Raw genomic sequence first — 67,278 nt, 5'->3', positions numbered from 1 at the left:
CCAATGGTATAAATACGACTTCCGTTTCTCTAAATTTGTTTCAATCAAAATGATACCGTAGCCTATTCTTCAAACTTGTGACGACTAAAAAGAACAACAAAAATAACAAATGAAATAAACACTTATAATCAAGTTAAAGATATAATCAATTTCTTGTATAGACTATATATATATATTTAAAGGATCTATAGACAGATTCTATCTGAATTATAAGATTTGGAGAAATTGGTATGAGTAAAGATAGTTCAAACCAACAAGGTTCCATTGTGAAGGATAGATAGAATTCAACAGTCTTCAAATCCTTTGAATGAGAAGAAGAAATCTCAGAAACTCACATATACTAAGCTTCCTCTTCCTGCAAATCTACACCACAAGGGCGTAGGCGTCAAACTCGCAACTAGAGGGTCAAAATATATTCAAAATAAGAAATGCATAAACACATGTATAGATCCGGAACAAAGAACACATCATTTACATTTAGGCATGTATACATCACATACAGGAATTATTCACACATTTAAATGTATACCTTCATTTAATAAAATCAATAGGCTTCAATCAACATCTTATAATAACAAGTAATAACAATAAAAAAAATCCTCTCAAGGTCGCAACATCATAAGCCAATTTCAGAATACATCAAATTAAAAACAAGGTTCTCCGTATAAATCCAACATAGAAAATAAATAAACAACTCCCATAAGATCCTAATCAGAGCCTAGACTAGACTCCAAAGCAAAAGAAATTGTGGAAGCGTCAAGCTAGTCATCGGTACTCACGCCGCCTGCAGCGTCCTCAACCTGTACCTCTACACCATTTTACAGTGGCGAGGAGACCAAAAGACACTGGATGGTAAGTTTACATTCAACATTATGAAACTACAAATTCAAGTATAGTATATTAGGGTTTGAAATATCACAGATATATATTCATTCAATCAATAACATCAAGCATACAAGAGTATTCATAATCAATTAAACACCAAAAGTTTTCTTATATCGTTCTCAATTCATCATAATCATCAAAATACACAAGCATCATCAATTAGAGAATATAATCATGAACTCATCTCCACTTATATTCACATAAGGCATATAATTCATGTAATCAAGTATGCGCATTTCACATAGACTCATATGCATGCAATGCTCTAGACACGACTCTATATACATGTGGTACCATTTTTGGATGTCGGAGTTATTTTACCGATTGATCCCATCAACACTCATTAACACTTAGACTTGACCATGTATGCATGAACATATGACACAACACCGCATATATTCATACATTATAATGCAAGTCACCAAAATCATCACTTTATACATATATATGTTCATCGTCTTTATTCAACATCATCATCTTTCATCATTTCATATATGTATATTCATCATCAAAATCATCATCAAATTATTCTCATAATCATCGTCAAACACTTACTTCATCAAATAAACCATATCACTTCATCTAGCTCAATTTACGTTTAAAGACGATTAATCAAATATGTTAGCCAGTTCACATTTAAAGAATACATATCATAACCATGCAAACCATCAATCATCTTCACATCAATAGCACATAGCCCCATTCAATATTACACAACATGAATCATTAATTTCCAAAGTCCGGCTATTTGCTATAATGTCAAAGTTCGTCTGTTTTCTCAAATTTACAACATTCGATTCAATTCAAATCTAAACTAAGTTAAACCAAGCTTAAATACTCAATTATACATCAATTAACTAAGTTTAGGTTTTGGGATCCATTGGTATGCTTTTAAAACTAAAAGACGACGAAAAATTGAACTTCCTGTGCAGGACAGGCCGCATGGTCGTGCTGCCTAAGTGCGAATGACTGGAACGGTCGTGCCACAGGGGAACACGGTGGTTCCAGACTGATAGTACATGATTTCTACATTTTTTTCGTTGTTCGACATGCGTGACTCTGTTTGCAAAATCGTTCTCGTTCCAGATCACGCCAAAATAATCCTAAACACTTAAACCGTTTTTACCCTGCTGTTTAACCTCATTCCTATTCGAAAACATTTCAATTCAACTCATCTTAAAATTACTTATTTCACATAATCACTTAAAAACGACTTTTAGCTTAAAAACCCGTTTTTCCCAAATTCAATTTTACACCCAAGACTCACAACCAAAACAGAATTTCATACTCATTACTCCTCATAAACAACTTCACCAACATAATCATAAAGCTCAATTCATCAAAATATCATTTCATGATTAATCATCCATTACTCACAAAATTCACCAACAAACCACAGCTTAATTCAAATATCACAATTAGCATAATACATTCCTCGAATTTCAACATACAAACATGTCCAATAACATAACAAGAGTAGCTAGAATTCCTTGCAAAGAGATGAAAGCGGTGTTGAAAACAATTAAGAATCACTCCGTAAAACATAAATCTTCCATTGTTAAAGTTATATCGAAGGTGGACGATGTTGGAAAAGTGGCAGATTTGGCTTGTTCTCATTCTTCTGTTAATATAGATTGGGAAAATTGGGTTGTCTTGCACGACGAAGGAAGAAAAACAATGGGGAGAAGGAAAAATCAACAACTTCCGTAAGCGATGAGGGGAGGCATAAGGGTTTTACTGCTAGTTGTTAGTAGTTTTTCTTGGTTTTCGTTCGGGTGGCGGATAGTCATCATGAATTTTGTATCTTATAATGTCAGGGGATTGGGGAGTTTAGAAAAAAGGAAAGAATTGAATAGGCTCTTTCTGGACAAACACCCTTTTATCATGTGTATTCATGAAACAAAACTTGGCTGCGTGGACGACTCAATTGTATCTTCTATTTGTGATAATTCTGGTTTTGGTTATTTTTTTCAACCATCGGTTGGGGAATAGGGTTTGCACAATACTCTCCAATTATATATGATGATCGCACGGGTCTTTTGTTTTAATATAGGTTAAATAAATAAACATTTTGTTAAAAACATACAAACACTAAAATCAGGAAATTAACAATTCATATAGTCTTACCAAGACATCGGTTTAATTTGCACAGTTGGAGTATATGATGACATGATTTGTTGAATCATGTATGTCCAAAAAAAACTTTTCATTTTCTTTTAATATTTATGGTGTTAACATATTTGTCTATATTGGAAAATGTGTGTGGATCAAATGCTACTACAAAAATAAATTACATAAAATTAACTTATATATAAAATCAAAAAGAATATCAACTCATATCAAATTAAAATTACACGTTGAAAGTAAGTAAGATGTTTTAAAGATATCATACCTTTCAAATATTGTATTTCAACGTTCCAGTGTGCATTTAGGGTAACTGAATCTTCAAGTCTTCAAGGTAACAGTTTTATAGAGAAGCATATGAGCATTAGTCTAATTTCATAAATTCCTAAGAATGAAGGCAATATAATGAAAGCAAATTGCTGCATATACTATTGACTATCAATGGTGGAGGCATACCAACTTATAACTGCAAATCAATTGATTCTATTTTTCCGTTATAAGCATGGATGGAAACCAAAACCTTTTTTTTTTACCAGAGAGACCAAACATTTAGTGTTTTTTTTTTTCTTTGGCAAAAATTTAGAGCCTTAATAATGTTTATTATTATTATTATTTTAGAAACTGAAGCATTAATTCATCCGCTAGGTAGCAATTGTTAAATTGGAGGGCTAATTCACGTTGATGTTTATTATCTCTAAATGGAAATATTGATTCATCTACTAAGAATATAAAGTGGTTCTAAGGAATATAAAAAGGTTCATTAACCTGAAAATCTATTCCATAACATCATAAGCACTAAAGGTTGTATCATGGTAGTAAAGATATGGCATTAAAGATTAATTGTAAGACATGCTAGATTAGAGTGAGAGAGCAAAATTGGAATGCGCTGACAAACAAAGAGGCCAAAATAGCCATTTTATTATAATAGGTATAGATAATAATAATAATAATAATAATAATAATAATAATAATAATAATAATAATAATAATAGAAATAGATAGATAGATAGATAGATAGATAGATAGATAGATAGATAAGGGGTATAGAAAACGAAATCGATGGTATATAAAACCAATGCACAGTAGCCAAAAAATAAAGCAACAGAATGAGATAATTGTGAAAAAGGAAGATCAAGCTAATTTTCTTGTACATCCAACAACCGTGAAAACCTTTTATTTCGTCTATGGTGCAAATTCAATAATCATAATTGAATGAGGAATTAGCACATTAAAATAATTGATTGAGAAATAATTAGATACCCAAACTCACAGCAACATCAAGTAACACTAATTTAACATGTAATCATCAATGATCATGGAGAAAAATGAAGAAAATGTCAACCCTTTTCTACCCATTTGTTCAAATAATTCCCATGTGAATATAATCTCCCCCTTTATCTCAAGAATTACGAAAGCTAGCATATCCTATGATGAGTCTGTCTCCAATCTTCTCTTCTAGTCTCCTAGAGTTCTTCTTCACCACCTTAAATCCTCTTTGTGCCTCTTCTCTCAATTTACTCCTGTGAGTTTATAACCCTAATTCTAATAAGACTACCATCTATTTATATCCTCTTATTTGGGCTTAATTTTCTCACATCCACTTAATGTGCTTGATCTTTATCATGTTTATTCTCCACAAATCCTCTGCATTTTATTTGTTGAGAATAAACATGATATAAATCAAGCCTAGTAAGTGGATGTAAGAAAATCAAGCCCAAATAAAAGGATATAATTATATCGCAGTCTTATTAGAATTAGGGTTAGAAACTCACAAGAGTAAATTGTGAGAAGAGGCACAAAAAGGATCTAAGGTGGTGAAAAAGAAGAACTCTAGGAGGCTAGAAGAGAAGATTGGAGACAGACCCATTCATGAGGCTAGCTTTGGTAATTCTTGAGATAAGGGGGGAGATTATATTCACATGGGAATTGTTTGAACAAATGGGTAGAAAAAGGTTGAGGTTTTCTTCATTTTTCTCCATGATCGTTGATGATTACATGTTAAATTCGTGTTACTTGATGTTGCTGTGATTTTGGATATTTAAATATTTCTGAATCCATAATGTTAATGTGCTAATTCGTGATTCAATTATGGCTATTGAATTTGCACCATAGACGAAATAAAAGGTTTTCATGGTTATTGGATGTACAAGAAAATCAGCCTGATCTCCCGTTTTCACAATTATTATTATTAGAAACTGTTACAACTTGTGGATTAGCACTGTCTTTTTCCACTCTCTAATGATGTTTTTGCTACACAAACAAATGTTTAATAATGAAATTTAAATGGAATAAGAAATACTAACATAATGCCCGTAAATATCCATTAAACTTGTGACCCTTACCGCTTTCTGTGTTACTCACAATGTGATGTTCTTGCTCTTGTCGCCTCATTACGTCATTCTTCTTTGACTTTGCACCTACTTCCGCTTCCACATCTTCAGTTCTGCTACTTCTAATCATTTTCATAGCCTCATGTTCTTCCTCATGTTCTATAATCTTTAAAAAAAATTACAATCTTCACTTATCAAAACACATGAATGGTCAGCCCAATTACTCTTTTGGGTCACCAAAATGTAAGATAGTTATCATAACAATGCAATACAACTTAATTTTGGGAAAATTAATTGTACTGAGAGAAATTAGAATGGAATAGAATCATGAAATGTGATCAAATTTAAAGAACTTATAAAAACCAACACACAATCTATTTTTTTTTTTTAACAAAAGAGATAATATTGGGCTTTAAGAATTTGTGCCCTGTTACACACAGATCAACATAATATTGGTAATGATAACAATTTTAAATATTATTTGAAGCAATGACCTCGAAGAAAAAGTATAATAATGACAAATAAAAACAAGAAGTTAAAACAGAAAACTTATAATAATTTCTTCAAAAAAAAAAAAAAAAACTTATAATAATGACAGGGAAAAAAGTATTGATGATCAATACATCAATGATGTTAGATCCAATACTTTTATTCCTAAGCTTTTTTTTTCATAAACTCAAAGTTAACCTGACAATTAAATAGAGAATATGAAGCAAAATAAGCATTAAAAACAATATAATCATATAGTTGTCCCTTCGAGGACATCCATTAAAATCACAATGATGCAAGGATATAATCATACAATATGAATCATATGAACGTATATTATTGATGGTATACCTTTGGTAATTCTTCGATTTGATTTTCATTCCGTTGAACATCTTCTTGATCTACACATTTACCTTCATCCATTAATACAAAAATAAAATTTGGGCAACCGATCTACAAATTTTGAAGAAAAAATAAACATTTAGTAGAGTTCATGATCAAGCTATTAGATCGAGAATCAAATGGTTGTAAATCAAATTGAACAGTAGCATGTTGACAACAAGATTTGTTTTGAGAGAAAGTTGACAACAAGATTAATTTATAAACTTACTAGAGAAATTTAAGAACTAATCAACTTTGGATTTAAAGAGGCAAGGAGATCTAGAAAATGATTAATAAATAAAGAATATCAAAGAACACAAGAAAGTAAAAACATATTATATGAATAATCACTAAAGAAACTGGAGAACAAAGACGAAGTAAAGAAGAAGCGCTATTGAAAAGAATAAGAGGAAATGAATGAGAAAAATTATTGTCGATTCGACCACATTTATATTGAATGAGTATCAAAAGAGAGAATGGGCCTTCAAATTTGTGGACAATGGGCTTGGTTCAATTTATGTTAGATACTACATCAACCAAGGAAAATTGCTTTTCTCCCTTTTGCTTTTCTCCCTTTTGTTTATGCTCATTCCCACCTTAAACTTCCTAAAATAACCCCAACGTGAGTTAACACACGCTCGCTAGACCCAACGTGATTTAACTCACGTTGACCCCAAATATGAGATAATTTGCGTTGGTTTTAGGTAAGCTAACAAAGCAACAATTTGTGACAGAGATGTTATTTTTTTAAGCCCCTAAACGTGCATTTTTTTTACAATATCCATCATTAGCTATCACCACGTTCATTTATCACATTCATTCATTTTCTATACCTTATGTTCATTTTTTTAATTCCCAATCATTCACTACTTTTTTTAAAAACATTCATTTGCTCAATGGTAAGTATGTCTTAGAAATATGAATTCATTCATTTTCAAAATAAATCCTAACTAAAAATACAAAAGTATGCAAAATAGATTCCAAAATGATAGAATACGACAAATTTATTTAGTTTTAATTTTATCTCCGTTCAAATCGGGTAATAAATGAAGCCTTACGTTACATTACATTCTCCATAAAGATGTGGTGTCATCATGTTGTTGGATTTAAATTATATTCAAGAAAGTTTGCCGAAAATGTTGGCATTGAAGTGTCTTATACTTAGTGTTAAAATTTGCAAATCTCTTTGAAAACTCAAAAGAATGAAGAGAACACATTTTGTATTCTACAAAATCAACTATACATGTTCTCACATCGAATTGCTTCATATAAGATGAGTAGTGACGAACATGAAAGCATTTCAATATATCATTTTCAAATTAATCCTAATGTCTTGTTAACTGACAAGTTTCAATTGACAGAGGAGTATGATCAAGCTCAAAACAACATCTTAAAAATGCATTCCTGCTTGTCACACTCATCTTATTTTATGTCATAGTTATAGGCATGATTGTCTTTTGAGAAGAGAAAAATAAGGATTGAACCTGTGAGTGATTGTAGTTCCTAGTCTTATTAAGAATGAAAGGTATGTGCATAATAAAATAGGGATAATATATTTAATTTTTTTAAGGAAAAAAGAGACAATATATTGTTGAATAAAAAATAAGTTTTGACCGAGCAAAAGTAAGCTTAACCAAAAAGGACATGGTCAAATAATCATGTGCACCACATTTCACATCAACTTAATTTTAAGGTATAATTAATTTTTAAATTTTGTTTTGGTTCTCTAATTAATAAAATTTACGTTTTGGTCCTTTAAATAACATTACGTCATTCATTTTAGTCCATCTTTGTTAATTTTAAATTAAAATGTCTTAGGTGGACCAACATTGTAGGTGGTCCACTGTAGACCTTATTAATTTATTTAATTTTAGCCTTTTGATCATTTTAAAACAAAATGCAAGACCATTTGATTTAATAATGAATCACCAACACATGATTTTTCTTTCCTTTTCTTCATGAGTTTCATTCTATTTCTTCTTCATCATCAACATCTTCATCCATATTCATAAATGTTAAAGCCCAGAAAAAAAAAATAGAAAAATAACTCAAATTCATTTTTCAATCTTCATATCATCTTATCCCAAAACTCATAAATCTCCTGTTATCTCTTCCAAATGAACTTGCACTACCATTACTTCAATTTTCTCGCATTTTTGTTTACTTGCTTCTAGTAGGAGAATTCAATTTACTTGTTTCTGTTATCGTTTAGCCCAAGCAAATATTTGTTATCTCTTCCGAATTAAATTTTAATCTCTTCCATCACCATAAAGTTTAACCTCTTCTAAAATGGTTGATGAAAGCATGTTTGAGGGACCAAAACGTAAATTTTATTAGTTATGGGACCAAAACGAAACTTGCAAATTAATTAAGGGATCAAATGTCCAATTACGCCTAATTTTAATTAGCTTTTGAAATATTAAAGCTTTCAATCCTTATTTGGAATTAATATTATACGAGAAATGATTATTTGGGCACATCTATAGGCCATAATCCACGCTATTTGTGGAGAGGTATTTGGAGTGTTAAAGAGGTGGTGCGATCTGGTTTCCATTGGAGTATTGGCACGGGGGAGTCCATGTCAGTTTGGCTCTAGCATTGGCTGGAGTGAGCTTACGGTTTCCATTGGAGTATTGGCTCGGGGGAGTACATCTCATGCCTACAGCAAAACTACATACCATGTGGAGTGAGCTTACGGTATCAAATTTTTTGCAGCCAAAGAAAAATCAGTGGAGCATGGCCGTTACAAACTATGTTTTTGATAAGGATACAGTAGAAAATATATACAATAAGCTGATGTTGTCTTCGGTTCAACAACTCGATATGGCTACCTTGAGGGTCGAGAAAAATGGTTAGTACACAGTTCATGGCGCATACCGTAATATCATCAATAACGATAATGCTACAATTCAGCATTGTGTAACAGGGTATTGGAGCATTATTTGGAATCTCAAACTCCCACCAACAGTCAAAAACTTTTTATGGCGTGTTTGTTGCAATTGTTTAACAACATGGCTACGACTACAAAGTCATGGTGTGCAGTGTCCTACAGATTGTGCGATATGTGCAAGACCTAACAAAACCAGTAGTCACTTGTTTTTTAAGTGTAATAAAAGCATCAGATGTTGGCAGCACACTGGTTTATGGAATGCAATTCTGCAGGTTGTGCAGCCTATGTCCTCTTATGTGGATTATATTTTCTCAATTCTCCAACAGTTGGATGCACACCAAAAACAAATATTTGGAATCACCATGTGGAGCCTATGAATCATACAAACAGCAGAGTTTCGAATGATGCAACTGAAACAATTCAAGACATTTGTGAAAGAGAGGGCTCCTTGCTCACCAATTGGCAAAATGAGCAAATTTCTCGTAACATAAGACCAAGTCCTACAACAAATCAATCCACTTGGGTTTGCCTTGTGGTATTGGCTTAGGATCTGGGAGTATGTTCCTCCTCAGGGTTTTAATTTCGATTCACTCTAGCTAGTGCCAATTTTGGTGAGCTAATTTAGCTTCTTCAACAAACAAAAAAAAAGTCCTATAGCAAATTGGGATTGTGTGCAATGGACAAAACCAAGCGCGGACGGTATAAACTAAATGTGGACGCATCCATTTCCAATTCACTCAACAAGGTTGGCATTGGAGTGTGTATTAGGTACGAAAAGGGGCAACTTTTTCTTTGCAATGGGTTAAGCACCTTCATCTGGTGACATGGATTTTGAAATGGACTCTAAACCAGTGGATGATAGTGTTTACGGTATTAACAGTGGTGTCTCAAACTACATGGGATAATTAGTGATTTTAGATACATGCTCGCTTCTGATTTAGTGAACTCTTATCTAGTTTAGTATCATTATCGAAGCCATACTCTCCTAAATTTTATATTATCTGCACCTTCTCTTGTCAGAGCTTTCCTTTGATTTGTGCATCAGCAAAGCCTGTTATGATTATGCTTACTATCAAATATTAAGTCTCCAAATTCTCTTACTATAATCCATTAAGCAAGCTATATGCAAGAAGTTGAAGTTGATGCACGTAATGTAATTGTTAATAAATCCAATCATCTACATTCAATATTATAAATGTAAACAAAAAAAGGGTATAAATCGGGTATCCTCCACACAACTGCGGAGACTAATCCCTCGAACCCTGTGTGACCCAAATATGCCAAATTTTCAACCAAGTCAGTACAAGTAGGTAAATTGATTTCGTACAATGTTTAAAAGGATAACATCTTGAACAAAACTAACAACTAACAAATTTGATTTCATTTCCTAGTTGAAAAAGTTAGCATCGTGAAGTTGGATGCATTAACAAAAGATAAGAAGCTTGAGCACCATTGTAGAAAAACAAAAAGAAAAAACTTGATCTGCTTCTGTCTAAATTTAAGTAAAAATCATGTCCTATCTACTTTATACAACATGAAAACATCCCCAAGTGCTAACAGGAAGAATCACATTATTGTTATTTTTTTACATGGATTCCTGAGAATAATTTAACAATTAATTACTAACATTTTTCAATAAAAAAAAGTCTTTGTTTTATAGAATATATTTATTCTTAATTTAACATATTAAATTTATAAGTTTTAAACTATGACAATCAATAAATTTTGAAATTAAGAGTAGCAAATAATTGATATTTTAAGGATCTTCCCCCACAAAGTCGAACCAGGTTATGCTACGAGCATTGTGATTTATGTGGTAGCTAACAGTGGTGTGGATCGATCCATTGGATCTAGAGCAATCATCTAAGTGAGAATGATACCACATTTCCGCTGTATATTTATGGTATGAAATATTCAAGTCTTCCCACTTATATATTGTTTAACCTTCACTCTTGTATTCAATGTTGGAATGGACACAGGGTCGTCCCTAAGAATTCGAAGGCTCGGCTCTGGGAATGAAAAGAGGCAAGTGATAAAATCAAAACACATTTTTTTTAAAAGAGCAATGTTCTATTTATATTTTTTAAAAGATAAATACAAGGTGTCGTATATATGCGCTACACCCAAAGGTGAAAATGACTACCGTATACATGAGAAACCCCCACCTAACAACAAAAGCAAGAGGACCTAATTCTAATAGACTTAAAAGGCTAAAACAAGAGGACAAAAAATGGCTGGGGGTATTAAAAAAAATTGGAGGGCAGTAGTACTAGTGGGTATTAAAAAAATTTGAAGCCCATGGCTGGGGGAGGCCCAGCACTGTTGAGCTGTTTGCACCTCCCAGGGCCGGGCCTGAATGGACACTTGATCACATCACAACATTTTCTCCCTCGTGTATGACTATATTCTAGCTCATGCTTGACACGGGTATCCATACTAGTATTACTTGATAAGTTCTTCAAGTTCATGGTTCTATTGAGTAGTATATATATATCCAAATGGAGTTAAAATAATTATCAATCTAATTTGTTTAGATTAGTTGAAAATGAATATTTTGGTTAAGAGAAATGGTTGTTTTTAGATTAATATTCAGATATTAAAAAGTATCATAGGATTGAGGTTTTCAACATAATGTTAAATACTAGACATTCCATATCTATTTCTCTATTCTATAAGGAATTCATTTCTAAGGATAGTGTGTTCTTTGGTATTTCATTTTTCCTCTTAGAATACATGAATATATCTCAACAATAATCAAGCCTATTCTCATGGTGGATTACCATTGAGCTTTGAGTGCAACCTTATTGTCCCAAGACTCAAAACTATTATTATGTTTTGTTTATCTTGTCTAATCTCATTTGATCCAATATCAAACTTCACTTCTTGGTCCTTCGTTTGATATTTGAGATATGATTAAATAACAATATCAAACTTCACATCTCGGTTTTTTGTTTGATATTTGTTATAAAATTTAATAACGATGAGATTAGGTTAAAAAATGGATTCTTATAAAATAGAATTTAGACTTAGGTTGATTAAGATTCAATCATTTAGATTAGTTGATTAAGATTCAATCATTTAGATTATTCCAGCAATTAAGATACTAGAATAGTCTACTCACTCATGATCATAGTAGACAATGGATTAAAATATAAGGACAAGAAAGTAAAAGACATAAAGATAAATATCTGGAGATGTAAAGAACATGAAAATAAAATGCAAGAGTCTAAAGAACTGAAAGCAAAGAACAAAAAACTAAGCAAAATGTAAGAACTTTGATTTCCTCTTTGTATCAAAATTACAAGTGTGTAAGATGTCATTTTGCATTACAAATTAGGTCTATTTATAACCTAGAATCATAGACAAGATATTAAATACGAATTACAAGTTTTAAACTAGAGAATTGCAAAAGTTTGTAACAACTATTTTTCTTTGCACAGGGGGCACGGTGGTGCTTGTGAGGCGCACGGTCATGCTTGCCTACGTTGGGGAAGGGTGCACAACCGTGCTTGTGAGGCGCACGGTCATATGTGTATGTTCGTTTGATGTTCCTCGATCGACCTACAACAAGGAGCGCACGACCTTGCTAAAAGTGAGAACGACTGTGCTGCTATTTTATGCCTTTTTCATTGATTTTTCTTCTCTTTCTTGGCTCTTTATCCTCACTCTTGATCCAGGTCATTGTTCTTCATATTTTTTATTCTAAAAACAAAAACAATTGATTTGAAGGTAAAATAAAACTAAAACAACTTAAATTTGATTGAATTTAACTGCTTAAAACACCATAAACTACCACTTATCAAATTCCCACATGCTTGAATCCTTGATTGTCGTCAAGCAAAAGGCAAAGAAAATCAGCAACACAAGGTTTTAGACCCATTTCTGTTATCAATTGTTTGTACAAAGTGTTGGTCAAGGTTTTAGCCAAAATATTAACAAATGTTATTGGCAATGGCAACGTGATCTATGATTCTCAGTCTATTTTATCAAAGGGAGGCAGATACTAGATGGAATTTTTATGGCTAACGAAGTGTTGGATGAAGCACATAAGCTAAAAAAGGAATTATTATTGTTCAAATTTGTTTTTAAAAAGGTGTACAATTAGATTGATTGGAAGTATTTAAATGTCGTAATGGGGAAGATGAATTTCCCCGTGTTTCACAAATATAACATGGAAGTGCGAGTACCGCAGCAAAATCAGTTCTTGTGAATGACAACCCTACTGATGAATTTTATTTAGAAAGAGGTTTTCGCCACGATGGTCCAATATCTCGTTATCTTTTGTTTGATGTTGAATGATTGAACATTATGTCGAACGCTATAGTGCATGCAAGTTTATTTTCTGGTTATAAGGTTGATCAGTCAAATGTGGTATGTATATCTCATTTAAAATTTGATGATGATATCTTGGGGACAAAAGTTGGGCAAACATCAGAGTCTTGAAAACTAATCTCATTTTCTTTGATGGAATTTTGGAGCTGAAGGTGAATTTTAATAAAAGGATGTTGATAGGGTGAACGTTTCTAAATCTTGGTTGAACATTTTTGGTGTTGAATTGTTGATGGTGTGAACGTGTCTGATTCTTGGTTGAGCGTTTTTGTACCACGGTATTCCGATAGGGAGTGACTCTCGCCTATTAATCTTTTGGTATCTGTTGATTGAGCACATTAAAAAAAATATCTATGTGAGAAAACATGAATCTATCTATGAAGGTCGCTTGGCTCTTCTGAAATATGGATTGATATATAATTCATTATGTATTATTAGAAAGAAAAATAAAGTATCTCCTATCTCACCAAATACAACAATAAAATGAACAACAATGCTACATTGATATATCAAGCATATTTTTATTCACGAGCTGCTCATGAAAACGCACTGCTAGTAGTGATAAATTTTAAAACCATTATACCTTTGAATTTGGCGGAAATGATGGCTGATATGTGTGATGATAAGCCAATCACAAAGTGTCAACTCATGTCGTGAAATTATCGTGAAATGGTTCTTCGCTTGATCTAGCATTTTCCTAACACGAATAATGTGATCCAATTGCTTTTAATGTTTTAATTTACACGTGTCATATTCTGATTCGAGAATTTCACGCACATTACATAAGAAAATGCATGCAGAGAAAATGCACCAATTCGTCATTTGTATTCGTACAACACAAATGATGACAAATTCAAAAACCCTCTCATGCTTTTTTCTCATTCCTCCTCACCCAAACGACACCATTTTCTTCTTTCTATTTGTGTACGAGTTTTTCTTTATATTAGTACTAACAAAAACCAATCACAAAAAGAAAAAAAACACTACTAAAAAAAGGTCGTTTTCGGACGGAATTTCAGACGGTTTTGGGACGGAATTTACGGAAACTTCCCACGGATTTCGGACGAAAATCCGTTTTCGGACGGAATTCGGACGGATAGGGCGCTGTCCGAAACAACCGCGTCGCAAATTGTATTTTCGTCCCAAATTCCGTCCGAAATATATTTCAGACGGATTTCGGACGGTTTTCACACAAACACGTTGGACTAAACTTCAAACGGATTTGGGACGGAATTTAATTAAATTTCCTACGGATTTCGGACGGATTTAATTTAAAAAATTTCCAACGAATTTCGGACGGATTTAATTTGCTTTACAAAATTTCCATGCTTTTCGGACGTGGTTATAATTTTTTTTTATTTTACAGAATTGCCACAATTTATATTCAATAATACATACTAAATCAAATAAAAATAAATAGTAACTCAAGAGTAAACAAATGGCCATTGCCTGAAACAAAATTATATAAACTAGATTCATACAAGTGCTCAATGTTCTAACACAATAACATGACTAAATTGTTCATTAGTCAGTGCTCAACAATAAAAGTAACACAATCAATTGCACTAGCAGGGATAGGGGAAAGTAACACAGGTTGTATCAGATCCATCCTGCAACACCAGCAGCATGTTTCAGTTACCAAATGCATTGAAACATTAAAAACATTCATCAAATTTTTCTGAGATGTCAAAGCACTTTATGCCATCAATATTAGGATTGTTGATAACTGCCTTCAATAGAGCGCGCTCAATCTCTTTTCCTGTCATATCAGCAGCGTGAACGATTCTGTTATGTGAATGACCTCCCTCCAGCACTCAATCTCTTGTAGTCTGTCACTTTGTAATGCAATGTACCCCTTCCAGCAGGTATACAAGTTCCCATTGCGATGTCTCTGCACAAAAAGCAGAAAGAGGCTAGATTTAAGAAAATAGTGATCTTTCCCATTCTCAAAATAGTAACAATATTAATAACCATGAACTATGCAGAACCAAATTCAAAGCTTAGCATAAACAAACTCTCAATCAACAAATGTGCATTAAAAGTTCATTTGAAATGGATTTAGCTCTTCAAAAGTTGACAATTCATGTAATAGAGTAAAGTAATAACAATTGTTGATGAGAAAATGAACGGCTGATATTCCAACACATCCAAAAAAAAAAAAGTTTTGAACAGTTTTTAGCTAATGAAGCAGGGACTTGAACAGACACTGGACACGATACAAATTAAAAAAATAACTCAACACTGCTAATATAAAAAAAACATAGGACACTAACACCACTACATATATATTTTTATTTCGGCATACTTGTCTGCTAATATAAAAAAAAATGTTTTGTATTGACTCCACTAGTTTAATTTCCTATTGCTATTTCAGTGTCAGGTGTCCGTAGTCTATTCCGTCCCCAAACTTCTTTCCTAAGCAACTTGATTGTCAAGAGAAAAATCATAAACATTGAAACACATACATAAGCATTGTGTACAACAGGAAGTTAAAATCTAAGGAAGTGTGCATATGTTAACAGCCAAGACAAACCGCTATGAATGCAACAAAATAAAACGCCAACATAATGTCAACTATCGAGTCATTTCTTCGGTTTAAGAAGAAATTTGGACATAGAAATATACCCAATTAGGGGACTAATTGTAACCATCACAGTGACTATAGACAGAAAAGGAGCGTAGAATATAATACACCACAATACCAAGAAAATAAAATAAAAAGAAGTAATTTTCTTTATTTTAAACAATTACAAGTTAGACCATTACAAGTTAGACCATCTACTAAAGCATTCAAGAAAAAAGAAACAAACTAACTGTTGTTCACATACCACATAAGTCATTCACTTTCAACGTTATAGAATTTTAAAACCCACAAAAAAAACAGATTTTTAACTAACCCTAGATCCATAATCATCAAATTTTTCAATGAACACTAAAGGGGTTAAAGCATAGTTGGAATTCAATGTTATAAAGCATAAAATAGAGTAAACGCTAGTGAAACATTAAGCGATTGTTACAAAAAACGAGATCGGTGAAGCTAAAACAGAGAAAATGGAAATTAGGGTTTTAGAGAGAGACAGAGAGAGAGGATTACGTAGGTTTGAGGAGAGCGATATCATCTTCATCAAGGGGGCGAGTTCTTCTCTTCCTTGAGCTCATCTTCATTGTGAATCGTCCATTCACAATGACTTGATTCTATGTCCAAACATCACACGATGGGGTCTGTGGGGGAACTGTTTGAGAATAAGTAGATCTCTGCGAATTTGGTGAAGAAAAGTAGAGAAATTGATCGAAAAGCTTTGAAAGTAGCTGCTGATTGAAGAGATCTGAAACTGGTGTTTGAAAAGAACTTTTTGTGAAATTGATTTTAGGGTTAAGAAAGAAATTGGAGAGAGAGGGAAAATTTTATAACACAGGCGGGATATGAAAACAATTTCCCAATTAAAAATAAAATAAAAACCATCAAATATTGGCCGTCCGAAATCTGTCTCAATATTTCCCACGGTTTTGGGACAAATTTGTTTTTTTAACGAAATTCGTGCGAAATCTGTGGGAAAGTATCTTGTTTGAATAGGTCTAAAAAGATTCACACGATTTTGGGACGGATTTGGGACGAAAATTCCGCTCCTTAAAAACCGTCCCAAATCTGTCCGAAAAGTTAAGACGAAAACTTATCCGTCCGAAAATTCCGTCCGAAAACACTGTTTTTTTAGTAGTGAAATCATTCTCATTTCACGCGCTTTTTCATTTCTTCTAGATATTTCTTAGGGTTTCCACATTCTTCATCTTCTCTCACACATTCAATCCATTTTCTCCATCGAATTCTCGCCGTCAAACACATTCTTCTAGCACAAGGTAACTCCATAATCTCTCGTGTTTCATTCTTTACTCTGCTTGGTAATTGCTTTTTCTCTTCAACTTAATAATCATCTACTTCAAAATCACTTATTTCATAGTAAGATTTTCATCTAAATAATATCTACATTTTACTTTGAGCTTATTTTTAGTTATTGTTGGTATCTCTTTGTTAGTGTATCCCTTTCTTTCTAGTTGATTTTATGATTCTCATTATTTACTGTTTGCATTCAAGGACGATGGTTTTAATTCATAATGTTTCACATTTTAGGTAAGAATCGGTAGAATCAGGCGAGGTCTATGAAAGGAATAGATTTTCTTTGTTAATTTCTCATATCGTTTCATACTGGTTCATAATTTATACTGATTATTGTGTACTTAATTATTTATGTTCTGATTTTTTCATAATCTATTTATTTCTTTTTAGTATAGTTTCGAGTGTCTGAACAAAAATCATAAGGACAATGATATTATTATCGTTGTAATCATAAACTCGTAATAATTAAATCATCTATTTTATACTTTACTTTTTCGTGGCTTCATTTTAGTCGATTTATGTAGCAGCTATTTGTTTAGCAACTTCTTTGGAATTGATTTTATGATTTTCATTTTCAGATGTACCAAAATTTAGAATATACTCGTGAATCTGATTTGGAGTACTACAAACGCATATATTACAAAGACTTGAAAGATGATTACTACAAGGACAAACTCAAAATATCTGATTCAACATATCGTTGCCCATTTTGCTACAACAAGGACTACTACTCTTTGAATGAGCTATTGAGACACACGTCCACAATTATGGGTGACTTGCATGAGACGGTTAAAGATATTGCTAAGCATTCAGCTCTTGAAATGTATATTGAAAGCTATGGTGATGTTAAAGTTGGTAAAGATAAGTCTCCTGCTGTTCTTAATGATAAGTCACTTGCTGTTAGTACTGCTAGTGATAAGTCAATTAATTTTAGTATCACTAACGAGAAGTCACTTGTTAAGAATGTTGCTAAGGGTTCGTTGGTTAATGTGAATTTGGGTGATGATGATGATGAGTTGTTTGTATATCCATGGATGGTGATTTTGAAAAATATTGTTACTGGTTTTAACCCAAAAAGTAGAAAGTATGTTGCGAAGGATCCAACGAAAATTAAGGAGGAGCTGATTATGAAAGGGTTTCATCCGATGAAAGTTACTGCACTGTGGAACCTTCATGGACAATTACCCTTTGCAATTGTTGAATTTGGAGGACAGTGGGATGGTTTCCACAATGCTATGAAGTTAGAAAGGAGCTTTCTAGCAGAGCACTGTGGTAAGCGGGATTACTTGGGTTTACGGAAGCAGGACCGAGGAGATAGACTATTTGGTTGGATGGCACGCCGTGATGACTATGATATCAAGGATATAGTTGGCAAACACCTCCAGGAAAAAGGGGATTTGAAAACGGTTTCTGGAAAAGAAGCCGAGGACAATAGGAAAGCAAACAAGCTTGTCTCTGGTTTGGAAAATACCTTAAAGCTGAAGACCAATGAATTGGAACAGACAACAAGCAAACATCATGAGGCGAAAGTGTCCCTAAGGAAAGTGATGGAGCAAAAAGAGAAGATGCTTGAACATTTCAATAAGGGTATGTTGATAATTAAATTGAATTGATCTAATATTGGTATTCCTTCTCATTGAATTAAAGGTGAAACATTATCATTTTTACTAATATATCTATGATTTTGGTTAGCTTACATTCTATTGCATTTTCGAATGATTTATAGTTGATATGATATTTTAATATTTCATGGTAGCTGAGTCTGTTTCATATTGTTCCATTAGAAATCAGCAAGATGCGGCATGCTGAACGTGAGTATCAGGAGAAAGTATCTAAGGATCATGAAAATGCCAGTCTGGGGCTGGAAGTTCGGAGGAACAAACTTATATCCCGTGAAAAGGATCTGCAAAAGCGTCAAGAAGATAATCATAATGAGAGAACCAAGCTATATTTTGAGAAGAAGCAGGTAATGTATTTTGGCTCTTTGAATTTATCGTAGCAAAGCTAGATAAATAATTCTAACTTTTTAATTCTCTCATGAACACATTTTTTCTGATAGTGTGTTTCTAAAATTGTAACACATTTCTTTGAAAGTGATCAATTTACAGGAGAACTAAATTGGCTTCTTCAAAAATGGACCAATCACAAAGAGTGTTGTTAGCATTCCTTACTCTATGGACCATTCGGCCTTTTGTATCAAATTACGTACACCAATCCCTCTTATTTTTTAATAACTTATGATGAATTAAATTCGTTCTTCATCTTGTTGTTTACAGAATGAGATGGCAATAGCAAAGCAACAAAAGGCTCGTGAAAAAATGATGTATTTGGCAGAAGAACATAAGGCACGTAGTTCATTTTCCTATTATCTACAGTTTTTAATTAAGTTACATGTATATACTTGAGTTTTGAGGACTCTTTTGGTTGGATGTTGCAGAAAGAAAAAGAGAAACTTCACAAGAAAATTCATGACCTGGAGAGAGGACTGGATGCAAAACAAGCATTGGAATTGGAGATTGAACAGCTGAAAGGAGCTTTCCAGGTAATGAATCACATTAGAGATACTGATCTAGATGAGAAGAAAAAATTGGAAGCAATCAGAATGGAGCTGCAGGAAAAGGAAGAGGAATTAGAGGGGGTGGAAGATCTTCAACAAACACTGGTTGTTCAGGAGCGCAAAACTAATGACGAATTGCAAGATGCCCGCAAAAAGTTAATAAGTGTATGTCTTCCGTAACCAATCTTTTACAAAGTCGGGATAGGTTTTTTATTTGTAAAAATTTCCTTGTTAAATCTAAGCATAAATGTAGGATAATTTATATTTTTTAATTGACATAAAATTGTTTTATAATAATTATAGAAGAGTGTCCTATTTTGCAAACATTCAAATCATGTTTTTGGAATCTTATTTAAGTTGCTTGGAAGACAGTGTCTTGTTCACATGTATTTACAACAGCCAATGCAAAACGTTCGGTGTTTTCATCCTAGTTTCTATATCTAAGGAATTAAATTTTCCAATGCAACATCCTTTCACCTGAATCACGTGGTTGCTTGTTTCAACTATATATTAGCTATCTAGTTGTTTGTCTCTAAAGATGATGATTTTAATACATAAAGTTTTACATTTTATGTGAAAATTGGTAGAATCGGGTCAAGTTTATGAGAAGAGCATATTTTCTTCATACATTTTTAGTTAATTTGTCATGATTTCATTGTTTGTTCATAGTGGATTGGCTGCCCAAAGAACAACACTCAAGCTATAATTTCTGTGAAAAGGATGGGTGAACTTGATATTAAGCCATTTCTGGAAGCAGCTAAGAGAAAATTTTCTAATGAAATGAATGAGAAAGCCGCAACTAAGACTAAGAGAAAACTTTCAGAGGCAGAGAAAATAAAAGCAATCGAGTGGTGCTCTAAGTGGGAAGACTGTGTTAAAGATCCAAGTTGGCATCCGTTCAAAGTTGTAACTGATAAAGAAGGAAACTCCAAGGTACAATAACTTCGCGAATTATGTTTTTTCGTTAAAGTTAATATTTTTTTCTCAACAGTTCTATTAAGACAATGTTGGATATATTTATCCCCTAAAGCATATAATGCAGCATTTCTTATCAATTAGAAAGAATAGTAATTGGTACTGTGTAGGGATCTATTTACTGAAGCTTGCTGTTGTTAGCACTTACTTGGTTTTATTTGTTTCCCTTCTATGAACTGCATAAAATATGATCTAATATATGTTAGATATATTTCACAGGAAATTTTAGACGGAGAAGATGAAAAACTGAAAAGCTTGAAGGATGAGTTCGGAGATGAGGTGCATGATGCAGTAGCTACAACTCTGAAGGAGTTAAATGAGTACAACCCTAGTGGTCGGTACCCAATACCGGAACTCTGGAATTTTAAAGAAGGAAGGAAGGCTTCGTTGAAGGAGGGTGTTTCCCATTTAATTAAGCAATGGAAATCAAATAAGGGAAAGAAAACTTATTGATGCTTCGTTTCAGAAGTAAGAACTTATGCAAGAAATTTAGTTGAAATTCTAGCTCGAACAGACTTTGGTATAACTCAATCTTATTGCCAATGGTTGGTGCCTCGATGGTTATACTTTTTATGGTTGTTAAATATAATTACTGATAACATGTATGAGATTTCCTTAAAAAAAATAAAAAATCATGTAGGATCTCTTTCTTTAGGAGATGATTCATATGACTTTTGGGTTAAAATTTTGAAACAAGTTGAAGTTTTTTGAAATTGTTGATTTCCTACAAAAAGTAATCAAGGCGAGTAGTAGGTGGTACTATCAATCGTCTCCCTTTTGTTGTCTGATTTAAATTTTTGTGTTGAAACATTGAAGTTAAATTCATTTAAAAATAAAGCATTATTTCATTTCCATACAATAAAAGAGCATTATATTCTTGATTTAGTTTTTTCTCAAAAAAATGAAAAATATTGATTTAGTTTGAACTTTTTTTTTAACAATCAACTAGATGTTGCCTTAAAAAACAATTTGCTATAAAATTTATATGTTGATGCTCTATACACCAGTACGATCCTCTAAAGTACTTCAGAGATATAATTCTAGATTTTTTGTGAATGTAATTATCTTAAATTTTGCATGATTTTAGACATTTATAATTTCTCAAATACTGCAATTGATGTCCATTTTTTGTGTTACTTTAAATTTATAAGTACCTATAATGTATGCCTTTAACAAAGCCTCTTGTCTAGTGGATGTAAAGTTAATCCTTGAACACTATTGTGTTCTCTAATAGTGGTGGAAATAAGTTATGGTAAATTAGACTTTGCAAGATCTAAGTCTTATTTGATAAATAAATTTAAGGTCTTAGTTCGACATGGTATATGGGATAGGCTTGTTTGTGGTTTGAGTTTTTGACATATACTAACAAAGAAACATGGGTAGGTTAGGGAGTGACGCAAATATCTAGCAGAGGCTTCTCCGCTGGAAGTAGACTCGGCCGTAAATCCCTGTCGGTTGGATGACCAGATCCATTTCCTCTCCTCAAGTAAGATTTATGTTCAACAAGATATAGACCCACACATTGTAGAAATAAATTCGATTTTGTTGTTTTTGTATATTCATTGAAATTGGTTTCCTGAATAAAACAATTTTATGTTGACAATACACTTCCTTTGTGGTTTTGGGGTAAAATAAAGTTTTAACATAGATTTGCTAGTTGATGAAAATGCTAATTAAGAAGATAACTTGCTTGTTGCCATCTAGTCATATCTAGGAGTCTAGGAGAGAATTTGAATAAGTGAGAGCAAGGATTTATCGCAAATATTCCTCAAGTCAAGGAGTTAGTCCACCCTATAAAATGTTTTCATATGCATCTAGAACACACATGTTGATAGAAATGATTATGTTAATTTTTCGATTGGTCCATGGATGCATATTTGTTGTTAAAAGGTCTCTAGTGTTTCGCCTGACACAACAAACATGTAAAATATAGGCTTAATTAATGATTTGGTCCCTTAAGTTATTTGTTGGTTACATTTTGGTCTCATAAGTTATTAATGTTACAATTTGGTCCCTTAAGTTACTTTTTGGTTTCGTTTTGGTCCCTTAACTATTAAAAGTTTCGTTTTGGTCCCTTAACTTATTTTTTGGTAGTAATATTAATAACTTAAGGGACCAAAACGAAACCAAAAAATAAGTTAAGGTACCAAAAGAGTAATTAAGCCTAAAATATAATCATATATTGTAGAAAACCTATCTATTGCAGTAAAACACTATGTGAAACACATTGACAAATTATGTTATTGTTACTAATAAATTGAAATATACTGTACCCAAAAAAATTGAAATATAACACTTAATAAAAAAAAGTCGATAAACTATTCAAATAATAACAATATAAATCGTTATGAAATAAATACTATTTAATCGAAAGAAAATCTTAGGCTCCAACAATTTTTCATGAAACTAATATAATCACTCACACCGTTCTCTCTAACTTATGATGTCATCAACCAAGTTCTTTCTAGGAAGATGGCATAAAACCATTATCAAAAAATTACATGTTTCCTTTGGCAACACTAACACGAAGTAGAACATGGTCGCAAAAGAATCTACTGTAATTATAATTTTAGCTGCACATTAGGAACTTATATTTTCTTGTTGGATCAAATGTGGACAAAGACTAATCATATAAAACATTTAGGATATCATGTAATGCAATGTTTCACATTACACATTCACTCATGCTATCGAAGTAGTGATTTGAAATTGAAACCAAGTACTTCTTGTTACAATTCCTTTCACCTTGCTCCATAACACACACAGAATATATACAAGCCAGATCAGCAAGAACCGCTCTATCTTGGCTTCCTTTTCAGAAAATTTCAGTTTTGGCCGCTGGCCTTCAACGTTTAAACTACAGGCTTGCGGCTGAGGTGCTTGTTGTTGAGGGACATGATACTGGACCACAAACTTATTTTGACCCAAACCAATGGAAAATCTTATTCCTAGTATCAGCAAAATCATGAATAGTCATAGTTATAGACATATTTTATGAACCTGCAAGAACCAACAGTTGCCAAACTCAATGAGGTTTTGGTAAAATGTGTCTTGTGAAATAAAAAATAGAGACAATGTTTGATGGTCTCGATTATTATAAGTAAAAATTACTCGTGTTTGATGGTCCAAAATATAAGCAAATTTTACTACTTTCACCATAAACATTAACCCTATTTCACTCAGCCATATCAACTTAAAAAATCTTTCTATATTAGCTTATAACAATAAATTTGGCGAAATAGCACAAACCTTATTCATAACATTGCTTTGCTAAGGAATATTTCTATCAGCATGCTCAAGAGTATATCTTAACATTCCCATTATGACAGATTCAGTCACTAGGTCATCACAGTCTATAGTATAATTAAGAGCTTTTTAAATTAATATTAGTTCAATGATAACATAGAATATTCAATGAAAGGGAATGCGGTATAAGTTGGAAAGTTACATGGGATGTAAAAGTTTAATTTGTTGGTGGAATTCTCAATAACTCCCCCATATATGCACGGACACGAGCATCGTCAGAGAGTGATAGGAGATCCCCATGAGTTAATTTGTTGATGTCATTCTATCGGATTGATGAGAGATTGATAGAAACAATGTCAGGAAAGGTACAATTTAATAAATAACTATCAAAGGGTTCTCCCTTCATACAAACTTCCTAATTTTCTGAATGTATCGTTTTACTATTTATCCCTATTTATCTAACCGAATATCTTCTTACTAAACATTGTTGACGAAAGGAACAAAAGTATAGTAAGCCTTCCAATTCCTTGAAACTATTTTAGCGGCTTAGACGTTGAAAAATTGGAAGAGAGATGAAACAAAAAAACAACCACAATGGAATTGTGTACGTTGATCTAGGTTTTAGAATATTTATGTCAAAGGAACTGGTTTCGAACTAAAATTCACTCTGTTATTGCCATAAACTGACACTAACAGAAAGCATTCAACTCTGAAGAAACGAAATGAGAAAGATAGAAATACAATGTTTTCAAGGGTCGTGCGTCTTACCTTCCAGAAAGTCCCAACACCTTCCATGCCTTCTCTCGCTCAGATATAGAAATTCAAAATTCCTAATTAAAATGTAGTTGCTTTATACGTATTAAACCTGATTCACTTTCAAAGAGTATTATCAAAGATAATCAAATAATAACACCTAAAAGAAAATAACATAAGTGTATGGACTTAACTCCCCACTTGTTATTTGTCAGAATGATTGTTAACAATTTCACAAATACCTTTTAAAACAAAAACAATTTCACAAATACGAAGAGTTCAAATGAAGAAAAAAAAAGATGTCTGAAATATCAGAGTGTTCGAATACAAGCTAGGTCAGTTTGTATTTCCCAAATCTTATAAAACATCTTTCAAAGTTGATTAAGATCCAATGATAGGTCAACTATACAACAGATCATGACAGTATACCTCTATGTACATTCATGCAAAAAAAAATTAAAATAAAATAAAAACAATTCTGTTATTCTATCAAATTTATAAAGACAAAACACAGAAGCATATCAAATTTATAAGGACACATATAACATAATTGAATTTTTTGCTCTTACCGGAAACAAAAACCTTTCTTGTCACCTTTAAACTTCAAACTTTTACTCAGTCTCTGGTTGTCCATACTCATGATAGAGAATTTGACGTGATGGAAATACTAACATATGGGAATATAGACGTCTACTTAGAAGCTGAAGAGATGGTGAAAATTATTATGTCTACTCCTTAGATCGTTGTCTGATTACTTAAGTTACCTTTGAAACCAACGACCTAGGAATATAAATATAAAAATTTCAACCATCTCTTCATCTTCTACAGTAGACAAGATGAGAATTGAGGTATGAGTTACCATATCATAAACAATGAATGATGTACGGTTACGAAAGTTGTCCATCTGACCAAGTAATAAACAGAAGCACAACATTCCTAAAAAATAAAATAAAAAATAAGCACAACATGGTCAAAATTAACAGATGTACCGTTACGAAAAACTAGGAGTATCCACTAACAAGAATAAGTAAGATTATAGGTACAACTAGTTAGCAATAACAGATGCTCCGTTAATCTTTAAAAAAAAAAAAAACAGATGCTCGGTAAAGAAAAACTAGGAGTATCCGCATAATAACAAGAATAAGTTGATACATGATTTAACCTTATCATCGTCACCCATGACGAACCACCGTACATCTTTCATTCCTAAATGAAAGATAAACTAATATAACAATTAATTATTAACACTTGTCATTCAAAAAAAAAATCAAATTCAAAATTATAGCAACATTATCACACAACAGTTTGAATGAAGCATACTCTTAACCAATCTAATAATGATAGTGTTGATATGATTAATATCAGAGAAACAAACCAAAGAGAAATAGAAATTAATGTAAGTTACATTGTCTAAGTTTACAGTATGCTAAGAAATATGTTCGAGTTTTAAGAGGACGTACGACAAAAACTTTCAATTATGTACAAGCTAGCCACCAAGATAAGTGAAACAATAAAACCAAATAAAAGGGGCAGTTGTCAAAATAATGAAAGATAACTTAAAAGATCCACCAAATAAAAGATGCATCAAGGTATATGTCACCTGTTTTGTAGCTTCTTAGTCATACAAATTAACATTATTTTGAACATGAAATTAGGATAGCAAGATGAAGGAAATAAAGAAACACTTTTGAGAGTGTTAGGAAACATGACATCCATGGAAGAAGGAGAGAAAAGCTTATAGAATTGTTCTATTGATAGTGAAATGTAATATTACAAATGAGAAAGTTAACCCACTTATGGGGAGGTTACACCTATATATACTAATAGGACTAGTACTCCTTGTAACTAAACTATGTATCTCTAATAGTCCCCCTCAAGTTGGAAGGTGTTCAAAACACTTCCAACTTGAAATGAGAAAATACAAGGAAAGATGCCGGAAATACATCGGCTAAGAAAAATATCAAACAAGTGCTCATCCAACAAGAAGCAACCGCAACTCAAGGTTGAACCAATTGAAGGAAGGAGCATCAAAGCAACGCTTAACCACCATCCGGTAGAAGCCAATATCAACAAAGCCAATTAAGGCACAACGCTTAACCATCAAGAGTTCTCAAGAACTCAAGATAGAAGCACAAGACAAGAAGAACAAGGATATCCAAAATCAATGATGATATCCAAAAAGGAAGTGCAAGGAAGAGCCATAGTCTACAATGGAAGGAGTTCATATACAAGACCAAGGTTCCAAAGATAAAAGTGGTGCCCTCCAATGCCGAGCCGAGACAAGAAAAACCAAATGCAAGGAAGGGCCATAGTCAACAATGGATGGAGGTCATATACAAGACCAAGGTTCCAAAGATAAAAAGTGATGCCCTCCTATGCTGAGCCGAGACAAGAAAAAATCAAATGCAAGCCAATAGAGATGCATAGCCATGTGATGTGTCTTCAAACCATAGAAAACAAAACCAATGCTTCCAATAATGAAGCCAAACCAAACAACGATCCAGGACAAAGAAACCGAGGGAAGATAATCAATCCAAGAATCTTCCAACAATCCAAAACTGAGCCAGAATCATAAACCTCACCAAATACCACACCAAGGGCATGAAAGTGCCATGTAGAGGTCATAAAGGAAGGAAGCCGAGTGGTAAAGACAATCTGCCAAAAACTAGCACAATTGTGCATCCACAAAACTACTGATGAAGAAAGCCATATGCAAGCATTAGGTAACCAAACAGCTTCTGAACCAAACAGATTCTGAACCAAACAGCTTCTGAACCAAACAGATTCTGAACTAAACAGCTTCTGAACCAAACAGCTTCTGAACCAAAGAGATTCTGAACCAAACAAACAGCTTCTGAACCAAACAGCTTCTGAACCAAACAGATTCTGAACCAAACAGCTTCTGAACCAAACATATTCTGAACCAAACAGCTTCTGAACCAAACAGCTTCTGAATCAAACAGCTGCTGAACCAAACAGCTTCTGAACAGCAGAACCAGCTCAAACCAATATTCAAAAGCCAGTTGCAAGGAATCAGTCAAAGCCAGAACAAAATCAACTCAACAATCGGTTCTCAAAGCCAGAATCAACTCAACAACTTGTGATTATCCAAAGCAAACTGAATCAACAATAACAATCACCTTGGGAGCTTCTTGTACACTATTCCGGTGAGGACTTTCAACAAACACCTTGAGATCATAATGATGCAGAAACAAACACAACACTTCAATCCGGACCACACCACAAACAAACGAATCAGAAGCTAGAAAGCAGTGATTCTCGGCACCGAACACAAAAGGAAAATTGATGATTTGCTAAAATGTGTAGAATAACCGAGAAATCAATCAAGAACATCAAATTCAATAATCCGTTTCGCAAAGGAAAACGAATTACGACGAAAGTCCACCAAACCGTCAATTGTGAAATTGAAGTGGAATTTGTGAAACAGAACTGCGAATGTTATTGATTTGATAAACGGAAAATGTGATCAAAACCGAACACAAACCCTAAGATTTGGGGGAAAAGGACACAAACAAGAACGAATCAAGAAGTGATGAACACCGAATCAATCTTCACAACAAGAACGAAGCGAAGCAACCGTTCAAAAACATACAGACGTAGACAAAACCAGATCGATAGAAAATCAAAGACGATCGAGGCGAAAAACGAAATCAAAGAGCAGAACCGAAACTGAATCACGAACAGTAAATCAAATGCGATGAAAAACTGAATCGCGATTGCAAATTCGATTGATAAAGAATACAAACAAGAGCTTCGAATCACACATGAAATTATGAATTGAACAAGGAATTGATCAAACAAATCAATAACATGAACTGATTTTGAGTACAAGACAAAGATGAAGAGAAAGAAAATTGAATCTCAATGTTGAGATTATAACAGAATCAAGAAGAAAGTGGAAGAAATCGATGAAAACGATCGTGGAAGAAAAGAAAATGAAGTAAAAAGAAATAAGAGAAAGAAAGTGAAAGAGAGAAAATTTTATTTTCTCGAGAAAATGCAGCGGAAAATATCCTTCAAGGTGGATACCAAGATAGCTCTGATACCATGTTAGGAAACATGGCATCCATGGAAGAAGGAGAGAAAAGCTTATAGAATTGTTCTATTGACAGTGAAATGTAATATTACAAATGAGAAAGTTAACCCACTTATGGGGAGGTTGCACCTATATATACTAATAGGACTAGTACTCCTTGTAACTAAACTATGTATCTCTAATAGAGAGACCTTAATCAATTCATGATTTGAAAGGTTATTTTGTACGTGAAATTAGAACTCAACTCAGAACTCTTTCATAAAAGGTTTATCATTTGGAATTTAGTGTGATAAAGATGGTTCAGTTTGCTAAATTAAGCAGTAAAATCAAATTAATTAAGGGGTTTTTGAAACCTTCTAACAGGAAAGATCGTCAAAACAAGTAAACTAGCCTAAAAGGTAGCAAGCACAAATAAACCAAATAGGTGCGTAGTTCATGAACCTTCATCTCAACTGGTAAGCACATATCATTATCAGTTGAGGAAGATTCAGTTGAAGATGAAATTCATAGCACTTGCTCAATGGTTATATTATCTTTAAGCTTCTTCGTAACCCTTCAAGCTCGACGGTTATATCGCATTTCAGTGAGTAAGCCTTTTTGTCACGCTCATCTGCATTAACCAATTACAAGTGTTGTACCACATCTTTCAAAGGATTCCTCAACTTCTTTACTTAAAAGGTACATCTAGCTCATAAAAACAAAATAAAAAAACTATTTTACTGTTCAAGGCCCATAATAGAAGCAACTAATAGGTACCAAATAATCATATACAAAAAAAATTAAGGGAAGGATTTTTTTTTTATCCTAGACAAAAGGACCATAATCAAAGCAACTAGTAAATACCAAATAAACTTAAATACAAAACCTGTCAAACCTTCCTACTGGAAGCCATTCCCCTGTATAGATCTTTAGGTAAGCCAATGACAATAGAACCAAGGGCTAACTATCATATACTTCAAGGAATAATGTTCCAGAAACAAACCACAGGCCATCGTAGGTAAGTCAGGCCATTTCTTTACATTATCAGTGTTGTCGATAGCAGATTGTGAAAACTAGCATTTTGTTCAAATTCTGCTACACTACAATGCTCTAGAACCACTAAAGCCACTATTTGACAACACTTTATACCAAATAGCGTTTACGGAACAATAGGGATTTTTTCAAATTACGCTACACTATAGCGCCACAATAATTGTTGTTTAACAACACTGATTATCAATCTCTTAATATCGCAGTGTAAAAATAGATTCAGGCCCTGCCACATTTAGTGCATCAGCTGAATCAATCACATAAATTAAGATCAAGACATTCTTAAAATTTCAAAGAAAAAAATTGACTTTTAACCAGATACTTCTCACCTCAATTTTTATATTTAGGGACAGAAAATAATTTAAAGTGATATACATCATTACACAATTTCAGTGAATGTGATGGAATTAATGGAAGAAATAGATCAGTAATATAAAACAAAGAGTATATCATTTCCGAAAATCAAATAAAAATACAGAAGAATAAATATCCTACTGTACACAGAAGTAAGCTCCCAGAGAGAATCGATGCTCTTTGTTGTTAACAATCCTAATTTTTTCAATAGATAAAAGGTAACAAAGTAATTAATAAAGCCTTGTTTATTTAATCAGCAATTGTAAACTTTTTTTCCTCCTGGATATGGCAACATCAGCATGAATCAAATAAAACTTTGAAAACAATAGATTGAATAGTCGGACCAAAAGAGTTCAAAGGGTTGAGACAAAAAAACCAGAGAATGAAAAGGTGAAATCTGAATAAGCATTCATGTAGTTACTTCACATCTATTTATGGTAGAGTTGTTACATAGCTAACTGTAACCGACAGCCGCAACGAATGACGGAAAATAGTTAGTTAGAGATGTTACAACTAAGTGACTGAAGCTGATTTGTTTGCAGTAATAAAATATACATAAAAAAAAATTTAGGCTTAATTGTTGTTTTGGTCAAAGCCAAACTAGCTTTTAACTTTATCAATACAAAAATACACATAAAACATGTATAAAACAAAGTATGATTGCAATCAATTTCAATTTTATGAGATTTTTAATATTGTGCCAAATTATTTATGTAAAAACATCTATCTTAAAGTCTTCATTTGTTTTAATTAACTAATATGTAATAGAACATACCTTTTCCCTTCATGAATAACCAATCACTATGAAGCAATCGATGTGTTCAACAGGTGGCAGATGATGTACATACCAATTCTACACATCCGAAAATTGCATTAGAATTACAAGCATTCTCTTTAACCAACAACAATTTTGAAATAAAAGCTTTGAAGCTGGTGTCGTTGTTTCTAGGGTAAAATCAGAAGTTGAAAAGCTTTATCGTACAGAAGGGAAGAAAGTTGAAAGTTCTTTTGGTGATACAAATTTTCAAGTTTTGCAAAAATATGGTAGCGATTCGGTTGAACGAGCAGGGAAGCTTGACCCTGTTATTGGACATGGTCAAGGGATAGAAAGGCTTGTCGGGATTTTATCAAAAAGGAATAAGAAAAATCCTATTCTTGTAGGAGAGCCTGGTGTTGGAAAAACTGCTCTTGAAAATGAAGGGTTGGCTAAAAGGATAGCAAGAGGTAAAAAAGATCTTGAAAATCTTGCTAATGCAAGGATATTTGCTTTAGATATGGGCACATTAGTTGCTGGTGCTAAGAGCAGGGGTGATTTTGAAGAGAGGTTGAATGAAGTTATGAAAGAAGTGGAAGAAGCTGAGTGAAGGGTAATTTTTTTCATCAATGAAATTCATCTTGTTCTTGGTGCTGGTAGAATTGAAGGATCGATGGATGCTGCTAATCTTCTCAGACCAATGCTTGATCGTGGTGGATATCTTAAATGCATTGGCGCAACAACAATAGAAGAAAACAGGAAGTATGTTGAAAAAGATGCACCATTTGAGAGGAGGTTTGTACAGATTGATGTGGCTGAACCTAGTGTTTCAAATAGCATTAGTATGCTTCATGGAATAAAACAGATATATGAGGATCACCATGGCGTTATAATTCAAGACAGTGCTATTGTTGCTGCAACTCAATTGTCTAGTCGATACATAGCTGCTATGTTCTTTTGTCAATAGTGTACAAAAGAACATACCAACTATGTATCGACTAGACAGTTAAGTGCAGCAACAATAGCACACTATCTTGAATTATAACACCATGGTGATCCTCGTATATCTCTTTTATTGCATGAAGAAAACTAATGGTATTTGGAACACTAAGTTCAGCCACATCAACGTGTACAAACCTCCTCTCAAATGTTGCATCTTTTTCAACATCCTTCCTGCTATCTTCAATTGTTGTTGTGTCCATGCATCTAAGATATCCACCACGATCAAGCATTGGTTTGAGAAGATTAGTAGCATCCATTGATCTTTCAATACTACCAGCACCAAGAACAAGATGGATTTCATTGATGAAAAGAATTACCCTATCATCAGCTTCTTCCACTTCTTTCAAAACTTCCTTCAACCTCTCTTCAAAATCTCCCCTGCTCTTAGTACCAGCAATTAATGCGCCTATATCTAAAGCAAATATCCTTGCATTAGCAAGATTTCCAAGATCTATTTTACCATTTTCAAGATCTTTTTTACCTCTACCTAACCTTTGAGCCAACCCTTCAACAACTCTTCTACAAGAATAGGATTTTTCTTGTAACACCCTGGATTTTGCTCCAAGGCATTACGCCTAATATTATTTTCTTATTAGAAAATCACTACTATTTTTTTCTTTAAATCATCAATAGTAAATTCTGAATAAAAACCTATACAAAAATTCTTAACATAAATATCCTTCAAATTACTTTTAAAATTATAATTCGATCAAAAACGCAATTTGTCCCTGTACGCACTTCAAGCAAAACTTCAAAGCATAAACATCTCTTCTTTGGTACCTAAAAATATTGGTGTAAGGGGTTAGCTTCCAACCACAACAAATTAAAACTAAACAAGGAATTAAAAATCAGAAAATATACATATACTACCCTTCTGCTAAAAGTTAGATTGTTTTCATAAAACTTTAGAGAGTAAAATAAATAAACGTAACAGATACAGAAGAATTTTACCTTGTATTAGTTATATGGCCTTAAGCAAAAATAGAATAAAAAGGAAGTGAAACCACTGAAATTAGATATCAAGGTTATTCATCAGAAATGTCAAAATAAAAACATTACTCACCACACTAAATTTTTATAGCTTGCTTACATATATAAATAAAAATAGCAAGATTAAGCTTTCATCCCTTTTGCATTATTATTTTTCTTTTCTTTTACAGCTGCGCATAATTTCTTAAAGAAGATGACTCAATCTTCATGAACTTTTATGGAATGCATATGTGTATGCATGCTCCTAAAACTATATGATGCGGATATAATCAGCCCGCCAATAAGGCACCACACAGAATATAATTGTAACCCGCCACTAACGCACCACACAGATGCATATGCCATGACATGATAATGAAAATAAATGCAATCCCCACCATTTAGGCAACCACACAGAAAGTAATGACACATTATCATGCACATGACAAAAGAGTTCATCCACAAAAGTCTTATTTCTCTTCTCATTATTTTAGTTCCATAATAGTCTCAAACTTATGTTCAACAGCCCGAATCATATACCCTCACATAGAAATTAAATCAAATTTTTATCCAGAGTCCACATAATAAGTTTTACCCACGCATATATTTTCATGAATAATAAGCAAATTTCATTGTCCATCAACTTAATTCATCCTAACTGTGTTAGCTACAATAATTAATTAAGTAATTAACTATACCTATACTACCAATTTAGCTTGTTACAAATCTTTTTAACCGTACTGGAAAATAAAATAAGACTTAAGCATTTTGTTCCAAGAACTATAGTCACATATATATGCTCGACATTGAACTTACATTAATCTATTCACCGTAGAGTAAAGAAAGCATTGTTCTCCAGGAAGTAATATATTCATGTATATACTAAAAAAATAAGAATTTTATTAATTTATACAAGGATTTCAGGTACTATATTATTATTTTTAAAATTAATATCTTTTTCTTTTTAGCATACAAACAGCATATAAATACTTTACAGACTTCTAATCCAATGTCTAATTTTGAGTTGTATAGGGAAGTGCCCTTACCTTGTGTGTTTTCCGTTCTAAGCCACGATTCTAAACCGTCTCAAAGCCGCTCTCATATGAAGAAGGATGGAGAGTTTCGGGATAAACCAAAATTGACAGAAACAGATACCATGAATTGCCCGATAAATTGAGAAAATTGTTTTGAGTTGGATAATGAAGAGAGGGAGCCGTGATTACTTTTGAAAAGTGAGAGGCTGGTTTGTGAGAATTCTATAGGATTGGGAAGGGAGTATTGGATCAATAAGCCTAATTTGCAACTCAGGCTACTACGGTTAGAGAGATAGAGAAAGAACAAAATAAGTAAACCACTCATAACATGACTAATCAGAGAGATGTGTCCTTGACTCAGCAAACAAAAGGGAAACTCACGGTTAAATAAGTAACAATAATTTGAGTGAAAATAGGCATTGACTAAGCACAAAATAACCACATACAAAACAATAGGAAAGATTTTTGGATAACCTTAAAGTATCTAAAGATACACATGATTTACTATAGTTTTTCCTCATGCTACTACCTCCTTGTCAATATTATATATATATTTATACATATGAGAAATTCCCATTACAGTATTTACTAACACTTCAGATAGAAATCTAACTCGTATTTTGGTTTAAATAAAAGTAGATTGATTCAATAATTAGTAAAATTTAAATTTTTTTGGTACTTAATGTTCTCATTAGTAAAATTTAAATTGATTTACTATGTTGGAGACAAATACACAGAAGATTATCTTATTATACTCACACACAATTGATCAATCAAAAGCAGATAACTAGATAAATTACATAAAACTAGAGGTTGTGATTAATTAATTAATTAATTGAAAATAGAGGGTGTACAAGTTTATGAAATTCTTTACTCGTAAATAAGTTGTTGAATAAATCATATATCAAGAAAATTACTACGAAGTACATTTTTAATGTATATAAAATATCAGGATCTTACAGTTCTTATTCCTTTTTGATAAAATCACGACAAGCCTTTCTATCTCTTGATCAATTCCAGGGTCAAACTTCCCTGCTCATTCAACCAAATCGCAACCATATTTTTTCAAAACTTGAAAATTTGTATCACCAAAAGCACTATCAACTATCTTCCGTTCTTTACAATATAGCTTTTCAACTTTTGATTTTACCCTAGAAACAGCAACTAAAAAAAACTCATTGCAGTAAAAAATATTCTACATCATTGAAGTGAAAACATGAAACTTGAAGAGCACAATGTTGTCAATCACCGATTGCGGTAAATAGCGGTTTGTTCAAATTCCTCTATGCCATATCGAAGCTATAGTTGTTGTCTCGCAACACTGGAAGAGGATAACAACAAATACTTGTACTTGCTGCAAACACGATGATGATGCGAGTATGATGGTGGTGCAAGCATGATGGTGCACCGGAAGAGAAAATGCAGTCAAGTGAGAACTAATAAATTGAAGGTGAAGATGCAACCACCGAATGAAACCCTACTTTGTACATGAGAAATTAATGTGAGTTTTTCCCAGCAGCTCCTATATGGAGTGACTATTGATCCTTAATTAACTATCATGGGGTGATTCTTTGAAGGATTCATTGCAAATTACTTGATTAAAGTCTTCAGAATGATTTTCAGGTTCCAAGTTCAAGTTTGGAGTCATCATTTACATGAATCTTCTACGAGTTAACTGATTGAAGGTAATTGGATAGATCAGATGTACGAACATGCATGCAAGTAAAAGAAAATAATATAAGTGTACGAAGGGTAAATGGATATATGAAGTTGAAACTGCCACCAACAAGCACCAAAGCCTACAAATGTGGCACTGGCACGTAAGGTTTTCCTAGTTTCTACCTGAACATACGTAGTTACTAGTTAGTGGGAAATAAGAAGAAAAAAATATGTTGTATGACTATTATTTGTGTGTTGCGAGTGCAGAAGATGCAGCAGCATGCAAATGTCATGACAACACACACAAGGGAGAGGTTAAAGCATGTAATCTTTTTTTTATTTTTTTAAAGAGGTGCAACACAAGGACTTCCCAGAAGCATGTAATATTTTGAAACAAGAAATAAAATGAAAATCCTAACAAATTTCTAGGAAGAAGATATTGATACTTGCAAATTTGACAAAATCTTATATACCCTATGCTTTTTATTATCAATTAATTATTCACAATAGCCTAATGACTATGATAAAAAAAATAAAAAAAATCCAGCCTCCATTTGAAAGAAAAAATTGAAAATAGAATTGATAGTTTATAAATATTACATCATATTCTAAGAGAGGTAATTTAAAGTTATATACTAAATCAAGTTCAACATTGTAGTAACATTATCACAACAATTTGAATAAAATACTCGTAACAAATCTATTATTGATAATATGGAAATGATCAATATACAAAGAAACAAACAAGAGAAATCAGAAACTTAATTTAGGTTGTCTTGTCTAAGTTTTACAATGCCTCCAAGCCAAAGGTGTAATTCGCTAAGAAATATGTTCGAGTTTGAAGGGTGCGACAAAAACTAATGATATACAATGTAATGTGTTTCTACTATCCTTCAATACTAAGAATGCTTATCCCGCAACAAGTGGTTTGTTCTCTGTACCTCTTGTATATGTCAGCTTTGTAAAACCTTCATTTCCTAGTCATCAAAATAAGTGAAACAATGGCACCAAATAAATAATGCAGCTGTGATAATAATCAAAGATAACTACAATAATCAAACCAGTCACAATTCAATTATTTCCCTTCTTTTCTTTTTTATCTCATTGCTGCCAATTGTTTTGTAGCTTCTTAGTCATACAAAATAAGATAGCAAGATAAAGGAAATAAAGAAACACTTTTGAGCAGACCTTAATCAATTCAAGCCATTAAACAACTGAAAAGTGATTCAATCAAATTCATGATTTGAAAGATTATTTTGTACATGAAATTAGAACTCAACTCCGAACTCTTTCAGAAAAAGGTTTATAATTTAGAATTAAATGTGGCAAAGAAGGTTCAGTTTGCTAAATTAATTAAGTGGTTTTTGAAACCTTCTAACAGGAAAGATTGTCAAAACATGTAAACTAGCCTAAAAGGTATCAAGCACAAATAAACCATTTTGTAGATGTCAAATAGGTGTATAGTTCATGAACCTTCATCTCAACTGTTAAGCACATATCATTATCAATTGAGGAAGATTCAGTTGTAGATGAAATTCATAGAACTTGCCCAGCGGTTATATTACCTTTAAGCTTGTTTGTTGGTAACCCTTCAAGTGATGTGTTTGTTGCTCAACAGCTATATCGCATTTCAGTGAGTAAGCCTTTTTGTCACTCTCATCTGCATTAACCAGCTACAAGTGCTATACCACATCCTTCAAAGCCTTCCTCAACTTCTTTACTTAAAAGGTACATCTAACTCATTAAAAAACAAGTAAGTTTTATTGTTCAAGGCCCATAATAGAAGCAACTAATAGATACCAAATAAAGAGATACAAAAAATTTAAGGAAAGAATTTTTTTTTTATTCTCGACAAAAGGCCCATAATCGAAGCAAGCAACTAGTAAATACCAAAGAAATTCTAATTTAGGGTCATCCGAAATCATTCCTAATCCTATTAGCAAATCTGGAGCCCTAACTATATATTTTTTGTTAGAAATTGCACTAGTTTCTGGACAGCCGAATTGTCATATTACCAAAAACCAGAAAACCTGTCAAACCTTCTTACTTTCTTTTGCAGCAAGGCAGTGACAGCAGAACCAGAATGTTGATGTCAAGAGTACAGGCCCGTAATGGAAGCCAATGACAATCGAACCAAGGGAGAACCATCATATACTTCAAGACAGAAAGTTACAGAAACAAACCACAGGCCATCGTAGGTAAGTCAGGCCATTTATTTAAATTATCAGTATTGTTGATCGCGGATCGTAAAAAATAGCATTTTGTTTGCATCAGTAAAATAAGTTACAGAAAAGGACAATAATGGTTATATTCAGGTCCTAAGAATGTGATCAGGTTCATAAGAATATCACCGAAGTATATCAGTCTCTCACCAATAGTGTAGGCGGGAAATGAGTTACGGTTACGCACAGAGAAGAGTAGCATGCTTGAGTTACGGTAACACACGTTGCTTACTTTTACAACTACCAGTTCCAAATTAAATTCAAGCATCAGACAAGGCCATAATACATTATGTGGTAAGCTGTAACAGTTAGCTTCTAGTAGTTAGCAAAAAATTGAACCGATATCAAGTTCGTATTCCTGTTGTTTCCAACTTGAATGCTGATAGGACTGAACTATGGTTATCATACAAATTTCTCTGGTCACAGTATATATCACAGATGTGTGTCAGTCCTGTCAGCTTGCAGCAAAACAAGTTCCCGCAAAATACTTGACAGAAAAATGACATTTGAAGGAATTGCAACCATAGATTTTCCATATACCTCAATTTCTTCAAACCAAAGAGAAACTTCTAAGGTTCCAATCTAATACACTCCAGCTTTAATATATATAAATATTTTTTTGCATACAAATTGATTTAGCTTCTAGACAACTAGATTGTCCACATTACCAAAAACCATAAAATCTGTCAAAACTAGATTGTCCAAAATAATATGTTCATTGATCAAAGAATCAACACTTATCTCAAAAAGCTATGACCTTCATCCCGTAAAATCTGTCAAGCTATATTGGTTGTTCTAAATGGAAATATTTATTACTTTTTCAAAAGTAGAAAAGAAAAAATCTATTCAACAGTATACACCCAAGCCAAAAACAACTACCCAACTATGGATTCGCAAACAATTCATAGAAAATACACGAGGAACAGTGACACCTAGCTGCAAACCATTTCCATGATTGAACCAATATCACACAGAAGATGGATAAGAACAAAGAGAATAATACTCCTTCAAAAAAAAAAAAACAGAGAGAATAATACTAAACTTGTTAACATAGAGTTTCCATCAGTGCCATTCTTTTAAATGTATTTCATGTAAGGTTATGGAAACTTAAAGCACACAACAAAAAGAGTCTAATATTTTAGACAAGAAATCTGAACAATAGCAGTAAAAAAATATCCACTAGACTGGTTTCATCCAGCACAGAACAGTATATTATGTATCAGTGAAATTTATTTAAGAAACAAAAGCAAATCATAATAGCAGCCACAAATAGTCATGCCAGCAAAGAAATGTCCTTTTTTTCAAGAAGAAATGATTCACTATATAATTTTCAAAATATGCGAAAGAAAAAAGAAAGACATGAACTATATCTCAACTTTTTTTCCTCACAATATTGCTATATGCAAACCTCAAAAATGCATTTTGAAACTAGCAGAGTATCTGCTGCAACATAAACATAACTCGAACACACATGAGCGTTATGATATGGCAACACCAAATTTACAGCACTAACCTTTTACTACTAATAAGGAAAGTTTAATTTTTAAAGGCATTTTTCTTTAATAAAAATTCATTTATTGTCCTTTATTTTTGTTATATTTCGATAAGTTAAAGGTAGAAAACTAAAATTAGGAATCAGATATATGAGTTCAAACTTAAAAATGATTGACGAAATACTAGTTTAAGTCCTTGAAACTTTGTTAACAATGATCTGCAAAAGTTTGACTTCTGTTAAAATGTTTGTATCAAACATGGGTTCAAGAAGCTTTTACATGCTTAAGCTTATGTAACCAAAACAAATTCATGCAAATAGTGTTTTAAAATAAGGAGATTAACTCCCTACAACAAAAAATTAAAATTCCCAAAGAATGGAAAACATAAATAGATTGAAAAGATGGAAAAGAAAGATAGAATGCATACTCTCAAAACAGTTATGCATATGCATTCTCCATCTACATGAAACCTCTTATTCCTGTCAATCCAAGTTAACAACTTTAATCAATATGTGTATTGAAACACCAACCTCTTATTCTGCTAAAAACATAAATGCAAACTAGCTTTTAAGCACATCAATTTGGCTTTGAATGTGATAAATAATGAATCTACAAATCAGAAGTTGACTCATCATGGCAATCAGAAAATCACTCATTGGTTCTGCTTCACTAAACCCTTCATTTATAAATACACATGAAAACAACAGTTTCTATGCAATGACCAATGATTTACATAAGCAGAAATCACAACTAATACTAGATAACAACCTTCTAAAACAGAATTCTAAAGTAAAAAAGAAAATGACAATATACAAAAATATATCATAAAACATCGATTTCACACAAACAATGACAGAATTTTAAATCAACACGTTCTACTTCAAGGCCTTAGTGAATAGGAAAAGACAAAGGCACAACTAGATCTGTAGCCAACATAGTAGTAGGCAATACAAATAACTATATGTGTTTTAAATCATTAAGAAGGAGAGAGCATTTCCCAAGCTGACTTCAATGAAATAACTATATTTGCATTTCTAAAACTAAATAATTACAGTAATCATAACAGTGGTGAAGTATTACTAGAGACATAAACACCTAAAATATATCATAGTAATTGATACACAAGCGAAAAAGGAGTCCAGACTCTAATATCTCAAGTGTATAAGAAAATTATTATACAAATTACAATATTGCAATGGTCTCTTATCAATTAAACTAGATAACACCAAATAAAAAGCACCTAAAACATATAAAAAATAAATATTGGATAGCTGTCATCAAAATTAAAAAAACCAAATGCATAATGAGAGATCATCTTACTTGGTGTTTCCATTATAGTAGACCTCTAGCAATCATTTCACGAAGAAGTTTCTCCGCCTTTTCATTCTCATCTTTATGAAAAAGAGCCTGGACGATAGTTTCATAAGTTACAGCATCAGGAATGATACCATAGTCCTCAATTTTTGACAACAAGGCCTCTGCTTCATCAAACAAGCCCTCTTTACAAAGTCCATTGATCATAACATTGTACGTCTGGATATCTAGACTATAACCCTTAATCAAAAGATCCTGAAAAATATCTCGTGCATTCTTAAGTTGTCCTCCTTTGCATAGTCCATCAATAAGTATATTGTATGTGTACATATTTGGTTGAATGCCCTGGTCTTTAATTTTCTTAACTAATGCAATAGCCTTGTCAACATGTTGGTTTTTGCATAAAGCATCTATTAAAGAATTGTAAGTGAATATGTCAGCTGGTATACCATTATCATGCATCTCATCAACAAGCCACCAAGCATAGGAGGTTCTCCTTGATTTGCACAAACCATCAATGAGAGAATTGTATGTTACCGCATTAGGAGTAATACCTCTGCAACGCATTTCATGAAAGAGACTTAAGGCTTCATCGACCATTTTAATCTTACAAAATCCATTAATCAAGATACTATAGCTATGAACATTAGGAGCCACTCCCATTCGAGAAATAGTGATTAATACATGTTTGGCCTTATTAACTTCGTTAACTAAGCAATATCCATCCATTAATGAACTGTAGGTAACAATATCCGGAATCACACCTTCTTTCATCATCACGGCTAACATATTCTTAGCCCCTTTCAAATTTCTTTCCTTACAAAGAGCATCAACCAATATATTAAAAGTATAAACATCAGGGTTGATGTTTTTCAATACCATTTCATGAAACAAACCAAATGCTTCTTTCAGTCGACCAACAATGCAAAACCCATAGATTAGAGAACGAAAAGTGACAACGGTAGGAGAAATTCTCTTTGTAATCATTTCAGAATATAACTTATAAGCATCAATTACAAGTTTATCTTTACACAAACTATCAATGATTGTGTTGTGCATTACCACATCAGTGTTGATCAATTTCCCTTCAATCTTTCTCAACATTTGCAAGGCAGCTCTTGTTTCCCCCATTTTACACAACCCATTGATCAAGGTACCATAGCTAACATGATCCAAGTGAAATCCACGTGCAAGCACATGGTCGTGAAAGTGTAGAGCTTCCTTGACCTTTCCGTTAAGACACAAACCTTTGATAAGTGTATTCAAGGTTACGGTATTGGGCTGATAACCAATCTTAAGAATCTTTGCGAAAACAGAAAAAGAGAAATTTATTTGACCTAAGTAGCAGTAACAATTAATCAAGATGGTCAAAGTAAATATATCAGGCTTAATTCCTTTGAATTCCATTTGTCTTGAAAGAGAAATAACAGTGGAGTAATGGTTCTTAGTCTTAACAAGGTACGTTAAGATCTTGTTAAATTCAAGAATGGATGGAGTATGACGCATGTGTAGCATGTGATGGAATGAGGAAATTGCATTATCAACATCATCAGTATTATTGGAATTGAATCGATGTGAAGAATGAAAGTGAGAAATTGGGGTTGTGAAGTGTGAAAGTAAAAAGGGTAAAAATGGAATACGAAAAGAAGGATTGTTACAGAGAGAACCTAACCTTGTCATTGATCTCAACATTTCAACGAAAATGATGGGTTGGTTTTGGTGCAAAGGCTTCAATGTGCGGCGTCGATTTGTTCACTTCAAGCTTACGGCGGCGGAAAGTATGAATAACAAATTCGTGAGAGAAATGGAACGAAACTCTTATATTTTTATGGAACACGAGTTCTTTATTGCTAATTTTTTTTCTACCATTTTATAAAGAAAAATTCTTACATCAACTTTTACCTAACACTGTGTTTGGTAGAGAAGAAAAAGGAGAGAGAGAAGTTGAAGAGAGAGAAATAGGAGAGAAGTCCCACACTTCTCTTGTTTGGTTGTGGTGAGAAAGAGAGAAGAGAGAGTTAAAATCTGTGGGGCCCACTGTTTTTTTAGTCTACTCATTGATGAGAAGAAACAGGCGAGAGAGTTGCAATTTTTGCAATTTCTCAATTATGCCCTCCATTGCATCAAGAAAAGACAAAAACGTAAATATATAACGGAATGCTTGTGTAGGTGAAGTTTATCGCACTTTTAATTAATTTCATAGTAAAAAATCCTCAAAATAAATTAACTTAGCAACAAAAATAATATGAACCACACTTCCGTATAAAAATATTAACTTATTTTCTTACGTACTATAAAAAATTAACCACACTTCCGTACTATAACTTAATAAAAATTATTCATTTTTTAATTAATTCAAATAAAGATTTTAGTTAACGTTGATAAAAAAAATGTATTGCAGGTAATATAAATTATTTTTTTCACAAAAGGGAACATAAATTATGTTTTCCTACTCCAAACAATTATTTAGTTTCTTTTTATTGTGTTTAAGGGTATTCTTGTCCTTTAAAAGAAATTACATTATTCTCTCTCTTCTATCTCTCTTATCTTTCTCTTCTACCAAACATTACATCAAATCTACTCAATTTCTCACCTTTTTCTCTCTTCTCAAACTCTCTCTTACCTATTTCTCTCTTCACAATTTCTCTTCGTAACCAAACACACCCTAAGAGATCATTCTTACACCCAACCAATTAAAATCAAACATCTCATAAAAATAATTAATATCATAATTTTTTCCATTATTTTTAATATTTCTCTATCCTTTTTCCACTTTCTTTAACCAACAAAAACCACCCACCACCATTTATGTTTTCATTTCCTTAATTAAAATCACATTTTTTTTTAAATTAATAACATGCGTCATATTTTTATTGGTTGGGTGTAAGAATAATCTCTTAGGTAAGAGTTCATGCAAGAATATCTCTTTTATAAATATTAAAAAAAATATGTTTAAGAAAAGAAAGATACTAATTTTATTAAACTATTTTTGTATTTTTATTATTATCATAGATCATAGATATATAAAGTAGAATATGATAATTTAACGGTTATATTGTTTCTGACGCCATAAGGCAAACCCTGTAGTGAAACGTGGACAAAACGTCCAACGACTTAAGGCGCATCACCTGAAGAACCATACCAACAACAGTACGCCTTGCCCCACTGGAACACAACCCCGTGCATCAAGCACTGTACTTGTGTTCTTCAACGGACCTAGATAAGGCATCACATCACACAGAGACGGTTATTTGTCACGCGCGCCTATATAAGGGTGACCTTGATTCGCCCTTAAGGTATGATTCACTTTCCCACACTTTCTTACACACTTCTCTCATTTCTCATACTGACTTGATCGCCGGAGTGCTAACGTGCATGCAGACACCTTTCGCCCGACCGTGAGATTGCACCGCCACCGCACTGGAGCACCGTGCTGTTAACTTTGCCACCATCCATCTTTACCGGATATATCATTTGGCGCTAGAAGGAGGGGATCTTTCGCTAAACCACCATTGTCCAACGACCCTCCACCGTAACTATTTTCTGTTACGCGATCCTCCATTGTAACCGTTTTCTATTACGCGGTTCTCCACCGTAATTGAAATTGTACTATTAGACTTTGATAGAGACAACTACATAAGAGGAAAAATTTGACGTGGTATCTGGATTCCTCAAGATCCTCTATACTTCAGAGTCTGATGGTCTTCAAAGTCTGATGAGGATCTTTAGCTATTGAGTAGCATAATTTCTTTTGATCTAATGCATTTATTTTTGGTTGACTTTTCTTCAGATCTTCTACCATAGTCTTTGAGCTTCTCTTGTCCTTCTGATGCTCTTATACATGTTCATACTTTGTTAAATTTTAATCTATGGTCTTGAACACTTGAACATATATTAGTATACTAGTTTGAGACCCGTGTCTGCAAGGGAAATGTTTTAGCGAAAAAACTATTTTGTATATTTCAAGTGATATAAATTTTAACTATTCTTCACATGGTTCTTAATTTAAAATACAAATTTTTGTGGTTATCATAACTGATTTGTCCGAGAACAGAGTTTAAGGATGAACCGGTTACGATACTCAAGTCATGGAGGTCTGGTATAGTGGAGAAGATGCTTGAATGAGTTTCCTGATGATGGTTAGAGCGAGCGACGGCGGTATCTACAAAACAGACACATGCTTTGACACTCAAGTTAGTATTTGCTCGAGAGAGAGAGAGAGAGAGAGAGAGAGAGAGAGAGAGAGAGAGAGAGAGAGAGAAGTGTTCAAAGTTTAGCCTTAACTTTATGAGTTTGCATAAAGTGTTCGTGTAACTTGTGTGCGCAGAGGTGCCACGCATGTATAGACATCGGAGGCCAATAATGACCATTGGATGCTAAGATGATAGATGAGGTCATCAAGATATCTCATTCGGTGATGTGATGAGCCTTGAATGTATTGTGTGAACGCCTTCAAAAATCGTTGTGATCGTTTGCAAATCTTAAATAGATGGGTAGGCTTTTGATGAGCCCCTATTGGACCGTTGAATCATGAGGTCTGGTCCGGAACAATAAAAAAATCTAAGACAACTGTAGAATTGTGATCAACTGTTCTTTAATACTTTATTATCATCAAAACCTTAAAAGAATTGTGCAAACCAATTTTGCTCCAACAAATTTACCCTGTCCAAATGTACTATTTTTTAAACCAATTAGTATTCAGTCATTCACAACCAAAATAGCCTTTATTTTTTGTAATTTCAGAAGATGAGAAATAATCATCTATCTCAATTTGGTTTTCCCCTGCATACATACATACATACATACATACATACATACATACATACATACATATATATATATATATATATATATATATATATATATATATATATAACAATAAGAGAGCAATTTTCATAATTGACATTCTTTGACATGGTTATGAATATTTTAAAATACTTTTCTTAAACAATCACTTTCCATCCAAACATTTCTTGTCTCGTATATATATATATATATATATATATATATATATATATATATATATATATATATATGCGTTGTTGTGATTTTGGCAAAACTTACTCTTTGAAGTTCAACAAAATCATGGTGGCACCGTGATTTCATCTAACATAATTCAGACATGCACTTATTCTTCTGCGACATAATTCAAACATGCACTTATACTTCTGCGTGACCTTCCTTGGATACTGATTCTGTTTTTATATTCTCTTAAGAATTATAAACCGCTTCAAAATTATCATGTACATGTCCGTTAATTTCATGGGGTTAACACAAAAACTTGATGCAAGATGTTCTTATTATTCTTACAAGGTTTCTTTCAAAAGAAGATTACGACCATGATATTATGTGGATGAGAAATGCTAGTGCCACTCTCTTTTCAACAATCATTTTCTTATTGAATGAAACTAATATATGACTCACCACTTTATAAGTGGAATCTATTTCCAAATTATGAGATCCACCATGATTTAAGATAATAAAAAAGTGAGTGTTAACAATAATGTTGAAAAGAGAGTGTTTCTAGCACTCGTGTGGATGATAATTACCGGTTCACATTACATTCAACTTTTGGAATCCACTCGAGAAAATATTTGCTACGCTACTTGTGTCTTAAATATCCTATTAGAATCTAATATGTGGACGATACTTATAGGCTGGATATCTCTCATGTGATTCCAGTCGACTATTTTATCTCTCTAATGCAACTTAGCAAATGACCAACAAATACAAATTTACAAACATAAAGGAAATTAGACTAATTGCAATATTTGTAGAACAAGAAAACCAACAATATAATCATTTTCATTATCATACTCATGATTTCTTACATGATAAGGTGGCAAAATGATGAAAAAAGAACTTGCTGATGTTAATCCATGCCAGTTCATGACAATATGAATTTTGCATAAAACATCTTATAAAGGATTGTAAGTGAATTGTACCCAAAAAAAAAAAGGATTGTAAGTGAATATACTGGTTCCCACACCTCTATCATATGTCTCATCAACAAGCTTCCAAACACAAGAGATTCTTCTTGATTTACAAAAATCAAGATATACTATTAGACTTTCTTATGTTGTAACAGCTACATCCATTACCAGAGAAATACTTGAAGAGGAAATCAGATCATTACAGAAGCCCATTTCAAAAATTAGCCTTCAAATAGAACTAGGAATGTCTAATTGAGGGAAAGAAGTATCTCGAAACATCACAATGTCTTCGAAAATCAGATCATTACAGAAGCCCATTTCAAAAATTAGCCTTCAAATAGAACTAGGAATGTCTAATTGGAATTTTGCTCTCCACCCAGCACGTTTTGCTCGCACCCTGCAAGCGTACCAAAAATGCCCTTGCGCAAGTTAACTTGCGCAAGTGTTAATTTCTACGCAAGTTAACTAACGCTACGTGAGTTAACATGCACAACGTTAGTTAACTCACGTGGCGTGTTGTCTTAAGCATGCAGACCACCTCATTTCCTCATTTCTCATCTAGAATCTCAAAAATCTCTCTCAAATCACCCAACTCCAAAATTCCTTCAAGTTCAAATCAAACAACACTCCAATAACAAGTAAGTTCTCATGATCAAACACCATTAACCTTTTATGTTTGCATGTTAGATTTTTTTTCCTAAATTAGAAATTTTTTAGATTTAGAGTTTGTTTAAATTTTGGTGTTTTAACTAGGAAATCATACAATGTTAGGATGTAAATGACTTGTTTATGTTGCTACAATGTTACATGCAAATGATTAATATTGCTTAATTATTTAGATGTTTGCATGTTTATGTTGTAGTTATCATTTTTAGGGTTTATGTATAATATGCACACCAAGTGTTTGATTAAATGTTTGAATGAGTTTTTCATTGATTATTTTTAATTTCTATGTGCGTAGATTTGAAACAATGGCCGGGTGGATCGACGTTCATGCAACATTCAACGGCGGAGAACCTCAGAGGTTGAAGGTTCGGTGCCTTGATGTAACGCTAAGAGATCTCAAGGATCAACTGAATGAATTCAACCAAGGAGTCAACCCAAGAGACACAAGGAGGGTGCAAAATGTTCGATATAAACGTCCAAAGCTCGATGAGGGGAGTGTATCATTCACTTGGGTGGAGTTAAAGAACGATGAAAACGTGACGAGCATGATTTTGGGAGCACACCAAGTTCCAGTGGATCGATATGCGGGTGACGTTGCTGAGATCAACTGAAGATATCATCAACAGCTTGATTCCGCCAAAAGATCGTCATTAGTTAGGGTAAGATGCATTCCAACTACAACAATTGTCTCACCTCTGAAATGGGGTGATTCAAACTTGCCAAACGACTAAGACTCAAGCATTTCGTTGGGCATTAATGTTTTTCCTTTGAAAAGATGAAATTTTTGTTAGGCTTGCTTAGATGATGGTATTAAATGTCAAGGAATGGACCTCATTTCGTTGGCACTTGAATACCATCATCTAAATCAAGCCTGACAAAAATTTATTCTTTTCAAAGGAAAGCATGAATGCCCAGCAAAATGCTTGAGTCCTATTGTTTGGCAAGTTTGAATTTACCCCATTTCAGAGGTAAGACAATTGTTGTAGTTGGAATGCACATTCCAACTACAACAATTGTCTTCCTCTGGATGGGGTAATTCAAACTAGTTAAATGGCAGGACACCGGCATTCGATCGGAAGTATTTTTATTCCATTCTAAATGTTAATTTCTGGTTGGCTTCGTTTAAATGATGGTATCGAAGTGTCAAGGTCTGGACCTCATTCCGTTGGCACTTAGATACTATCATTTAAAACCAAGACCAACCAGAATTTAACATTTGGAATGGAATAAAAACACTTCTGGACGAATGTCGGAGTCCTGCTTTTTAGCTAGTTTGAATTGACCCTATTCACAGGTAAGATAATTGTTGTAGTTGGAAGGTACATTTCCGAATGTAATGTAATGATAGTTGAGGTACATGTCTTTTACGTAATGTAATGTAATGATACCACAATGTAATGTAACGTAGATGAAATTATATCTAATGGTCTTGCGTAAGTTAACTTGCGTAAGTTGGCCGGTTCTAAAAACAGAAGCATAAACGTTTCTTGGCGGTAGTCAATGGTCTTCAATGGTTTTTGCACGTTTTCCTTCACATTTGACCACGTTTTTTGACTCATTAATTGCTATATACCTAATACCCCCTATAAAAACCCTCACATACTTCCTCTTTTCCTCACATTTTCTCATCTCACTCGCCCCCCCCCCCCCCCCCCCCCTCTTTCTCTTCTTCTTGTTCTTCTTCTTTGTTTCTTATTAGTTTCTAGGGTGGTTATACCGCTTTAGGTATATACCAGTGGCTTTTGGGGGAAGTAGTGGTCGGTTCGGTCGGGAAAAGGGCATCTTGATGTCGTTTTCCCCAGGACTGATCACTATTTCCCCTAGGAGCTATTTGGCATATACCGAAGAGGGTATCAAATAAGTTTTTACCTCAAGAGGGCATAAAAAAATAAGAAGTAAAAATCAGTCTTATTTGCGCGACTTAACTCGCGTATTGCATGACTTAAGTCACGCATAAATACAACGTGCGTTAGTTAAGTCACGCTGCGTGACTTAACTTGCGCAAGGGCATTTTGGGTACGCTTGCAGGGTGCGAGCAAAACGTGCTGGGTGGAGAGCAAAATTCGTCTAATTGAGGGAAAGAAGTATCTGGAAACATAACAATGTCTTCGAAAATCAGATCAGACCCAAATTGAAGTTTGTCAACAAATTTGATTGGTTAGACAATTATTTATCTCCAATTGAATCTTCCCTACTTAAGGAATTCTGTTAATTTTGGTTGTAAGCTATGATGACTGAATAAGAACTTTGTCTAGTAGCTAATGTCATTAACTTTGTTTCCTTAAAACATGTCTACTATTGTTATCTCATTTAATCTTAGGGTGTTATAATTTTACCCCATTTCAAGGTAACAATACTTACAGGTGACTTCTTGCATGAATCCATGGCAACAATGATATTTTATCATTTCAATTGAACTAATACATAACATAGAAGATTTCTTCATTCCAAGGTAACAAAAAGTTAGAATTTGTTACTAAAAATGAGTCAATGACAATTGATGGTAACAATTTGCAAAGAGGGGAATCGTTTAGTATATAGTAAACATTTAGTGATAGAGCAATGCTTTAATGTAAAAGGGGAAAAGCTTGGAGGAGAGTTCTCAACTGTCACCTACTGCTTAAATAAAATTGTTCCATCTTTTCAATTGAACTTCTTGGTTCCAAACAACTGGTCCGACCTGCCAAATACTCAAGGACCTACCTACTTAAATAAAGGAAGAATTTTTGTTGATATCAATAGATTATTTTGTGGCATTGTTGACGGGAGACAGTGATCATGCAACCCTGCATTCTTCAAGAAGAGCCTTATCGAGCTAAAAAAGATGCTGAAACAAGCAACGGGGAGGCATGGAATTGGTTGCATTGCATCCAAGAAAGGTAGGAGCCACCCAGAGTTATAAATCCTGGATATCGGCAGACCTTAAAAACATTATAGGGGGATAGCGCACACGGGATGATCGCTATCCCAATTTTTTTTATACATATTACATAATTAATATTCATAAATAACGATAAATAATCATAGGTCTTAAGCAAACATAGAATGAACTAAATACCAAAACAAGTCAAGTAAACAAATAAGTTTAAGCATCTAAGGCTTAAAGGAACTAAACATTAAAATTCAAATTAAAAAAATGGTTAATTAAACAAGGTTTTTAGCAGCTGTTGCAGCCACAAACAGCAGCGACTTAGATGCTATAGTGGGCACTACAGCAAACCACTCCACTACCGACTTTCAACAGCAGCCATGCATCCTTCTTCTTCGCTACACCGCTACAGATGTGCTATAGCATGCTATTGATATCCTTTTGGGGGTCCAAAAGAAGGTTGAGAGGACAAGACAAACCATGCATTTGCTGGGTCGTTGTGAGGTGAAAAAGGCGGCGATGCTAACTACTTCGAACAAGTGCTAGTGTCAGAAGCAGAAAACCAAGTTTTGGTGCAACTAGCCCATTGGATTGGTGTGCTGGGAAGGAAAGACACAGAACCAGAATCAGTTTGGCTCGTTGATTCGATGCTGGAAAAACATGAAACAAGATCAATGGTGACTGTGTTTACATGATCAAGCTGAAATCTGAGTCAAGATGGTGCAACAGTGGATGATCCAATCATGGTGAACCATAAGGTAACTTTATAAAATGACGTGGCCTTCAGATTATACCACTAAAGGAACTACGCTGGTGGATGACTCAAACTCACGGACTATACTGCTCAGTCAACATCCAAAAGAGTTAAAGCACTCCTCATCCAAATTCAGTGAAAAAAGTACAAAAATTCACCTACACACCTGTGTTTTGTAAAGGTTCTCATATATGATATATGAGTCTCAAATAATAAAGAGAAATGCAGAAAAAGACAGAACACGATCAATCGCCAACTCTTCTCCATGCAAATTTCTCAATACCTGCTCTAATTGTTGCTTGATCTGCCCACATTATTTTCCGAAGGCAGATAGTCTGTTCAAAATGTCAACTTCCTACAAATAAATATAGTAGTAGAAGGGCTTTATAGAAATCAACTGCAGACGAAACACTACATCAATTTTACTCCAAATTTGAAACCATATCCTAGTAATTATCTCAGAAGTTTGAACATGAATCCCTCAAGAAAACAGTCCCTTGGATCCTACTGTTTGAGGTGTAAAAAGCCTTTTATATGTCAAAAATAGTAATCACCATTAAATCTATTATTCGAGTACCATATTTACTAATACAAAAACTGCTTCAAGCAATGAGCATATACTCATTCAATAGTTGATAACCAAGGATCATGCTACCAGAAATCATAGCAACATAAGCTTCTTGGCCTACATAAATGTTTATTTCATCTTTAAAAAAATTGACAAAAAATTCATTTATTGAGCTATGTAAGATTACTTTATAATCTATATACTTTTACAAGTAAACCAACATCCTTTTAGCGGCGTTAACAAAACACATGTACATAATCTTCTTGATACAATCTAAATATAAATAGGGGAAACTCTTAAATGAAACAACCACTGAAAGCATGTATAGAACAAAGTATGATTGCAATCAATTTCAATTATATGAGATTTTTAATATTGTGCCAAGTTATTTCTGTGAAAACATCTATCTTAAAGTCTTTGTCATGTCATAATTGTTTTAATTAACTAATATGTAATAGAACATACCTTTTCCCTTTATGAATAACCAATCACTATGAAGTGATTGATGTGTACAACAGGTGGCAGATGATGTACATACCAATTCTACACATCCGAAAATTGCATTAGAATTTGAATATGAAGAATTAGAGCAGCAAAAGGTATGGAATTTGTCAACATGTAATCATAAAATAATGTCGTTGATCATCTACTAAATATACTCATTGACTACACCAATGAGGCAAATTCATCCTATACTAGATTCAAGATAGTACCGATAAGAGACAGTGTATTGCATCAAACCCACCAACACCAAAAAAGAAAACAAAAAGAGAAACCCATACAACATTCCCCATGATATAATAACTTATACCTGACTCAACAACAACAATGTGTAATAGTCTAAAACAAGACCATGTACCACAACAAGATTTCTTCCAATACATTTTGTTTTTTGAAAACAACAGAGATATTCTATAAAAAATGGACTCTAAGGAGTACTATAACCCAAATACAAACTACGAACAGCACGACGAATACAAAAATTCCAAAAGCTATAACATGAACCGGCTGAGAGCATCACCTGAAACCAAGCAGTGAATATGTTATACTATAATTATGTGCCATTGTATATATAGTCCATAACCATATGTCATACTCCAAGAGTAATTACATCCTGAAACCAAGCAGTGAATATGTTATACTATAATTATGTGCCATTATATATATAGTCCATAACCATATGTCATACTCCAAGAGTAATTACATGCTAGAAGCATATGTCACCGAATTTCTGAAGCATCAAGCATTTGCGAATGCAATTTAAGACTTGTGATCATCATAGAGGCAATAGCCACCCTTTTCATTTGTTAAAGGACTAATAGTTATGGAATGCTTGAGTGAAATTCCACTCAGCTGATCTGTTTATATACACTCTAGAGAGTAAATACAATATGGGAGTTACAAGAATATTAATCAGCTTTCTAGTTCCTAAGTACATGAATGTGATTTACTAGGCAGATAATTAACTATTGATCTTCTAGCTACATCAATAACTGTACATATTACTAAGGTATTTATTCTATAATTCTAACACTCCCACTCAAGATGGAGCATATAGATAAAATGCTCCAAGCTTGGAACAAATACTTTGAATTTGCGGTCCCCTTAAGGATTTTGTGAAGATGTCTGCCAATTGATCGTTAGAGCTAACCGATTCGGTGATAATTTCTTTAGAAAGGACTTTCTCCCGGATGAAATGACAATCAATCTCAATATGTTTAGTTCTCTCATGAGAGACTGGATTGGAAGCTATATGTAGGGCATCCGATTAATCAAAAAACAAGCAGTTAAAATTGCCTCACCCCAATGACGAACAGGTACATTTGCATGAAGTAACAATGTCCGGGCAGTCTCAACGAGATGTCTATTTTTCCTTTCAGCTATTCCATTCTGTTGAGGGGTATGAGGACAAGAAGATTGATGGAGAATTCCATGTGATGTCAAAAAAGAAGTAATAGCAGAAGAGAAATATTCTTTTGCATTATCACTTCTAAGAATATGAATTGTCTTATCAAATTGAGTTTTAATTTCATTAACAAAAGAAGTGAAGATGGACAAAATTCTAGATCGTTCTTTCATTAAGAAAACCCAAGTACATCTAGAAAATTCATCAATAAAGGTAACAAAATATCTATAACCCATAGAAGACACACGACTAGGACCCCATACATCTAAATGAATAACTGAAAAAGGTGAGTCGACACGACTTTCAACTTGTCTAACAAAAGACGATCGAACATGTTTTCCTAATTTACATGATTCACAAGAGAGTGTCTTTATTTTTTCAAGACCTGGAACCATTATTTTTAGTTTGGATAGGTGAGGATGTCCAAATCGTTCATGAATAAGTTTCGGTGATGTGGAGGCACTGCAAATCCAAGAAGAATCAGACTTTAGATAGTAAAGACCATGTGATTCATGTCCTACGCCAATCGTCCGACCCGTACCATGTTCCTGTATAACAAATGAGTTAGCATCAAAGGTTACTGAACAATTATGAGAACGAGTAAGTTGACTGAGAGAAATTAAATTGAAAGGGCAACCAGGTATAAACAAGACAGAATTTAAAGACAGAGGAGTAGTGGGTGACACATGACCGATACCCTTTGCTGCAACTCTATAACCATTGGCTAGAGTAATAAAATGAGGATTTTTGTTAGAAGAGATAGATGAAAATAATGAACCATTACCAGCAATGTGATCAGAGGCACCTGAATCAATTATCCAAGGACTTTGATCATGACCAGATTGAGAAATACGAGCAGTGGAGTTATGAGCAACTACAACAGATGAGCTTGGAGATTCCTTGGAAGCTTTTAGCTGAAGGTATTCTTGATAGTCAGCTTCTGAAAATTTCATCTCTAATGTTTCAGACTTGGAAGTATTTGCAGATTTTTTCAGGAAATCCATAAATAGAATAACAAGTGTCTTGTGTGTGGCCCATTCTTTTGCAATAAGAACATTGAGGTCGACCTCCTCTTCCACCTCGTCCTCCACGACTTCCATGGCCTACCCATCCCCCTCGGTTGGAAACCAAGGCAGAAGCTTCAACAGCATCAACTGAATTTACTTCTGTTTTAGGCAAAGGGACTCGAAGGAGACGAGTTGTTAAATTTTCTAAAGAAGGAACTTCTTGTCCAGTTAGGGCTTGATCACGAACATGATCAAAATCTGGGTGCATTCCTCTTAGAACCAACACCATATATAGATTATCAAGTTTTTTCTTCATTTCTTCAATTTTGTCGGCTTCCAAAGATAATTTTAACTCCTCTATCGCAGATTGAGCTTTTGAAACATAGGAAACCATGTCATGGTCTGTTTGCTTTAGAGTGACCAATTTTTGTGCAACATCATACAATTGTTGGATGTCATTAGCAAAGACACTTTGAGCCTTCTGCCAGAAAGAGTGGCAAGTTTTAAAGGCTCTAAAGTGTGTCAAGATGATTGGCTCGACAGATTGCCATAGGAGAGAACAAAGCTGATAATCAAGCTTTTTTCATTCATCACGTTTTTCTGCTGAAATACTTTCTGATGATTGTTTCAGATGTTCCTCATAGCCTTGGCCAAGAAACCAAAGTTCTACAGAGGAAGACCAAGCTAAATAATTTTTTCCATTCAATTTTTCTGACGTGATTGTTGGTGTTCCAGAGAAAGAGAAAGTAGGTCCATTATTTTTTTGAGAGCATGAGGCCATTGTGAGAATAGCAAGAAAGAACTAGGAACAAAGGACCAAAAAAAAATATAGATTCTGGAAACCAGAAAAAGAGGACCACAAATGGAGGAGACTAAGTATGAGAGTGACTTTTGGACTTGTTGTACTGCAGAACCAGAGGCAGTGACCCTTCAAAGAGAACCTGCTCTGATTCCATGTTAATGGACTAATAGTTATGGAATGCTTGAGTGAAATTCCACTATGCTGATCTGTTTATATACACTATAGAGAGTAAATACAATATGGGAGTTACAAGAATATTAATCAGCTTTCTAGTTCCTAAGTACATGAATGTGATTTACTAGGCAGATAATTAACTATTGATCTTCTAGCTACATCAATAACTGTACATATTACTAAGGTATTTATTCTATAACTCCAACATCATTTTCATATATATGATAAGTTGAACCAGGGCATATACCTATAGTTTATATACACCATAGAAAAGCTGATCCCAGTACACAAAGAAGTGTATGGACAAAAGGTTGAACTGGTAGTAAGCAATGTTACGATGTGAACTGGAATAAAAGACTTAGGATAGTAAATGACCAATTTGTGAATCTTGTCTCTAACATATCAAATTCAGTTATCACCTTAATAAACTTCTTGAAAGACTAAAACTATTAATCATTTTTTTTAATATAAATAGTTAATTTTATTCAAAAGAATCAAAACAACTTGGTCCAGCATCACAAGTGACCACTCTCCCCATTTTTTAGGAAGGGTTGAAGAGGGAACTCAATGACGCACTAGAGCTAGATGAGGAAACAAAATACACCAAATCCAAACCTACTAAAAATATGCTAAGACACCAAGTATTACAAAGCTCTTAAAGCCACCTAATCTAAACTAGGAAGTAACCAAAACCAAAATTTAAGATACATTATCCTTAACTATGATAGTAAAGAAAAGAAAAATATAATTACTCTAACACTAAGCTGTGGGACTCCAAGACTAGCAAGATCCATGAACACCAAGCTACATACACTATTAACACCATGAGTAGGATCACTACACCTTAATATTGTACTGTTACATTTTTCATCAGCAAGCTAGGATCACTACACACCCTAATATACTCCCAAGCTACATACACTATCAACACCAAGAGTAGCACTAGAGAACAGCAAACAACATTCTTACATCTAGTACCACTAGCAGCAACACTCATTATAAACAAAGTTACCACTTTATGAAGTGCATGAATATCTAGAGTGACAAACAGTTCACCAAAATTGGCAAAACTAAGAATTCCTTTGACTCTTTAGTGACACACTCCACCATGCTCCATTATGCATCACAACAATGACTTCTTCAACTGTCATAATCGCAAAATGTAAAAATCAGCTAAAAAGAATCATGACAACAGACCAGCCGCCATTATCCTTGCCCTTTTTAGTATACCATCCCTCATGAAGATACAAGCAAACAATTTTCCATGCTCAGGTTGTACAAATAAGAACTCCAAAACCAGAAATTCACATCACCTTCATACTACTACACTTTTCATCAGCAAGCTAGGATCACTGAACACCCTAATATACTCACAATTCCAATACAACAAAAAATCACAAATACTCCAAGAAAAATAAGGTATCAATCAACCAATTACAGCACAACCATCAACAATAAGGAGAAACATCAAATCATGCTACCTTATATTCTCCTTCCAAACGCCCTTTGAAAAAAAATGGGTCTATATGTCGCGTGTTACCTCCTCTGTTAACTATCAGAATTGAACTATTATTTTTATTTTTATTTTTGCACAGGAGAACTGACCTCAAACTAATTGAAATCCCAATAACCTAGCAGGATTCAAAGCTAGGGTGAGAGAGTGGTAACATGAGAAACCTAGTACCTCAACAACCATCCATTTCAAAGTTCTAATTTCGGCTTCTTTAATTACTTAGCCCAGCTGACTATTTTTTTACTACAAATTGCAACTAGTTTCATTGGTCAAATTGTGCATATTACATAAAACCGCAAAATCAATCAAACATTCCTACTTTCAATTTTTACAGTAAGCCATTCCCAAAAATTGATAAGTATGATATGCATTTATTATGCAAAACTGACAAAAAGTCTAACTGACATTCAAAGAACATATTAGTAGTATCATACTCTTCTAGTTACCACTTTTTTTTATTTAGTCTCAGCCAATTTGAAACTGATATCATAGCGTATACACATTGTTGAACTCAATCTCACCCTTCACAGTTCTAACTCTGCCTCATTCAGAACTGTCAAACATTAATTATACCTTTGCATCAGAGAAAACTCCCACTCGACCACATCATTCGCTTCTCAACCGTCCACAACCTTTTTGATTCCACCCCATGGAAACTCAACCAAATATTACTATTCAAGACACCATAATCAAATCAAATGATCGGTATATACCAAATATAACATAAAAAGAAAAGGTATGGGAATATAAACTAAATTACTTAATAAATAAGGAGTTCATGCTAGTTTTAAATCTGGCAACAAAAAGGGAAATTGTGACAATGTGATTAAGTTCCTAGGTACCTCCAAATCTCAATAAAAAAGTGTTCACAGCTAGTTTTTGTGTTGTTGGACTGAAAATCTAACAACCTCATTTGACATGGAACTGCACGTCTTTTTTTCTTCTTTCTAATATCACATGAATCAAACACCCAACTATGTCAAAAAAAAAAAAAGAGATGATTAACATAGCTGACAGGAAACTATGTCCGAAACTGACAATAAGTATGGTGAGGAAACTGTGTCCCAAAATGATTTGTCTAAATGAACTAATTCCGTATATATTTTTTCTTCATTCTTCTGTAAAAGTATATTCAAGTTTATCAATAGAACACACATACCTGAAATGATTTCCAGCCCTTCAAAAAGCTCCAATTATTTGGCCAGCAATAACTTCAAAGAATATATCAACAATTGTAACCTTAAGGAAAAATTAGATGGTACAAACACAAAAGGTTGAATCCTTACATTTTCTCTTCGTGTGAAAACAATGTTAGAAAAATGCAATAAAAACACAAATTTCTTTCATCTGAATGGGGCCAACTACTTGAACCATTTAAAACTCAGGACTTGCATTTGGTTTTTTATTAGAAACACAAAGAATGACCAATGAATGAAAAAAATTCATACAACAACGTGAAGAAAATTGACTGCACATTGGAAATAAAATATAACTAAGTCAAGAATCAAAACAATCAACCATTTCGATCATTATAATAACAAAATGAATATAACGTGACATGATTTTCAACTAATACTACACCGTTCTCATCACAAAATGAACATAGCTACATCATGATTTTTGACAAAACGAAATCATATTAACCCTAATTTCTATTACAGTAGACCTCTAGCAATCATTTCACGTAAAAATTTCTCTGCCCTATCATTCTCATCATTTTTAAAAAGAGCGTGAATAATAGTTTCATATGTTACAACATCAGGAATGCAACCATTTTCTTCCATTTTTTTCCAGCAGGATCATAGCTTGATCAAAAAATCCCTCCAAACAAAGGCCATTAATCATAATATTATATTGAAAGATAATGGGTGAATACTTTTATTATTTATTCCTCAGCCAAAGGCTGGTTTTTATAGAGAGAATACAATTAATGTTCTTCTAGACTAGCCTAGAAACTTGTTACTTTGGAAAAATAACAATGGAATTCTTTAGACTTGACTAGAGAAAAAATAACATAGGGAAGAACACCCTAGGAAAATAAACAATTAATGTATTTTCCAACACCCCCCCCCCCCCCCCCCCCCCCCCCCCCCCTCAAGTTGGTGCATAGATATCTATCATGCCCAACTTGTCTATTAAATGCTCAAAGGTTGGTCTTGCCAAGCTTTTGGTCAAGATATCTGCAGTTTGCTGACTCGAAGTCACAAAAGGTAGACATATGATTCCAACGTCTAACTTCTCTTTTATGAAATGTCGATCAATCTCAATATGTTTGGTTCTATCATGTTGAACTGGGTTATGAGCTATGCTAATAGCGGCTTTACTGTCAGAGTATAACTTTAATGGAAGCTCAATTTTCATCTTAAGTTCTTCTAGGACTCTTTGGATCCATAATCCTTCACAAATACCATGAGCCATAGCTCTAAACTCCGCTTCTGCACTACTTCTTGCTACAACTCCTTGTTTCTTGCTTCTTCATGTCACAAGATTACCCCAAACATAGGTACAATATCCAGAGGTTGATCTTCTGTCTGTGATTGAACCTGCCCAATCAGCATCGGTGAAGATAGACACATTTCTTTCACTATTCTTCTTAAAAAGTAAACCTTTACCGGGATTTCCCTTCAAATATCTCAGTATCCTATAGACTGCCTCAAGATGTTCCTCGAAAGGAGAATGCATGAACTGACTTACAACACTAACTGAGAAGACAATATCAGGTCTGGTGTGCGACAAATAAATCAATTTCCCAACCAACCTCTGGTATCTTCCAGTATCAATAGGAACACTGCCTTCTCCCCAAAGTTTAGCATTAGGATCCATAGGGGTATCTGCTGGACGACATCCACTCATTCCTGTTTCTTTTAATAAGTCCAGAATGTATTTCTGCTGAGAAACCACAATAAACTTCTTTAATCGAGCAACCTCCATACCAAGAAAATATCTCATGGATCCCAAGTCCTTGATTTCAATGTCTATTGCTAATTTCTCTTTTACTCTTGCCATTTCCACTGTATCATCTCTAGTAAGTACAATATCATCAACATAAACAATCAGGACAGCGAATTTTCCATTGTGGGAGAACTTTGTGAACAAGGTGTGGTCATCCTGTCCTTGAATGTACCCTTGTTTCTTCATGGACTGAGTGAAATTTTCAAACCAAGCTCTAGGAGACTGCTTTAATCCATACAAAGACTTATTTAGTTTGCAAATATTTGATGCAAATTTGTTTTCAAAACCAGGAGGAATGTCCATATACACTTCTTTTTCTAGATCGCCATTGAGAAAGGCATTCTTAACATCCAACTGATGTAGAGGCCAATCCAGGTTAGCAGCAAGAGATAAGAGAATTCTTATAGTGTTCAATTTTGTAACAGGAGCAAATGTCTCAGAGTAGTCTATACCATAGGTTTGAGTAAAGCCCTTAGCCACCAAGCGAGCCTTGTACCTTTCAATTGACCCATCTGAATTATACTTCACAGTAAACACCCATTTGCATCCAACCGTCTTCTTGCCATCTGGTAATGTCGTGACACTCCAGGTTTTGTTCTTTTCAAGAGCTTTCATCTCCTCAAGTACAGCTTCCCTCCACTTTGGAATTTCTAGAGCAACCTGTACATTTTTTGGAATTTCTACACTAGATAACTTTGAGGTGAAGGCAGACAAGGATGAAGACAATTTTGAATATGATATAAAATTGGACATAGGGTGTTTAGTGCAAGATCTAACCGGTTTTCTAATGGCAACAGGATCATCTATATCAGGATACAAAATATGACTCTCAGAAACAGAGATAGACTTACCTTTCCTTTTCTTAGGAGGTTGATCATTCCCCGATTCAGATTCATGACAGTGTTGAGATGTGGACTCATCCCTTTCTTTGTGGCGCTTTTTCACAAAAACTTCCCCTTTCCAAATCCCGTTTCCTAGTTCAAATCTGTTCTCTTTAAGTGACTCATTATTTTGTGGCATTTCAATTAGATCATCAATATCAAGTGCTTCAAGATTCTCATTGTTTTCTACATGAGAAAATGTAGGTTCAGATTCACCAAGTTCCTTACTCATAACAGGAGTAGGATCAGATAAAGAATCATGTCCATTTTCTATTGGTGCAGAAGTATAAGTCTTAGAACTTTGTGATACAGGCAAAGACAAATTATTTGAAAAACTCATGTCTTCAGTTTGAAATAAGTCTTCCTTTATATCCCCCCCTTGAAGATGACTGTCATCAAAAAAAGGTTTATTTTCAAAAAATGTAACGTCCATAGTGACAAACATTTTCTTGTTTTTTGGATCAAAACATTTATATCCCTTTTGGGTTGGAGAATATCCAACAAAAACACATTTTATAGCACGTGGTTCAAGTTTTCCAACATTTTTATGTTCATGAACAAAGGTTGTGCAACCAAAGATTTTTAATGTCAAGTCAGTTGAAACACGAGTACTAGGAAAACATTCTTTGAAAGTATTAATAGGTGTTTGAAAGTTGAGAACTTTGGAAGGCATTCTATTAATTAAATATGCAGCTGTTAAAACAGCTTCGCCCCACAAGTAGTTTGGTACTTTACTTGAGAAAAGTAAGGCTCTAGCAACCTCCAACCAATAAATGCCTATTTTTCCTTTCAGCAACTTCATTTTGTTGAGGAGTATTGGGACATGAACTTTGATGTACAATCCCATTTTTAAGAAAAAAATCATCCAAAATAGTGTTAAAATATTCTTTGCCATTATCACTTCTAAAGACTTTAATATTTGTTTGAAATTGATTTTGCACCATTGTAATAAAATCCTTTACAGCCTGACAAACATCGGATTTCCCCTTTAACAAGTACACCCAACATACTCTAGAATGGTCATCTATAAATGTGATAAACCATTTTTTGAGAGAAAGTGTACTTGTACGGTTAGGGCCCTAAACACCACTGTGAATAATAGAAAAAGGTTTTGATGGTTTATAAGGCTGTATTGGAAATTGGGAACGATGATGCTTTGCAAATTCACATGCTTCACATTTAAACAAAGAAAAGTTCTTATTATGAAATAACTTAGGAAACAAGTGTTTTAAGTAATGAAAACTAGGATGACCTAATCGTAAATGCCACAACATAACGTCGTCATCATTATTATTCAAAACAAGAAAAGATTCAAAGCAAGAACTTATTGGTTTTGACGGTAGTTGTGATGCAGATCCAATGTCAAGGTAGTAGAGTCCTCCACTCTTCTTAGCACTGCCAATAATCTTCCCCGAGTTCAAATCCTGAAAGACACAGTGAGATCGAAAAAAAAATTGTTTGACAATTTGTATCTTCGATTAATTTACTGACAGACATTAAGTTACATGATAATTTTGGAACATGAAGAACATTGTCAAGAGTTAACACTGGAGACAACACAACTGACCCTTTACCTGCAATGGCCGAAAAAGAGCCATCTGCAATTTTTATTTTTTGATTACCTACACATGGACTATATGAAGAAAACAAATTGGACTCACCTGTCATGTGATCAGAGGCACCTGAATCTACTATCCAAGCATGACTGGGACTGACACTAAGAAGAGCAGAATTACCTTTTGTTGCTATAGAGCAAGAAAGAGTTGGAGACTTGAGGAGTTTGTACAAATTGTCTAGTTGTTCCATAGTGAGTTGAAGCTGAGTTGAAAAGGATTGCTGCCCTTGATCAGAATTACTGGCCTGAAATGCACAATCACCTTTCATCTTCCAGTTATGAGGTTTGCCTTTGAGCTTCCAACAATTTTCACGCGTATGCCATTCGCGTTTACGGTAATCACACCAAGGATTGTTTAACATTTTATCATTAATAACCTCTGCCATCTCCAAAGAAAAGGATGGTGATCGGACACAGGGATGATATATTTGGTAATAGAGCTACAACACAAGTACCTATAATTAGGGTGGCTTGATTAGAGGAGTTTTTTTTTTAATGCGGAAGTGAGACCCCCAAACACCAGGAGCTCTGATGCCATATTGAAAGATAATGGGTGAATACTTGTATTATTTATTCCTCATCCAAAGGCTGGTTTTTATAGAGAGAATACAATTACTCTTCTTCTAGACTAGCCTAGAAACTTGTTACATTGGAAAAATAACAATGGAATTCTCTAGACTTGACTAGAGAAAAAATAACATAGGGAACAACACCCTAGGAAAATAAACAATTAATGTATTTTCCAACATATTATATGTCCAGACCGTTACATTATAGCCTTTAATCAAAAGATCCTGAAAAATTACTTGTGCATTCTCAAGTCTTCCTTCTTTGCATAAAGCATGTAAGAAGGAGCTGTAAGTGATTACATCGGCAGGTTGACCTCTAGCATGCATCTGATCAAGAAACTCCCATGCATGAGAGATTCTCTCTGATTTGCACAAACCATCAATGAGAGAAGTGTAAGTTACCTTCTCAGGAGCAATTCCTATGGACCGCATTTCATTAAAGAGACTAAAGGCTTCTTCGACCTAGCTCTGAGCATCATGAGCCACTCCCATTCGAGAAATAAGTCTTAACACATATTTGGCCTTGTTCACTTGATTAATTAAGCAATACCCATCCATTAGAGAGTTATACATAACAACATCAAGTTTCACACCTTCTTTTATCATCACAACTATCACATTTTTAGCTTCTTTCACTCTTCCTTCTTTACAAAGAGCATGAACCAATATATTAAAAGTATAAACATTTGGGTTGATGTTTGTCAATACCATTTGATGGAACAAACCAAATGCTTCTTCTAGTTGATCAACAATGCAAAATCCATAAATTAGAGTACTAAAAGTAACATCAGGAGAAATTTTCTTTGCAATCATTTCAGAATATAACGCATGTTATACCCTAATTTTGGGCCTAAAAATACTGATTCAATCCTTCTTTTCTTGCATGTTAAAACCATCCAAAGGTTTTTTTTCTTGCATTTCAAGTCATTTGAATTGTCTCTGATCAATTGCATCTTATTTCAATATTATTTGCAAAATTCATGAAAAAGGGCATTTTAGTCATTTCCAGCATTCAAACCCATTTTAGTCCTTGAAAATTATTTGAGTCTTTTCAATTGGTTTGTATAAGTCCTTGTTTAAATCTCATGTTAAAGTCCATTTCAAAAATTACATCTGAGTCATTTTGAGTCATTTTAGTCCCTAGGGGCATTTTGGTCATTTCACACCAAATTTTGACAGAGAGAGGTTACTTTGAAGTACCTCATTTATGTAATTGGTTCATTTTAGTCCATTTTGTGTTTTTTATTGGTTTCACTTTACGTTTTTTCCAATTTACCAATTTTATTCCAATTTTATTATTAATTGCATTTCAGTCCTTCAAGTTTTAAAAATTGCACTTTAGTCCTTCTTTCCATTTTATTTTTCTTTAAAGGTCTTTTTCAGTTTACATTTTGGTCCTTTTAGTATTAAAAATTGCAGTCCAGTCCCTTATTGTTTTAAAGTCTGTTTTTAGTCCTTTTTCGCAAATTGCAGATTGGTCCCAAAGTCTCAAAAATTGCAAAGAGGTCCCAGGTCCAAATTTCAGTCCAAGTTTAGTTCAGTGTACGTGTCAACTATTCATTGGGTCAGAGGCCACATGGCAGCCTATAAAAGGAGCATTCACTGCACAAATGTCAGGGGGACCATTCACTAAGTGCCAACTCACACAAACAGAATTCACATTCTCTCTCCATAACTAAAAAAATCAAACCCAGAAAATCACCAAGAACACGATGAAGTTCATGAAGAACTTCATCCCCAAATCATGAACCCTAATTTTCCAGAACGCAATTTCACAACAATTCCTCGCAAATCCACAACAATTTCATCACAAACAGACTCAATCCAACAACGACGTAATCAAATCAATTCGAATTAAAGCAATTTTGTTACGCAGTTCTCAGAGATTCAAGGCGAATCTTCATCATCGAACTACGTTCTCTGCAATTCCAACACCGATCCATCTCAAAGACGAACCAGTGTGATCACAGAGACGAAGAGGTGAGAAGAAGAGGAATCGAAGAAAAGAACCAGTTCGACAAATTCACTGAGAAGAAGCATAAGACGAAGAGTGAGAAGACGAAGAAACTTCGATTTATTTTTGAAGTTTGAATCAAAACATTCATCAGAGACGAAAAGGAAGCATCAACATCTTTCTCACCGTTCTCTTCGTTCGAATCTCCAATTTCTAACAGGTAAACACATAAAACTTCTCAGCCTTTCTTTAAATACATCAACGAAGTTAGATCGAAGTAGATCGGTGCTTTCTGGAAAAAATATGTGGAAAAGATTCAGATCTAAGAAGTTCTGGAAAGAACCGTAAGTTTAAACTCCGATCTACTCTGATCCAAGCCTTTCCTCCAAAAAACAGTTTCAAATTTGTAAAGAGGAGAAGAAGGCGAGTTCAAAGATGTAAGAATCTTGAAAAACCACGTAGGTACGATGGCGCCACCGGCGAACCACCGTACCGGCACCGTTGAACTCGCCAGAACTCATGAGGAAGATGATCGGAGAAGACGACGGAAACGAAGAGAGAAGTGATTATATAGAGTGTGAACCAAAAAAACGAAGGGAAGGAATGAAAAAAACCAAAAAATGTGATTATATAGAGTGTGAACCGGACCGGTTCACACGAACCAGTCTGGTTCACCTCTAAACCGGTCTTTCCATCATTCCTGACCGTCTGATTGAGCTCTTTGTGACGTGTATGGCCTTGATTGCTTGTTATGGTGTGCTTGATCCACCTTATGGTGCGCTGCGTGATCCTAGCCTTTGGATCTAGGGTTTTGAAGGAGTTGGATCAATCCAACGCCTCTAAGGCAACTGGATGATCCAGATCCATCAATAACCTTGGGCCTGGGCCTATCTTTGATGTTGTTTTCGTTTTTATTGTTTCTCTTGCTATTTTCTATACTGCTTTTGCTTTTGACACCTCTGATAGGTTAAAAATCTTTTGTAAAATTCTAAAAAATTTCATACATGTTTCTTGTTAATTTTGTGATAGTTTTGTGATGATTTAGCATATTAAAGGTTAGTAAAAAATAATGTGATGTCTTTCTTGCTTACTTGTGGTGTTTAGTGTTAAAACTTGTGAAAATTGCATGATCTTGGTCCTAAGTTTTGATACATATTGTTGATTGGTGATATGTGAATGTGTGACAAGTTTACATCAGTATTTGATGTGTTTTTACTGAATGTTAAAGTGTTGTGGCTAGTTACTTGTTTTACAAGTCATGTAAACGTTTGTTTGTGAAAATAAAGTGCTAAATGTGCCTAGAAATAAATCATAACTCTTGGTTTGAATATGTTCTTATAATTCTCACATTATTGCTGTAATAAACCCTTTGGAAAATTGCCATGATGAGAGGATTATAGGTCATATGCATAGTGAGGTATTATGGTTAATTTTTAGTGCACTTTGACACTTTATTCTTGTTGATTTTACTACTTTTGTTTAATATTTTCTTTCTTTATTTCTTGCCATTATGCCTTATGCTACTAACTCTCTATTTCATGTTTCATACATTCCATGAGCATATTTCATCCTTTAGTTTTAGGTCTATTTCTCGCACTTTAAATTTTGCCAATACTTAGCATGTAAAAAATTTAGGGATTTTGTACTTTACCTTATGCTTTTAAAATTCTTGCAAGACCATAGAATGTAAACTAGGGCATATGTAAAGGACAATGGACTCTAATGATGTACACCGACACAAGCACCGACACATGCACACACATCACATGGATACTTTAGATGTATGTTTAGGGGATGTATGCGTTAGATGTATGCATAGGAGTCGCGATACTTAGAAAAATTCTCTTTTCTAAAAAAAATGAACAACATCACTCAAATAATTTTCTAAATAAACTTTGGGATCAAAATCCCATTGATTTTCTCTTTATTTTCTTAAACAAGAATCCTAATGAACTCTAATAATACTTAGACTTTCTTTTGCAAAATGACTAACTCAACCTCATATTTTCACAATCTTATGCCCTTGAGGCCTCTTTCTCTTATTCTTCAAAATTCCATTTTTCAAACTTAAAATCAATCAACAAAAATAAAAAAACATTTTTGGAAGAGAACTACGGTGGATTTGATCCCTTAAAAGGGTACGTAGGCAAGGAGCCAATATTCCTTCAATTCAAATAAAATAAAAATTCAAACACATTCTTCTCCCTCCAATTCTTCACTTAGTAAACCTTTAGGTGTAAATAATACTTTCAAATAGCATTTAAAAATAAAGCGCGCGCGTAGAAAGTAAAGACGGTTCCTATAGGATACTATAGTCATTATGGGTGCCTAACACCTTCCCGTAGCGAAAACAACTCCTGGACCTCAATTCTCAAGG

At 33.7% G+C, this 67,278-nt stretch overlaps 3 protein-coding genes and 1 long non-coding RNA gene across 6 annotated transcripts; 1 reads left to right on the top strand and 3 right to left on the bottom strand.

Moving 5' to 3' along the window:
• The first annotated feature begins 17,898 nt into the window (after positions 1-17,898).
• Positions 17,899-21,305, top strand: LOC146916351 (factor of DNA methylation 4-like). The gene is made up of 6 exons (XM_085716973.1): positions 17,899-18,907; positions 19,105-19,286; positions 19,597-19,665; positions 19,758-20,042; positions 20,547-20,810; positions 21,072-21,305. Exons 1-6 carry the CDS (start codon positions 17,899-17,901, stop codon positions 21,303-21,305), a joined length of 2,043 nt encoding a protein of 680 aa, XP_085573099.1.
• Positions 21,306-36,384: 15,079 nt separating this feature from the next.
• Positions 36,385-42,584, bottom strand: LOC146916350 (uncharacterized). Of its 3 annotated transcripts, XM_085718503.1 has the most exons (4): positions 40,745-42,584; positions 39,852-39,903; positions 37,275-37,443; positions 36,385-36,686 (listed from the first exon to the last, which is right to left on the bottom strand). In XM_085718503.1, the coding sequence occupies exon 1, from the start codon at positions 42,428-42,430 to the stop codon at positions 40,757-40,759; it is 1,674 nt and encodes a 557-aa protein (XP_085574629.1). In that variant the 5' UTR covers positions 42,431-42,584; the 3' UTR covers positions 36,385-36,686; positions 37,275-37,443; positions 39,852-39,903; positions 40,745-40,756. The 3 variants fall into 3 exon arrangements, with proteins under 3 accessions (XP_085574629.1, XP_085574628.1, XP_085574630.1); XM_085718502.1 differs by having other exon boundaries at positions 37,275-39,903; XM_085718504.1 differs by lacking the exon at positions 39,852-39,903.
• A 7,779-nt stretch (positions 42,585-50,363) lies between these two features.
• Positions 50,364-52,622, bottom strand: LOC146916349 (uncharacterized). Its single transcript, XR_015015011.1, has 2 exons — positions 51,994-52,622; positions 50,364-51,315 (listed from the first exon to the last, which is right to left on the bottom strand). It is a non-coding gene; the product is annotated as an uncharacterized LOC146916349 (long non-coding RNA).
• A 1,775-nt stretch (positions 52,623-54,397) lies between these two features.
• LOC146916348 (uncharacterized) lies at positions 54,398-55,397 on the bottom strand. The gene is made up of 2 exons (XM_085721603.1): positions 55,356-55,397; positions 54,398-54,922 (listed from the first exon to the last, which is right to left on the bottom strand). Exons 1-2 carry the CDS (start codon positions 55,395-55,397, stop codon positions 54,398-54,400), a joined length of 567 nt encoding a protein of 188 aa, XP_085577729.1.
• Between the last annotated feature and the right edge of the window lie 11,881 nt (positions 55,398-67,278).

This window comes from Medicago sativa, chromosome 6 (assembly GCF_051527215.1).
Source record: "Medicago sativa cultivar Bolivia chromosome 6, Bolivia_mono, whole genome shotgun sequence".
Lineage (NCBI taxonomy): Eukaryota > Viridiplantae > Streptophyta > Magnoliopsida > Fabales > Fabaceae > Medicago > Medicago sativa.
This window is presented reverse-complemented; position numbering and strand designations above follow the sequence as displayed.

Coding starts and splice junctions, on each gene's coding strand:
- LOC146916348 (XM_085721603.1), bottom strand. CDS start 55,397: ATGGAATCAGAGCAGGTTCTCTTTGAAGGGTCACTGCCTCTG. Junction 54,923..55,355: donor TTGAAGGGTCACTGCCTCTG/GTTCTGCAGTAC, acceptor TCTTTCTGGCAG/AAGGCTCAAAGTGTCTTTGC.
- LOC146916350 (XM_085718502.1), bottom strand. CDS start 42,430: ATGTTGAGATCAATGACAAGGTTAGGTTCTCTCTGTAACAATCCTTCT.
- LOC146916351 (XM_085716973.1), top strand. CDS start 17,899: ATGTACCAAAATTTAGAATATACTCGTGAATCTGATTTGGAGTACTAC. Junction 18,908..19,104: donor GCTTGAACATTTCAATAAGG/GTATGTTGATAA, acceptor TTGTTCCATTAG/AAATCAGCAAGATGCGGCAT. Junction 19,287..19,596: donor TATATTTTGAGAAGAAGCAG/GTAATGTATTTT, acceptor TGTTGTTTACAG/AATGAGATGGCAATAGCAAA.